The 72089-nt window shown below is 36.6% G+C and overlaps 3 protein-coding genes and 2 long non-coding RNA genes across 6 annotated transcripts; 1 reads left to right on the top strand and 4 right to left on the bottom strand.

The window, feature by feature from the left end:
• Positions 1 to 10591: 10591 nt before the first annotated feature.
• On the bottom strand, positions 10592 to 12539 carry LOC112733780 (uncharacterized). Its single transcript, XR_011870027.1, has 2 exons — positions 12396 to 12539; positions 10592 to 12073 (listed from the first exon to the last, which is right to left on the bottom strand). It is a non-coding gene; the product is annotated as an uncharacterized lncRNA (long non-coding RNA).
• Positions 12540 to 12852: 313 nt separating this feature from the next.
• LOC112733779 (FACT complex subunit SPT16) lies at positions 12853 to 17632 on the bottom strand. The gene is made up of 3 exons (XM_025782865.3): positions 17275 to 17632; positions 16786 to 16926; positions 12853 to 16317 (listed from the first exon to the last, which is right to left on the bottom strand). The coding sequence occupies exon 3, from the start codon at positions 16301 to 16303 to the stop codon at positions 13100 to 13102; it is 3204 nt and encodes a 1067-aa protein (XP_025638650.1). The 5' UTR covers positions 16304 to 16317; positions 16786 to 16926; positions 17275 to 17632; the 3' UTR covers positions 12853 to 13099.
• A 10119-nt stretch (positions 17633 to 27751) lies between these two features.
• On the bottom strand, positions 27752 to 33049 carry LOC112733778 (FACT complex subunit SPT16). 2 transcript variants are annotated; one of them, XM_025782861.2, is made up of 3 exons: positions 32584 to 33049; positions 31723 to 31921; positions 27752 to 31253 (listed from the first exon to the last, which is right to left on the bottom strand). In XM_025782861.2, exon 3 carries the CDS (start codon positions 31237 to 31239, stop codon positions 28036 to 28038), a length of 3204 nt encoding a protein of 1067 aa, XP_025638646.1. In that variant the 5' UTR covers positions 31240 to 31253; positions 31723 to 31921; positions 32584 to 33049; the 3' UTR covers positions 27752 to 28035. The 2 variants fall into 2 exon arrangements, with proteins under 2 accessions (XP_025638646.1, XP_025638647.1); XM_025782862.2 differs by having other exon boundaries at positions 31723 to 31871; positions 32584 to 33008.
• Positions 33050 to 50117: 17068 nt separating this feature from the next.
• On the bottom strand, positions 50118 to 56268 carry LOC112733777 (UTP--glucose-1-phosphate uridylyltransferase). The gene is made up of 21 exons (XM_025782860.2): positions 55887 to 56268; positions 55690 to 55737; positions 55414 to 55505; positions 55225 to 55315; positions 54725 to 54785; positions 54545 to 54622; positions 54412 to 54462; positions 54240 to 54313; positions 53462 to 53534; positions 53282 to 53339; positions 53124 to 53170; positions 52961 to 53026; positions 52645 to 52677; positions 52162 to 52214; positions 52009 to 52084; positions 51873 to 51929; positions 51706 to 51789; positions 51527 to 51625; positions 51345 to 51449; positions 50459 to 50530; positions 50118 to 50378 (listed from the first exon to the last, which is right to left on the bottom strand). Exons 1-21 carry the CDS (start codon positions 55967 to 55969, stop codon positions 50352 to 50354), a joined length of 1428 nt encoding a protein of 475 aa, XP_025638645.1. The 5' UTR covers positions 55970 to 56268; the 3' UTR covers positions 50118 to 50351.
• Positions 56269 to 60095: 3827 nt separating this feature from the next.
• LOC112733776 (uncharacterized) lies at positions 60096 to 64426 on the top strand. Its single transcript, XR_003168283.3, has 5 exons — positions 60096 to 60573; positions 61170 to 61289; positions 63103 to 63214; positions 63677 to 63776; positions 64014 to 64426. It is a non-coding gene; the product is annotated as an uncharacterized lncRNA (long non-coding RNA).
• The last annotated feature ends 7663 nt before the right edge of the window (positions 64427 to 72089 follow it).

The following is a 72089-nucleotide window of genomic DNA, read 5'->3' as shown; positions in this document are numbered from 1 at the left end:
TGGTATCTTGTCAACGGTAATTAATCAAAACAAACATATAAACATAGTTTCACACTTTTATTTAATGACGAAAAACAAATTATATTAAATGAAGTGAGAAAAATACATGAAAAGATGGATGAGAAATGAAGAAAGTTTTTCTAGTAAAAGCAACGTGAAGTGAGAGAGAATAAGGGAAGAAAGAGATAATTATTATAGAAGTTACGTGGAATTATAAAATAAGAGAGAACGTAAATGAAAATGAAGTAGTGAGAGTATTGTAATGCGGAATAACTAACGTGGGCTAGGTTATTAAGAAGGATAAAAATGGAAAAAAAGTTTTGGACACCAAAACAGGTTTTGCCATTATATATTGTTATAGATAAAGCAACCGTTATTTTTAAAACGAGATAATACTTTCTTACAATAATGTTACATTTTCTGTTTTCTCAATTTCTTGTAATGTGGGGGAATAATATCTAAAATTATTTCATATAAGAGTAATTCTCTACATACAAGTGATTTTCCATACAAGTCATACAAGTTATTTATAAACACGCCGTTTCACGTTTTTTTTTGTGCCTCTTTTTCTTCTTCTTCTTTCTCCGTGCTTCCTCTTCCTTTTCCTCTTCCTCTTCCTCTTCCTCTTCTTCTTCTTCTCTTTCTCCTTCTTTTTTTATTGAAATTTCTTCTCCTCTTTTCGTTTTCTCTTTCTCCTTCATTATTCAAGGTACGTTTCTTGCCTTCTCTTTCTCCTTCTTCTTCTTGCTACACGTTCTTCTTCCTCTTCCTGTTCTTCTTCTTCATTTACGTGCTTTTCTCTTTGTTTTCTTTCTTCGTTATTCTCGGTTTCCATTATTTTTTGACATCAAGCTCTGAAATCGTCTTTTAAGAAGAAGAAGCAGCAGCAGAAGATGAGGAGGAAAAAGAGAAAGAGTTCTGAATTATGCATAAGATGTACTTCAACGAATTTTGGGTGTATTTTTTAAATTCTTTGGGTGTATTTTTGTAATCCTTTGGGTGTATTTCTATAATTCTTTGGGTGTATTGATTTCAAGAAGAAATATACTGTCTCTCCCTGTATTGGGTGTATTTCTTAAATCCTTTGGGTGTATTTCTTAAATCCTTTGAGTGTATTTCTGTAATTCTTTGGGTGTATTGTAATCGTTTGGTTTATTTCTGTAACTGTTTGGGTGTATTTCTGTAATCCTTTGGATGTATTTCTATAATCGTTTAGGTGTATTTTTGTAATCATTCGGGTGTATTTCTGAAGTTCCATCATCTTCAAAACAATTTCAAAGCTTGATTTCAGAAACCATGAAAATCGAAAAAAAAACAGAAGGAGATCGAAGGCAAAGAGAGAACGCTTTTCCATACAAATCTTCTTCTTCTTCTTCTGTAACGCGCGTGTTAGGCCCAACTTGTAAGATTTGTAAACAAAAATGACTTGTATGTGTAGCACTCCTCTTTATATAATATAACATCTATAATTTTATATATATATAATATTTGTAATTACGTTATCTCTTGAATATAAAAAATATTTGATAATAAAAAAGAATTAACCAAAAATAATAAAAATTTGTCATATTTAATATTTATTAATTATATAATAATTAATAAATATTAAATAAAATAAATTTTAACTTTTTTTTCTCTTTAATATTATCGTCCAAATATTATTGTTGTGCATATTGCATGTTTCATTTGGGATTGGTTCTTTTTTGTTGCCTTCTTGTTGAGTAATGTCCCTACATTGCCTACTGTTAGGTATAGACACTGGTAGTTCACACTAGAAAGCTCAATCACTGATGCAGATAGACACACATGGCTTGTAAATAAACCTTCAATTCATCGAATTTTAAATGCACTAATATAAATGTAGGTATCATTCTTCATCTATATATAAATGATGCAGATAATATAAATGACAGTGAGGTATTTCAGAAGCTGTAATAAGTAGCTAGGCCTCGGGATAATAAATTACAACCACCTAACCTTTGTGCTATACGGATCTTGGTCCCGTAATGCCGTCGTAATTGCGTGACAACTTGATTATTCGTTCAAATGCCTGAAATGTTACCAATTTTGCCAAATGAAGAATGAAACGCTTTCCAACTTTATGATGAGGATTATATATTTATGGCTATAGCTTGCATCAATTGCATTTAAGATGAAAATAAATTAAGTTCGTTACATAATGAACTGAATTTTTTGGTCATGAGATTGCGGTATATTGCATGATGATGGATTTGTCGACCTACCATCATTTAAGTCTTTAATTTATTTCGCACTGAAAAATTGATATTATTATTCATGCTTACTAATCAATGATATTTTAATTATTTGCTATACGGTGTGAATCAACCCTTGCCTTATATTCTCACAGAGAAAGTTACATACATATATAGCAGCAGAAGAGAGAGCGGAAAAAATGAAAAGAAAAAATATTGAATTTAAATACCATGTTCATACCATTTTATAAACACAATTGATAGTGAAAGTTTTAATAATAATAAATAAATAAGCAATGAACTGAGCATGCAGGTCATGGCAAATCCCTCACTGCCATTTGCCAACCTCATAAATGGAACTCAACGTCATGCTCATGCATGCAATTCCGTCTTCTTTCAATGGGCAATGGGAACACATAACACCGAACTCATAATATATATTTAGAGAGATAAAAAGAGTATAAGTAGACAATGGAAATACTAAACAATAGGAACAATGGATATATCGGATGTTTAATTCAATAGGTATGCAAATGATTATGTTCATTATTTTTAATTGGATAGTTATTTCTTTTGATTCGATTTACTCATGTTTAGTTAACAATGGTTGGATGTTCAATTCACTAGGTGTACAAATAATTATTCTAATATTAATGTTTAGGAGATAATTTGGGGTGAAGTGTTTTTCTACTTTATTAGGTCAATTTTAGAACCTATTATTCACGTTATTTACAAAAGTTATTGTCTATCTAGCACAATATATATATATATATATATATATATATATATATATATATATATATATTAAGTTTAATACAAAAATAAATTAAAATATCCGCATGGGACGGGAGAACATATCCCAAAGTAAAAGAAGATAATCCTAAAGTAAAGGGAATCATGGAGCACATGGTTTATGGTTAGGTTATTATATGAGTATTTGTAGATGTAAGGGGCTAAAGTTTTTGCGGCCTTCTCATGTTTGGTTATTAGTTGTTGTCATCTTTATTTTGTTTAGGCGTGGTCTTTAGTTTTTTAGTTTTATTTTTTGGGAATAACCAATTATATATATGGTGAATTCTGTGGTAGATGGCCAAAATTTAAGCCTAAAGGCAAAATTGAACCCGAGTGTGCAGCATATTAAAAGATATATAGTTTTACCAATTGAACTAGGCCTCAGTTGCAGATATTATGATTGTGTTAAGTGTGGTAACTTTAAATTGTTTACCGCAAGGACAAATTGAAAATTTTGTCTATCAAAAATTTAATTCTGCAACCTGGGCCTAAGGCTTAATGAACAAAAACTGGTTTTATTAAAAAATTGTTGTTTGTCCAAAACAAAGAGAGGAAAATGAATGTGTATATCTAATTTTTTAATGGAAGAAAAGAAATGATTTTTTTTTGTTAAGGGCTAAGCCCATTAACCTTACCCGGATCCTACAACCCTACCCACCTAGGCTGTCAGACGGGCTAGCCCGGCCTATTTAGGCCCGGCCGTTTAAGTCCGCTTTATTTGCGGACCATAATTTTTTAGTCCAGACTGTTTATGGTCAGCTTGATGGGTTAAACGGGTCAGCCCGTTTATTCTTTTATTTTATTTTTTTGAAAAATATTTTGACAAAAATATCACTTTTAGGCCAAAAACCTTTAAAAAATAATATATTTTTTTTAGTTGATGGGTCGAATTTTTGGGTCGGATCGGGAGAAATATCGGCTAAAAGTGCTACTTTTTTTGAAAAAAATGTAAAAAAAAAAATAAACGAGCCACCCGTTTAGTCCGCAGGTAGCCCGTTTAACCCATCATTGTTTCGGGTTAATCGGGCTCAGCCCGTTTAGTCCGAAATTTAAACGGGCTTAATTTTAGTGGCAAAGCCCGCCCATTTAAATGGGTAAACGGGCTGGCCCGATGGGCTTAGCCCATTTTGATGGCCTTACACCCACCTAATCCCAAATTCTCATCCATTAGCTTCTCCTAATTCCCTGGTTCATCGTGCAAGAGAGAGCTCTCCATAGTCATTGTCGCAGAACACATCCCGATACAATCTCCCATGTTCTTTGGATCTGGAATGAATGAAGATGCTGCTGCGCTCTTCGGTCAGATCTTTCCGCTGGCTGCGTCCTCAAAGAAGCCCACCGCAAAGGGTTGTGAGGAACGGGCTCTACACGCAACCTTTTCTACGATCTTAAAAAAATGGGATTTTAATCATTTTGAAAATTAACTAGTTGTATGTTTTCAATCCGAAAAATGATGACTCCGACATCGAATTACAACATCAAAGCGGCACAAGAAGAAACTATCAGGGACGAAGAAGAATGACGCAGTTGTCCATCGATTGGAGTATGATTGGAAGGAAAAGATTGTGCTTAGTGGTGAAAGAGTCGATCCCCATTTAGCGGCACAAGAAGAAGCTACCAGGAGGCCACGCCGTCCACGGCACCACCACCTCCATTGCTACTCTCAATTTCAACTTCTCTCACGAATAGGGCTGTCGGCTTATACAGGAACGATCCATGAGAAATTTTGATAGCCGTCATGGTCGGACACTGGCTGATTACTTCATCCATTTTCCAAAACTCATGTGCATTGCACTTTGAATACCACGTTCTTTTCCGATATTTACTAATTTATTCCATTTGTTAATTAATTTGATTAAGTGATCGAAAACATTTACCACACTTCCATTATGGAATTCACCGTGATTAGCAGAGTCAACTGTTTTTTGTCTTCTATCCTACACATTCCATATGTCGTGCTCGGATTGGCTATTCTGCCTTGGCCACCTTAGCCACGGTTCTCATACATTCACCACAGACGTGACCATATATATGTGTGTGTATTTTTTTAATACTCTATATTAATTTGAGTTGGTAAAGTGAATAACTAGTTTATTTATATGCTTAACTAAGTATTGTGTTTAAATTCTGTTTTATATATACAATAATTCATTAGTCAGTTAGTAATAAATTTTTATAATGAATTAGTTTTTTATCTGTTTATATTAAAATACAAAAACACATACACACATGCGCGCGCGCACACACACACACATATGTATCATACAATATAACTCTGAAGTAACGACTTATACCTCGGCCATGTTAGGAAATTCAATATTGCAGATAAACATGACCTTATCACGTAAACAGTACTCTCCAAGAATCTCGATTGGAGCCGAGATCCGCTCAACAAGCCACTGAACATTTCAAACACTAAAAGCCTATAAAACGACAGCAACATCAATAGTCTAACAGATAAGTCATACAATAGCAACTCGATTATATACATAAGTTTTAAGAGATTTTCTACTGACTTGAGCGTCAGAGTCTTTTTTGCAGGTACCACGCTTGGGTTCGAGTTCAAGAAGGATACTTCAAACGACGAGCAAAGTCATCTCTTGCCGTCAACATCCAGGATTTGACGTATAGCATGGAGAAGAATATCCTTACCAGAATATTTGGCGCCCACCGTGGGGTCGAGCCTCGCTTTTTAAGTACTGAATTGACGAGTATTTGCTTTTCTTGTACCTTTTTTTCTTTCTCTTCGCAGGAACACGGCCGAATCATGACAGATCACTCGGTAACCCCGCAGCACAACCTTTCTAATGCCGAACTCTTGGCAGCTAACGCAACCTTGTTAGCAGAGAATCAATGTATGGCCGAGTTACTGGCGACAAGGCAAAACAACGATGATGAGGAGAATGACAAAAAGAAGGCCAACAACAATCCCCATGGAGACCACCAAGCAGAATCGAATGCGAAAATAGGGGAAACGCCTCCGAAAGGGGAAAGACGACGAATAGGACCTTTTTCCAAAGAAATTATGGATTTTGAAATGCCTAAAAATTTTACTCTTCCAATGACATTGGCGCCGTACAAGGGGATCGGAGACCCTAAAATTCATGTTACAAAATTCGAGTCTATGATGTTTCTTAACAGTGACTCCGATCCCATCTTGTGCCGGTCATTTCCTACCTTTTTAGGCGGTGCCGCGTTATTGTGGTTCTCTAATTTACCCGCAGGTTCCATTTCGAGCTTTGACGAATTTGCAAAGCTATTTATTAACCATTTTGTAGCTTCCAAAATCTATGTAAGAGATTCCGACCATCTCAGCACAATCAAGCAGGGACAACATGAAAGCTTAAAGGAGTACATGACGCATTTTACAGAAGCAGCCATGGAGACCCCTGACCTTAATTCAGAAGTACAGCTACACGCCATAAAGAGTGGACTTCGGCCCGGAAAATTCCAAGAAGCGATAGCAGTGGCAAAACCAAAGACACTAGAAGAGTTCCGAGAAAAAGCAACAGGGCAAATAGAAATCGAAGAATTAAGAGAAGCTTGGAAGAGCGAAAAGCCACCTAGAAGAGAAGAAGAAAAGTCTCACCGACCCCAAAACAAAGATTTCAAGAAATCATTCAAGCTAGCACCAAAGTTTGATTCATACACCAAGTTCAACACAAAAAGAGAAGACATAATTAAAGAAATCCTGCACAACAAGCTGATAAAACAGCCGAGTAGAGCAGGTTCATACCAGGATCAGAAATATGTAGATAGAAGCAAACACTGCGCCTTCTACCAAAAATTTGGCCATACTACAGACGAGTGTGTAGTGGCCAAAGACTTGTTGGAAAGATTGGCAAGGCAAAGCCTCCTAGACAAATACATTACCTCTAGGAAACAAAAGGAAGCAACAAGAGACACAAAGAAGGAAAAAGAACCATGGCATAGGTCGGTGGAGACACCTCCCTCTAAGGGAATAATAAATTACATTTCAGGTGGCTTTGCAGGTGGCAGAGCAACTACCTCGGATAGGAAAAGAAATTACTGAGCCATGATGACGATGGAAGGATCTCGTCCAGGTCTACACACTTCGGCCCCAACTTCCCGTATTGCCTTTAGCACGGCCAACTTCAAATCATCTTGTCCGAACTTAGATGACCTGGTCATAATTTCAGTCCATATGGGAGAATTGAAAGTAAAGAAGGTCCTGCTAGATCTAGGGAGCAGTGCTGACGTCCTATTCTACTCAACATTCCAAAAGATGCACCTCAGTGACAACGCATTGCAAATTTGCAACCCTCACCCGGGGAATTGGTAGGGTTCTCCGGGAAAAGGGTACCGGTATCAGGTTATGTTTGGCTAAGAACAACACTAGGGGAGCCTCTGAGCTCCAAAACTTTAGACATTTAATTTCTAGTAGTCAATTGTGTTAGTCCTTATAACATTATTCTAGGACAACCATCACTTAATGCCTTTGGCGTCATCGTTTCGACGGTCCATCTTTGTGTAAAATTTCCTTTCCAGGACAACATGGTAGGAACAGTGTATGCCGATCATAAAGAGGCTAGGCAATGCTACAACGCGGGCCTAAAAGCAACAAAAAAGAAGAACATACCTCGGGTTCATTCGGTGTACAATTTAGAAAGCATTCCTACTTTGGCCGAACTGGACCCCAAAAGTAACAACAGTTGTCCTACACCTGTGGACGACCTAGAAAAGGTACAGTTAGGTCGAGACGATCAATTTACTAACATCAGATCTGCTTTCCTTGCAGGAAACAAAGAAGGTCTTATCGAAATATTGAAGGCCAAAGCCGACCTTTTTGCATGGACACCAGCAGATATGTCAGGAATTGATCCGAATTTTATATGTCACAAACTGGCAGTCAATCCTAACGTCCGACCTACAAGACAAAAGAAAAGAAACTTGGGGTCAGAAAGGAAAAAAGCAGCAAAAGTAGAAACCAGAAACTACTGGATGCAGGATTCATCCGGGAACTTCGGTTCTCCTCATGGTTAGCCAATGTAGTGATGGTGAGAAAGAGTTTGGGAAAATGGCGCATGTGCGTAGATTTCACCGACCTAAATAAAGCATGTCTCAAGGACTGCTATCCACTTCCGAGCATTGACAGATTGGTGGACGACACCTCAGGATTCCAGGTACTTAGCTTCATGACGCCTATTCAGTGTACAACCAGATACTCATGCACCCAGACGATGAGGAGAAAATAGCATTCGTGACCGATCAAGGCAACTTTTGTTACAAGGTAATGCCCTTTGGGCTAAAAAATGTAGGGACAACCTATCAAAGGTTAATGGACAAAGTCTTTAAAGAACATTTCTTCATTTTTTAATTTTTTGAAACTAAAATTAATTATCACTTATTTTTATTTTTTATCATTTCTTCATTTTTTAATTTTTTAATAGCGCAAGCTTGGAAACGCATCGTTAAGCTTGGGGGCTACTAGGTTCAGCAGGGCAAAACGAGATATAAGTCGTATAAAAGCTCAACTTGCTAATAAATAGATAGGCAAGTCAAGTTCGGGGGTTATGTATCGTACCATATAACTCGGAAGTAACGACTTATACCTCGGCCACGTCAGAAAATTCGAAATTGCAGATAAACATGACCTTATCACGTAAACAGTACTCCCCAAGAATCTCGGCTGGGGCTGAGATCCGCTCGACAAGCCACTGAACAGTTCAAACACTAAAAGCCTATAAAACGGCAGCAACATCAATAGTCTAACAGACAAGTCATACAATAGCAACTCGATTATATACATAAGTTAAGAGATTTTCTACTGACTTGACCGTCGGAGTCCTTTTTGCAGGTACCACGCTTGGGTCCAAGTTCAAGGAGGATACTTCAAACGACGAGCAAAGTCATCTCTTGCCGTCAACATCCAGGATCCGATGTATAGCGCAGAGAAGAATATCCTTACCAGAACAATATATAATTTAGTAATTATTTATTTTATAAAACTATAAATATGATATTTTTTATATAAATTATATTATTTCTTTTCTAGTATTGGTATATAGATATTGTTTTCCTTTTTTTTTTTTTTGTCCTTTACATAAAACACACACACACTAGGGGTGTTCAAATTCAAATCGATCCAAATTAAACCACTCATTCAATCCAATCCAAATCGAAAACCGATTAAAACCGCACTAATTCGGATTTGATTGGATCTTATTTTTTGTAAACCGCTGGATCGGATCGGATCAGATTTCTGATCTACTTTTCACAACCGATCCAATTCAATCCAAACCGCACAATGTATTATAATATTATTATTTTATTATTATGTTTACAATTATACTTATAACATATTCACTTTGTTATATATTTTTATATTTTTCATGTATTATTATTATTTAATAGATGTTTTATGTTCAAAATGTGATTTATTTATTTATTTTAACTAACCTATAATTTTATTTTTATTCTTATGTTATCGTTGGTTTTTTAAGATATTGTTAAGACTTGCTATGTCATTGTTGGTTATTTGAAATTTGATGTTAAGACTTGTTATATATATTTAATTTTTTTAATTTACAAAATCGCAAATCCAATCCAATCCAAACCACTCGAAATTGGATCGGATCGGATCCATTTTTTTTAAAATATCATCCAATCCAAACCGCACCGCAAGTAAACATAGTGTTTGAATCGGATGAGTTTTTGAACACCCCTAACACACACTACTACCACATGGGTTCTATATCCTTCACTCCAACCCTGGTTCATCTCTGCCATTTGTCCAAGTCTCAGCTGCGCTTCTCTTCTTTTTCTTTCTTTCGGCCATGGCTCGTCTTCGTACAAAGGATCTCATTTTTTTTTTCTTGAACTGAAGAAAGTGAAAGTTTGAAGTAGTGCGACCCATCAAATTAAAAAGGAACCATGTTTGCCGTCTGAGGCCTACATTTTAACTTGACTTTGGATTTTTGGATTACCAAAAACAGTTAAGGCCTGGTAAATGGTCCATCAGGTCGAATATCTGGCCCTTTTAAAAAATAATGTTTGCACCAACTTAGATTGATCAATGCGTGGAAAGGAGCAGCGGTTGCAGATTGGGGAAGGAGAATGCATCCAGTGCCGGGTCCAGTTCCGGGTCGGGTCATAGGGTTGGGGGTTTCCGATTTCTTTTTTGTGGTCTGGGCTTATCTGTTAGCCTGGACCCTGACCAAAAAAAAAAAACTTAGATTGATCACATGTAAGGCTTTGGTCTACTGGTCATTATGTATACTTAACAACAAATACACCCGAATTTAGAAAAACAGATTATTTTTTATCCTGCTAAATTAAAAGATACAGTAAAAAACAGGAAAAATGTTTGTACTTAAGCCTTTGATTAATAACATTCAAAAATATTTTTAATAAAGCCTTTGACTAGTAACATTTAACTCTTTTGTAATACCAAAAAAGAAAATTCAACTCTCTTATCTAAACATTTAAGAAGGATCGGAAATGCTTGATGTCCTAAAGAAAAAGACAAAGCGCCTGATGACCTAATGAAACTGGATGCAAATGATTAACCAAAAGGTTTGAGTACTTTTTCGGAATGTAAAAGTTTTTATAAAGAGATTCTTATCTACTGTATGAAATTTCAGTCTATTTAAATGAATTAAATTAAACTTTTAACAATAAAACTTGAATAATGACTATTCAACCTGAATGAAATCTAAGAAATATAAGTAAAAAGATAAAAAAAAAGTTTTAGTACAACCAAAAGGATATAAAAAATGCATACTTAAATATTTCACTCTAAAATATCCACTAATTAATTATCTATCAGACACTAAGAAAACTAATCCTAACAGTAAATACAGTATTTATTGACATCAGAATAACCATAATCTTTAATTCTCTATACACTATACAGAATCTCAAAGAGATAACGTCTCCATCTCTGCTATTGGAAGATTCAGCTCCATTTGTTCCTTAGGCAGCAAGTCCACTTCTCTTGTACCATTGGTAACCCCAGAAGCAATTAAAGGAAGGAATTTGCAGCAATTGAAGTTAATTCCTGCATATGAGTAGTTGCAGATTGTTCTCATAATTCCTGTATCAAAATTGTAAGAAACAACAGTTCCTGGAATCTGCAAATATATGCTCCGTGCTTGTTCACTATAACCAATTGGTGAAATCTTGTAAGGTTCCCAATCAATGAATCTGCCATAAAAAAATTGGTACTTTGAGATAAATACTTCATGCATGATGCTTTGGACTAGTCTCCATCTAAACCTTTTGGAATCAATGCAAGCATAGTATGTTCCAAGAATATCATCTTCCTTGAGAAGATCCCAAATGTGGAAGCCATCAAAATCGGTGTAACAATAGTACACTCGACCACCCGATTCGCATAAAGAACGACGGTAAGTCATTGTTGATTGCCAAGACCAATCATCAAACAAATTTGGCAGTTCAAATAGCTCACAACGGCTACCTTTGACTTGGTACACAAGCAAATACCTGCTATTTCCCAATGGATTGCTCCGTTTGAGTAAAGAGGAGGCGTGCCAAGCTCTTGAAACTCGAATTCTGGCAAAGATGGCAAAGTCAAATCGGTGAGGTGTTTCCTACTCCAACTTCCAGTGCCAGAAGAGAAGATATGCAGTTCTAGTCCGTTAGATTCGGATGAAGATCCTGCTTCAACAATCACAACCTCAAATTGGGAACCATCATAGGCTAACCCGATTCGAATGATGCGGCCAAGGGTGCTAGCCTGAGGAATCATGTGAGAGTTCTTGGTGTGGGAATTGAAGACATAATAGCAGGGTTGATCAACACTATAGCCAGACAAGAGGATCAAACCATTGCTAGAAGCAAGTGATTGCACAAAATTTTCAGTGAAGAAGCTGAGGGAATGGTTAAGGACAGCACCATTCTCAGCATCATCCAAAAAGAGAAACTGAGATGAACCATTTTCGAACTGATAGTGGCAAACAAGACCTACGCTGCTATCACGAGAGGTTGTTCTAACACCTTGGAAATTATTGTACTCCATGTTCTTCATTCAGATTGGTGCTTATTCAAGACAAGAAACAATTTTTCTCCACCACGTTCTAAAATACCTGTGATTGTGAACAAACACATGAAACTTCTAATTGGAATTGACTTTGACTTGATCAATGTATTTTTTATATCCAGGTGCATACGAAACTTCTTGTGGCTTTCTAGTGGAAAAAAAATTACTAATAAGGCACAAAAATTACAAAGAAATTACACAGAAATTAACATTAAAGTTTCCACTTTATTAGAAAAGACAATCATGACATGAAAGCAGAAAAAATGTGAACCAAATCAAATTAATAATCATAGTACAAGATGAATACTGACCATATTAGAAAAATTAGTTAATATAACATTGAAAAATAACATGAGAAAAGAAAATACCTTAAAGTGTTGCCTGTGAACTGCAGTGTGAATTATGATTGTGGATTGGATCACTTCTTCGATACAACTAAGGAGAAATGGTATTCCTGTTTTGTGACCTCAGTTAGTGGTTCAAAGGAAAAAGACGAGCATCTAACTAGTAAGTAATCTGTTTTAACCTTTTCCCTCCTTACCCAACAAGTAATCTGTTTTTTTTTTTTTTTTTTTTCAAATGTTGACTTGTCTTGGAGGTCACTGGTTGAACTTGAAACTTGATAGAAAAGAAAGAAGTACGAGTCCTCAACTTGTCATATAACTCCACGTAAACAAAAGTGAAAAAATTATGGGAAAAAACTACTTATGATAAAACATAATTAGATGTCAACACATTAGCTACTACATAGAATTTACTAATAGATTAATACATAATAGTAGGAAAAACTTTTTGGACATCAAAATTGAAACTTATAAAGCAGTGTTTGTGCCGAATAAGAATCTTATTGCTCGTTTACTTAATCTGAATACACTATTTCATTCACCAAGCTAACACAAAACGATATAGAAAAAGATTCTAAACCCTAGGCTTTTAAAGAAAAAGAAAGAAGCACAAGGCTGAAAAGAATTGAGAGATTTTAAGGACATTTGATGGAGAGAGACAGGCCAGCTCCAAGCTCATGCTGCTAACTGCACTAAACCACAAGCTGGCTAAGAACAAAAACCAAATTCTATCTTAATTTGGCCCGCTTCGGCATGCTACTACTGAGACCAGCTCGTGACTTGCCAAATGCTTTTGCCTTCCTTCTTTTCCGATCTTCTTCACTGTCAGAGTCGTTCCCTTTCTCCCTGTCCGCATTGGTTGCTTCCCTCTCAAGTTCTTCCCATGTCTTTCCCTTGTCTTCTTCAGAGTCCTCCTCCGAGTCATCCTCGTCCTCGTCATCCTCGGACTCCACAAGCGATTCACTATCGGAATCATCATCATCTGTATCAGAATCCGGCTCTATATCAGATGGCTCATAGCCTTTGTCCGACTCTGCAGAATTCTCGGATTCTGAATCCGTAGCTTCCAAATTCAGAAACTCCCAGCCGCCACCTTCAATAAAGCTCTGTGGGTCATCAGTGATTGTCTTCAGGATCTGACGCCAATTCAGATTCAGCCTGCTCTCGTAATACTTGATGTCGGTTGTGTCCAGCCATTCCTTGATGCCATCAAGAGAAGTTGAAGGGATGGAATCAATCCTGAGGACATCTCGCTTGAAGTCCTTAAAAACTATAGTCATATCAAAGTTCTTCTGCCCAAGCCCAACTCTCTCTAGATTCACAATCTCAATCTCGCTCAGCGTGACAACAAGGAAAGGGGTCTCAATCAGTTCAACAAGGCAAGCTGAAGTGGGAACGATAAATACAGACGATTTGTGAGGTACGCCGGGGAAGCCAAGTTCTCTAAGAGGTTGATCAAACTCAAGGTCAAGGCCATTGAATTGCGGTTGTCCCCAAAGATCATTTACCCGATTCACAAAAGTCTGAAACTCCACATTGATCTTATTCTTCCTGTCTCTCTCACGTTGTTCTTCTTCAAGTTCGTCAGGGTCATAGGCAGATCTCTTACTCCCTCCAACATTCTGGACCATGTCCATTACCTCAACATAAAACTGTACATCTTTGGTTTTCTTATTTCCAACCATAATATGGTTGTGAAGATGGAAGTGCAAGAGCGTAATCATTTCATTCTCTGCTGGCTGAAAAAAAGCATGCTTTATGTTAGCAAACATTACATCCACACGCTCATCTTGCCTGGTGGTAGAATAACGGAATCCATTTGCATGTGCCTCAAGTGTACCCGGTATCTTCCTTCCACGACCACCAAAAACAGGGCGGATCCAAAGGTCAGACATTCTTATCGGCTTAGACCTATTATTGGCAAGCTGCAGTTTCTCCTGAGTGACCAGGGTTGCCCTCTCGGCTCTCTCAGACTCCCTTGATACAACTTGTCTTCTGAGTGTTTTGATGGACTGCACAATCTCACCTATGTGTCTTGGATCTTTGGAGCGAAATGAAGCCTCCTTCAAATATATAGATCCTGGGAACTTCGCTGAGTTTGCATCGTGAGGACTGAAAGGAGTCCCAGGAATGTTAAAAATAATCCGGATATAGCAATTGCGGTTAGTGTCCTGCTGGCTAGAAGCAGTTCGAATGAAAGCAACGTGAAAAGGTACCATGCTTCCATTAATAGGCAAGAGAACTGCTTCATTCTTCTGATCAATTTGGATCATCATCTCTTTTGGAGGGGGAAGGTCATTTATGCTCTTGTAGGCAACCAGGTCTGCTGAAGTCCTACCTGAGGAACGGTTCTCCCCTGTCTCACTTCCACCACCAGCAAGCCGTCTTGCAGTTTCTTCATTCTTCTGACGAGCAAGCTCTGCCTGATGCTGCCTTCTAAGTTCCTCCTTTGACACTTCATGATTGTCTGATCTAAGAGTTGTCTTAGACACAACGGGCTCTCCATCAATCCCACGGGCTCTTTTACTTGGCCTTTCCTCTTCTTCGTCCTCATTGAATGAATAAGCCACATCCTTTAGAGCCTTTGAGCTCATCAAAGTCACAACCTCTGTCTTATCTTTGCTGATGATGACTGTGTCAGCAAGCAACAGAGAGAAGTTCTTGTTCTTAGACTTACTGCTCTCACACTGTAAATTCTGAAATCCAAGGGACACGTTGAAAACCATGCCTTCCTTTATTATCTGCTCATTTTTAGCATTAAGATTCAACCCAGACTCACGAAACTCAATGCCAATGCCTGTCCCAGCTGATTTTGTCAAATTGGAAATCAAGTCAGGAGCCTCCTTTTCCACAACAGAAATTGCAGCCTGGTAAGCGGCATTCAGCTTGTTCCCAGGCTTCAAAGAACCAATGGCAGCTTCATGGGCTTTGAGTAGAACCTCATAAGCCTTACTCTGAAGAGGCTCTGCATCAATCAAGAAGGTCCTAGCAATGTTTGAGCAGTAACTCTTATACCGGGCTCCAACAGCACATATAATTACACTTGCAGAGTTATAGTGAAGTAATTCATCGTTGCTGACAGCACTAGGTCTTAGATCAAACTCCCCACCACTCTGAAAAATTGGGGGGTAACAAATATCAACATTCTCAGCCTTCAATTTACAATTGACTTTTGAGGGTTCAAGTATGACTTTTTCAGTCTCCTCCATCAATGTGGAATGACTGACTTTCTTCTCCTCGTCAATTACATTTTCAAGTTTCGAAACCACAAAGTTTTTCATCACACTAGTGGTCAGGTATGCTGCTCTCTTAATTGATATAAGCTCCTCATTACTCTTTGCAGCAAACAATGTAGAAAACCCATTGGACACATCAATCAGATGAAATTCTGTATTCTTCAATTTTTCAACCCAAGCTTCCAGAAGTTTCCCTTCAGGAGCCTCTCTTGATATGTATCCAACATTAGGAGTATCATGACCATCAGATCTAGACTGAGAACGGATGGCTCGGAATATAGCATCCATCAGAGCAGTTCCATCATCATTTTTAGGCTTGACATGCAAAACAAGATCCGCACCAACTGCCTCTCTGACAGCTTTTTTGACAGATTCAAGAATAGAAGCTTTCTTTTGGCTGCACAAGATATGGATCTGCTTCTTCATGAAAACCATAATTGTCTCTGGGAACTCAAATCCAAGCAACCATAAGTTCAGAGCAGTGGATTTCAGGTATCGTAGATCTTCCGAAGGTGGAGGACATGCAATTGTAATTGCATCAGAAGAGCCCCACAGATCTATTTTGTGTTCATCCCAATGTGAATATAAACTCTTCAGTCTGGATTGAAATGTATTCAAATCAATAGCATATGTACTTCCTGCTGCACTGCCCTTTCCACTGGGAGGTTGTGCACTTCCATTGCGATGTTCCCCCATAGTTTGCTACCACTCTGGAAAAATATAAATTCAAAAAACAGACAGTAACAAGAAAGGGAGCCAATTAGTGCCTTAGAGTCCTTGCAATTCTTCTTTAATCACCACCATTTGTCTTTAAGAAAATCAAGACTTATAACCTGTATGCCATTCCCATATTTGGCTTCTCAATTCTATTGTTAGTATTGAACTACTTTTCTAATTTTCAAATTCATCCCTATTTGAGTTTCAAAACCAAATGGGGAAATTTTTCCATTCTATAAAATTAAAAAAACCATTGCAAAAGAGATATTGCATTAGTTTAAAATTTCTTTTCAGACTCCAATACACGTTACATTGTCCACAAAGGAAGGAAAAAGTAATCAAACAGGCAGTTAATGTTCGTGAAACTCACATGAAAAAAATGTTCCTTAAATCTTGTGGATTGATATGGATAACAATGAAAATTTTGTTCAAAACAATGAATGGTTCAGGTAAAGAGTTACCTTTGAATGAATAATTATGAGAAGACTTCTATTCTGTGAACGAAAATCACCAAGTTCCACAGCATTTCAGAATTTAAACACCAATGGATTGTAGTAACAGTCCAAAAATCACGGAATGTCTCTTTGACATGTAATGTTCACCTTCGAAAAAGACAAAACTTCAGTATATCAAAGATGGGATTCAAATCCAACAATCTGATCGCCTAATGTATAATTTCAATTTATACTCTATTGCAAGCTGAGACAAATGACAATAAAGTAAAAATCTCTCAAATAGATCCTTTTTGTAACTTCGAACAAATCACAAATAGTATCCACTTCTTTGGCCAAAAGTTTTTGAATATCAAATACAATGTTAAAAAATAGAGGAGGGGGGGGGGGACCTACAACTTTCTGACATGAAATCTGGGGTTTCGACTTTCATTGCTCTAAAATCAAATGGAAAAATGAAAAACCAAAATTCAACCAACAAAATGGAAAAATCAAAACCTTTTCGTTCCTTGTGCATCTGGGGTGTGTGAAAGGTCAGCTCTTTCAATCTTCAATTTGGGAATTCGAAAGCCCGAATCAGTAGCGGTCAAAACGGGAACGATTTTCCGATCGGAGTTTCAAAATTTCAATGCATATGTCATACATATACAGGGTTTTGCGGATATGCAATGTGTTTTAGAGGGAAATGGAGGGAATACATAGATGACGATGATGATCTCTTTCAGATTAGAATTGAGAAAGCAGGGTTCATCTGCTGCTGATGATCATTGTCATCACAGACACGGGAAGGATAGAAAGACAATAAAACAATATTAAAAAGAGTAAAAAAATGAAAAACATTAATTATTAAAAGCTCAACTAGGCATAAAGGCCTAAATGATATGTTTGTAGACTAAGTGTGTCTTTAGATTAGAGTTTACAAACGGGAGTTTGCATAGAATTGATTTTGCAAACTTAATTTTGATGAAAAGTAAGTTTGTGTTAATGTGATTTATGTTTAACAATTTTTATGCCAAAATGAATTATAGTAAAATAAATGTTGTTTGGATTATACTATTCAAAATCATTTTTAAATGAAAAATTACTAAAAGAGACATCAATTAAAATAATTTTAAATATTATTCTATTATTTTACTTTTGATATTTGAATAAATCTTTTTAATTCATTTTATAATAATGTTAATATTTACTTATTAAATTAAAGTAACGTATAAAAATTGACAATATAGGACTTTTTTGGTATCCTACATTCATAATTTTATTAATACTTATTAATAATTTTTTATTTAATTTGTCTTTTTTAATAGGATCATTTAATCTATATTATAAAAAAATTACAATAAAATATAATATATGAGAATTATAATTATAAATTTTACATCGTCGAATAAAAAATAAAAAATTTCAACCGAAACAAAAATAAAATATAATAAAATATAAAACGAGAACTTACGTAAATAAAAAATGATAAAAAAATTTATATGAACTATATCAAATAAAAAAATAAAATAAACTTCGTATAAGATATAAATACAGTGCATAAAAGAGAAAAAAAATAGAATTCGTATGAACAAAAAATAATAAGAATACCATAAAAAAAATTAATAACATACTTGAGAGATTAGAACACTGAAAAAATAATATAAAAAAAAGTCAATGATAAAAATAAGTAAAAATAAATAAATAAAATTAAATAAAAATAAAAAAGACACTTTACATATTAAACATAAAGAACAGTAAATAATAAAAAAGATTCATATGAACTAAAAAACAATAAGAAATAAAAATATAAAAGGGAGTACTATACATTTTATAATATTAAACAAAAAAAATATTTTATAATTTATTTTAGTGTCGTTAGTACTCTTTAATCTAGTGTCATTTTGGACTATAAATTTTTATTATTTATGACTCTTTTATTACTTATGATTAGTATATAATAAAAACAAAAATAAAGTACAGTAAAAAGTACAATAAAAATAAAAAATAAAAATAAAAAAAATTCATACAAATATAATCAAAACCAACAATATATATTAGAGGAACAAAAAAATTATAATAAAAAGTAAATAAAATTTATATAAATAAAATCAAATAAAAAAATAAAAAATTTTATACACAACATAAATATAGTACAATAAAGGATAAAAAAATAATTTATATAAACAAAAATAATAAAAATATCATAAAAATTAATAAAAATAAAAATTTATATCAACAATAGTTGTCATATAAATAAAAAAATACAATAAAAATATAACAATAGAAAATTAAAAAAATAACATCAGAAAAATGATATGAAAAATATTTATCATATAAATAAAAAATACAATAAAAAACATAAAAAATCAAAATATGAAAGAAAGAACTAAAAATAATAAAAAAAATTAAAATCTTTATCTAAAAACAAATTTGGACAAAAAATTGTAACCAAGAACATACAGAGAGTGTGAAATTATGTGGTTATGTGCATCCTTTTTATAGAAGAAATGAAGCGTACAGTTGGTAGATATGGAATAAATTTTTTATCTAATTCCTCCAACGATAATTAACTTTCCCAACGTGAACGCAGAAGCTTGAATTTTTAGCTTCACGTGACCGTACGTTCACAGGTGAAAGCACTTTTGGTTAGGGGTTCTAAAAAGTTGCCAAACATGACAATGAGACGTTCAAGACACTCAAATGGACTTTTCTATTCCCAACGTGAACCCCAAACACACCCTAAATCCCCGTTTTGGTACTGAAATTTATACGATTATTTATTTTGGCTCTCAAAAATTAAAATTATTTATATTGGTTATCCAGATTTAAGTTTGGGTACCAATGTGGTTCCTTGGACGATGACTAGACAAACGGAATGTTGAGATTAGAGGTGTACAACTGTACATGGTCTAGCCCATCTCGAAGATTCAGTCCGGCCCCGAACACTTTAGGGGCTAATTTAGTGTGATTTCATCGGGTTTAGGACCGGATAAGGGTCTCAAAAATAGATCTGGTCATTATTTCGGATCGAGTCCGGGCCATAGCTCGGGTCACCCGAACTCGGCCCGGTGGCTCGGTCATCATACACAATTAATATTTTGTGTTATTAGTGATGGATCATGGCTATTCTTATGTGGAATTTAAATATTGTAAACCTTAATATTTTGTGTTATTAGTCATTATAAAATTATAAGTTAATGTTGTATGTTTAAAATGTATAAGACTTTAGACTAATGCACAATATTGTGTTATTTGTATTGATTTAAATATTTGGTGTTATTAGACAATATTAGTTTGATTATGGTTATACTTTAATTTTAGAGAAGGGTTGGTTCTTGTTATATTTTTTTAAGTGAATTTTACTATGTGAATTGTGAAATAATGGTTGGAGATTAGGTGATTTTTACATGCTAAAGACCTGATTTTCACCCGGTTTTTATCCGATTTTCACCCGGCCTGAAGGTGTGTAGGTTTCATCGGGTCTAGAATCGGATTAGAGTCTAAAAATTAGGCCCGATTTATATTTCGGGTCGGTTTTGGATTAAGTCAAACCCAGTGTGGCCCGGCCCATGTACACCCCTAGCTGAGATGACACCCTTCTTACCACGCTGGATGATAAGTAAAGGACATCGTTTACTCTTTGCACCCAAACAAGTCAGAAATGTCGTCGCTTTATATATGAAGGGAGAAAAAATGATAGAGACCCAAAATAAAGTATTTTTCTTCTTCTCTACCTCCATTGTTCTTCATTTCTGACTTGTTTGGGTGCCAAAGGTAAACGAAATCATTTACTCATGATCCAGCGTGGCAGGGAGGATGCCATCTCAGTATTCCGTTTGTCTAGTCATCGTCAGAAAGAGTTAAGGAACTACATTGGTGCTCAAACTTGAATATGAAAGACCAATAAAAATAATTTTAAATTTTAAAATCCAAAATAAATAATCGCGTGAATCATAAGGACCAAAATGGATATTTAGTTTACATTTATCATTAAAATCGTGTTTGGATTTAATTGATCTAAGCATAGCAAAATAGTTACACTTCCAATGCATATTACTAATTGAACTCATTTTACAATCAACATGTTAGGTCTAGGGCTGGAATTTGGTCAAGCTAGCTTATGAATCAGTTTGAACTCGACTTATTAATAGTTCGATAAACTAAACTCGTGAGTTAGTGAGCCAAATATTAATGGTCAGTTGAGTCTAGAATTAAAATTATAAATTAAATGAGACGAGTTTGAGTTTAGATAACCTCAACTCATTAGTTTGTGAGCTATATATATATATAATCTTAATTATTTAAATTTTTATATATTTTTATATATAATTTTAATGTAAGACATAAATAAAAAATTTATAATTTATTGATAGACAAAAAACATATATAATTATAAGTTATAATTGAAAAAAATTAATTTTATAAGTTATAATTCATTAATATTTATAATTCATTAATATATAATTATAAATTATGCTCTTATTATTTGATTCACCTTGTGAGTTTTCGGTGAATCAAGCTTGAGTTTAAAAAATAAATTTAATTGTTAATGAATCAAATTGTGAGTCAAATTTAAACTTGATCTAATTTAACTCAACTCCACTCACTTTGAGCCCTAAAACTTAAGCCTTTGAAATGATCTACTAATTAGCAAATTATTTATTTAGTCATCTATGTTGTGATAGGAATGGGACGTGGATGCCCATTTCTTATATAAAGTTTACATTCTCAAAAGAGAATGAAATAAATGAAGATTGACAATCTTCCTTCCATAAGCCTATAAATAGGAGGTGAACCTCCGTGAATGTAACACAACAAAAATACCATTCTCCCTTTCTTTTCATACACACAGTAATAACAAATATTCCTACCTCTCTCTTCTTTCATATATTATTATAAAGTCTATTTTCTTCTCTCTCCTAGTGGGTGCTAGTGTATAATATTAATACATTTTATTAGTGTGAGATATTGATGTGGTGAATATTATTATTATATTTTATTTTATATCTAGTACATCTACCTTATTTATTTTACAACACGTTATCAGCACGAGACTCTGATCAAATTTTTAGGAAGGCTCAGGTAACAAATTTTCATTATGTCGAAGCTCTCTCATCTTGAATTCAATGCTCTTGATATATCTGGAAACAATTATTTATCATGGATACTAGATGCTGAAATCCATCTTGATTCAATGGATCTTGGAGATACCATTAAGGCTGAAAATAATGCATCCCAGAAGGATAAAGCTAAAGCCATGATTTTTCTTCGTCGTCATCTTGACGAAGGATTGAAAAATGAATATCTCACATTAAAAGATCCTGCAGATCTTTGGAAAGACCTTGAAGAAAGGTATAATCATCAAAAGACGGTAATACTTCCTCAAGTCCGATATGAATGGACGCACTTGCGTCTGCAGGATTTTAAATCTATAAATGAATATAATTCTGCAATGTTTTGAATCACCTCACGAATGAAATTATGTGGGAAAAAGATAACTGATCATGATATGTTGGAGAAAACTTTCTCAACCTTCCATGCCTCGAATGTGCTCCTGCAGCAGCAGTATCGAGAGAAAGGGTTTAAGAAATATTCTGAGTTAATTTCTTGCCTTCTTGTTGCCGAACGCAACAATGAGTTGTTATTAAAAAATCATGAAACGCGCCTAGCTGGCGCCGCCCCATTTCCTGAAGTAAATGCGGCAAATTACCCCAGAAGAGGTAAATGGCAAGGTTTTAATAATAAGAAAAATTATGGAAGGAAAAAGAATTATGTTCAAAAGAGAGGATCTCACCAGAAGTGGGATAAAGAAAGGAATATCGGGCAGAATAAATCAACCGAGGAGAAGTGTTTCCGCTGTGGTGGAAAGGGCCATTGGTCACGTACCTGTCGTACCCCAAGGCACCTAGTCGATCTTTATCAGGCATCTTTGAAAAAGGACGACAAAGGAAAGGAAACAAATTTTGTTTCAAATGATGCTGAGAACTCCACCACTCATTATGATGTATCTGATTTCTTTGAGGATCCTGAAGGAAATATTGATCATTTGATCAACGATGGAATAGTTTAATATGTGGGATTGTGAAGTATCTATGTAAATAAATAATGTAAAGAACTTATTGTTAAGTTTTATTTTCTATGTATTTAAGTTTCAAATGTGATGTGCATAAATAATGGAATATTAATGTTTATGAATTTTGAAATTATTAAATGTGTCAAATTTTAAAATGAAATTTTAGTATATGACATTATTTTATGTACAGTGTTTTTTTAGAAAAATAATTTTGATCAAATATTCAATTTAACTGTGCATACTGCTCATTTTATTATTATTATTTGTTTTTTGAAGAGAATGGCAAGGATATGTAATGAAGATGTATGCCTTGCGGATAATGCAAGTTCGCACACTATTCTCAAAAGTGATATATATTTTACCCATCTTGTGCCAAAAGAAGAATGTGTTAATACTATTATTGGCTCAGACAATGTGATAGAAGGCTCCGGAAGAGCTATAATTTTGTTTCCTGGAGGAACAAAATTTATAATAAATAATGCACTATTATCTACCAAGTCTCTGAGGAACTTGTTGAGTTTCAAAGATATTCGCCGAAATGGATATCATGTTGAGACGATGAATGAGGGAAATCATGAGTATTTATGTATCACAACTCATGATTCAAATAAGAAAGTTATATTAGAAAAATTACCCTCACTTTCATCTGGGTTGTATTATACCAAGATTAGTGCAATTGAATCACATGCCATTGTAAACCAGAAGTTTATTAGCCCAAATGAATTCATAACTTGGCACAACCGATTGGGTCATCCGGGAACAACCATGATGAGGAGAATTATTGAAAACTCTCATGGACATTCACTAAAGAACCAGAAGATTCTTAAAACTAGTGAATTTTGTTGTGCTGCATGTTCTCAAGGAAAGTTAATTTTAAGGTCATCACCAGTAAAGATTGGATTTGAGTCTCCTGAATTCCTGGAAAGGATTCAAGGTGATATATGTGGACCTATTCATCCACCATGTGGATCTTTTAGATATTTTATGGTCCTAATAGACGCATCTTCGAGATGGTCACATGTGTGCTTATTATCTTCTCGCAACCTGGCGTTTGCGAGATTACTGGCTCAAATTATTCGATTAAAAGCACAATTTCCAGAAAATCCAATCAAAGCAATTCGTCTTGATAATGCTGGTGAATTTACTTCCCAAGCTTTTGATGCTTATTGTATGGCTAATGGAATAAGTGTTGAACATCCAGTAGCTTATGTTCACACGCAAAATGGGTTAGCAGAATCACTTATTAAGCGCCTCCAATTAATTGCTAGACCCTTGCTTATGAGAACAAATCTCCCAACCTCGGTTTGGGGGCATGCTATTTTACATGCCGCAGCACTTATTCGTTTGAGGCCAACAAGTTATCATCAATTCTCTCCTATGCAATTAGCTTTTGGCCAGCAGCCAAATGTTTCCCATTTAAGAATATTTGGGTGTGCGATATATGTTCCTATTGCACCACCTAATCGCACCAAAATGGGACCTCAAAGAAAATTGGGAATATATGTTGGATATGATTCTCCCTCTATAGTGAGGTATCTTGAGATACAAACTGGAGATGTATTTAAAGCCCGATTTGCGGATTGTCATTTTAATGAATCAAAATTTTCAACATTAGGGGGAGAGAATAAGCTTCCTGAAAAGGAGCTTAACTGGAATGCATCATCATTGATGCATTTAGATCCTCGATCAGGGCAATGTGAACTGGAAGTTCAAAAGATTATACATTTGCAAAGAATAGCGAATGATTTGCCTGATGCATTTTCCGATACAAAGAGGATAACTAAATCTTATATACCAATGGAAAATGCCCCAATTCGAATTGATGTCCCAGTAGGACAAGTAGCCACTGAAGCAAATTCACGCCAGAAGCGTGGCAGGCCTGTCGGTTCCAAAGACAAAAATCCTCAAAAGAGAAAAGAGGTAAATAATATTCCTGTTGAAAAAGACATAGTAGAGACATCTGCAATTGTCCAAAATTCTGATATAACGCCAGAAGACGTTCATGTACCTGAAAATTGTGAAAATGACGAGATCTCGATAAATTATGTCTTTACAGGAGCGAAATGGGACCGAAATAAGACAATTGTCAATGAAATATTTGCATATAATGTGGAATTAGATATCATGCATGAAAGTAAGGATCTTGAGCCAAGATTAGTCGAAGAATGTCGACAAAGGAATGATTGGCCAAAATGGAAAGAAGCCATGAAGGCTGAATTAGACTCACTTGCAAAACGTGAAGTCTTTGGACCTGTAGTCCGTACACCTGAAGATGTAAAACCTGTTGGATATAAGTGGGTATTTGTGAGAAAACGAAATGAGAAAAATAAAGTTGTGCGCTACAAAGCTCGACTTGTGGCACAAGATTTTTCACAAAGGCCCGGTATAGATTATGAAGAAACGTATTCCCTTGTGGTGGATGCGATAACATTGCGCTATTTGGTCAGTTTATCTGCATATCATAAACTGCATATGCATTTAATGGATATGGTAACAGCCTACTTATACGGCTCATTAGATCGGGATATCTATATGAAAGTCCCTGAAGGACTAAAGATATCTAAACCATCTAGTGAATATTCGCAAGGGTTATACTCAGTCAAATTGCAAAGATCTTTATATGGTCTAAAGCAATCTGGACGAATGTGGTATAATCGTCTTACTGAGTATCTGGCCAAAAACGGATTCAAGAATGATGATATATGCCTGTGTGTTTTCATAAAGAAAACTGCTTCTGGATTCATTATAATTGCTGTGTACGTTGATGATTTAAATATCATTGGGACTCCTGAAAAGATTCCAACAATTATAAAAACTCTAAAAGAAGAGTTTGAGATGAAAGATCTTGGAAGAACTAAATTTTGTCTCGGCCTGCAGATCGAGCATATAAAAAGTGGGATCTTTATTCATCAAACAACATACACAGAAAAGATCTTGAAGAGATTTTATATGGATAAGTCACATCCTTTAAGTACCCCAATGATCGTAAAATCTTTGGATGTGAAAAAGGATCAATTCTGTCCTAAAGAAGAAAATGAAGATATCCTTGGTCCTGAAGTACCATATCTTAGTGCCATTGGAGCACTAATGTATCTTGCTAATAATACGCGACCTGACATATCATTCGCGGTGAATTTACTAGCAAGGTATAGTTCCTCTCCAACCAGAAGACATTGGAGTGGAATCAAACAAATTTTTCGATATCTTCATGGAACGGTTGATATGTGATTGTTTTATCCCTATGGATCCAAGTCACAACTAGTTGGCTATGCAGATGCCGGATACCTGTCTGATCCACATAAAGGGAGATCTCAAACAGGATACCTATTCACATATGGTGGTACAGCTATATCATGGAGATCCACGAAACAGACGATAGCAGCAACTTCCTCTAATCATGCCGAAATACTGGCGATTCATGAAGCTAGTCGCGAGTGTTTTTGGCTGAGGAGTCTGATTCAATATATTCTGTCATCATGTGGACTGATTGATCATAAGATAGCTCCAACTGTCCTGTTTGAAGATAATACAGCATGCATTGCTCAACTTAAGGGTGGATACATCAAAGGTGATAGAACAAAGCATATTTCTCCCAAATTCTTCTTCACTCGTGACCTTCAAAATCAAGGGACAATTGATGTCCAACAGATCCGTTCAAGTGACAATCTGGCAGATTTATTCACAAAGTCACTCCCAAAATCCTCCTTTGAAAGACTGGTACATGAGATTGGGATGCGTCGATTTCGAGACATTAAATAATGTCAACAAGAGGGGGAGACTGTACTCTTTTTTCCTTGGTCAAGTTTTTTTTCCCATTGGGTTTTTCTTGACAAGGTTTTTAATGAGGCAGTCCCCATCACAAAGAATATTGTACTCTTTTTCCTTCACTAAGGTTTTTTTCCCACTGGGTTTTTCTTTAGTAAGGTTTTAACGAAGCAATAATCTTAAATGGTCATCCAAGGGGGAGTGTTATGATAGGAATGGGATGTGGATGCCCATTTCCTATATAAAGTTTACATTCTCAAAAGAGAATGAAATAAATGAAGGTTGACAATCTTCCTTCCATAAGCCTATAAATAAGAGGTGAACCTCCGTGAATGTAACACAACAAAAATATCATTCTCCCTTTCTTTTCATACACACAGCAATAACAAATATTTCTACCTCTCTCTTCTTTCATATATTATTATAAAGTCTATTTTCTTCTCTCTCCTAGTGAGTGCTAGTGTATAATATTAATACATATAATATTAATACATTTTATTAGTGTAAAATATTGATGTGGTGAATATTATTATTATATTTTATTTTATATCTAATACATCTACCTTGTTTATTTTACAACAATCTATATAGAAAACGTCGTCATTAATTTGCATTTCACCAATGTCACTATTAATTCTCCAAACATAACATTAAAAATTTAAAATATGGAATACAGATGATGATATTTAAAATCTTTGAAGGGTTGATGTGGCGAACTAGTGATACGCTACACAAAACAGTTTAATTATAAGGGAATTACCTTTCAAAAAAAAATTATAAGGGAATTAATTTGGCAAATTTAATTTTGATACGTATATTAAGTATTATTATATAAGCAAAAATAATTATTTCACACTATCATATCTTATACTATCATTACATTACAATTAAACTCTCCTAACCATTCTAATTTATTTATGCGTGAACCTTTAGTGTAATATGTTGAAAGGCTTTGGGGTGGAAAAAACTGCTGTAAAACATTTTAAAAAAGAAAATATATAAATGAAACCAAGTTAGATCAATTTAGCTACACAGGTACCCAGAAATAAAATATATACATAAACAAATAAATAATAAAATATAGAAAAACTGCTCAAATATTTTTAAAAAAGAAAAATATAAATTCAAACTATTTATCAACCCAGATCAATAATATAACTAATCAACATTATATCATATATTAAACTACGAATTAACAGCTTCCTACAAATTCATATCAATCCAAAATGGAAACGGATCTAAAGTAACAAGAATACCCATGGATGCTAAAACTATTAAATTGGATAAGTTCCATTTTGATCGGATAATCGATTTCCGCTTACACCACATTATATATGGATGGATTAGAGAATTCCCCGAAATCTGCATCCCAATTAGGAAAGCTAAAACGAAAAAGCACTGCACTAAACAAGAAACTACTAGCAAAGGAAAACCAAGATCTACCGCAACTTGGGCCGCTTAGGCATGCCACCACTAAGACCAGGTCGCGACTTGCCAAATGCTTTCGCCTTCCTTCTTTTCCGATCTTCTTCACTGTCAGAATCATTCCCTTTCTCCCTGTCAGCATTCGTTGCTTCCCTCTCAAGTTCTTCCCATGTCTTTCCCTTCTCTTCTTCGGAATCCTCCTCCGAGTCATCCTCGTCCTCGTCATCCTCAGACTCCACAAGCGATTCACTGTCAGAATCATCATCATCTGTTTCAGATTCAGGCTCTATATCCGATGGCTCATAGCCTTTGTCCGATTCTTCAGAATTCTCGGATTCTGAATCAGTAGCTTCCAGATTCAGAAACTCCCAGCCGCCACCTTCAATAAAGCCTTGTGGGTCATCAGTGATTGTCTTCAGGATCTGACGCCAATTCAGATTCAGCCTGCTCTCGTAATACTTGATGTCAGTTGTGTCCAGCCATTCCTTGATGCCATCTAGAGAAGTTGAAGGGATGGAATCAATCCTAAGGACGTCCCGCTTGAAGTCCTTGAAAACTATAGTCATATCAAAATTCTTCTGCCCAAGCCCAACTCTCTCTAGATTCACAATCTCAATCTCGCTCAGTGTCACAACAAGGAAAGGGTTCTCAATCAGTTCAACAAGGCATGCTGAAGTCGGAACAATGAATACAGATGACTTGTGAGGTACGCCAGGGAAGCCAAGTTCTCTAAGGGGTTGATCAAATTCAAGGTCAAGGCCATTGAATTGGGGCTGTCCCCAAAGATCGTTTACCCTATTCACAAAAGTCTGAAACTCCACATTAATCTTATTCTTCCTCTCTCTCTCACGTTGTTCTTCTTCAAGCTCATCAGGGTCATAGGCAGACCTCTTACTCCCTCCAACATTTTGGACCATGTCCATTACCTCAACATAAAACTGAACATCCTTGGTTTTCTTATTTCCTACCATAATATGGTTGTGAAGATGGAAGTGCAAGAGCGTAATCATTTCATTCTCTGCTGGCTGAAAAAATGCATGCTTGATGTTACCAAACATCACATCCACACGCTCATCTTGCCTGGTGGTAGAATATCGAAATCCATTTGCATGTGCCTCAAGTGTACCCGGTATCTTCCTTCCACGACCACCAAAAACAGGGCGGATCCAAAGGTCAGACAATCTTATCGGCTTGAACCTATTATTTGCAAGCTGCAGTTTCTCCTGAGTGACCAAGGTTGCCCTCTCGGCTCTCTCAGACTCCCGCGATACAACTTGTCGCCTCAGTGCTTTAATGGACTGAACAACCTCACCTATGTGCCTTGAATCCTTGGAGCGGAATGAAGCCTCCTTCAAATATATAGATCCCTGAAACTTCATTGAGTTCGCATCATGAGGATTAAAAGGTGTACCAGGAACATTGAAGATAATCCTGATATAGTTGTTGCGGTTGGTATCCTGCTGACTGGAAACAGTTCGAATGAAAGCCACATGAAAAGGCACCATGCTTCCATTTATAGGCAGAAGAACTGCTTCATTCTTCTGATCAACCTGAATCATCATCTCTCTGGGAGGGGGAACATCATTTATGTTCTTGTATGCCACCAGATCTGCAGTAGTCCTCACAGATGACCTGTTTTCTCCACTCTCACTTCCACCACCAGCAAGCCGTCTTGCAGTTTCTTCATTCTTCTGACGAGCAAGCTCTGCCTGATGCTGCCTTCTAAGTTCCTCCTTTGAAACTTCATGATTGTCTGATCTAAGAGTTGTCTTAGACACAACGGGCTCTCCATCAATCCCACGGGATCTTTTACTTGGCCTTTCCTCTTCTTCGTCCTCGTTGAATGAATAAGCCACATCCTTTAGAGCCTTTGAGCTCATCAAAGTCACAACCTCTGTCTTATCTTTGCTGATGATGACTGTGTCAGCAAGCAACAGAGAGAAGTTCTTGTTCTTAGACTTACTGCTCTCACACTGTAAATTCTGAAATCCAAGGGACACGTTGAAAACCATGCCTTCCTTTATTATCTGCTCATTTTTAGCATTAAGATTCAACCCAGACTCACGAAACTCAATGCCAATGCCTGTCCCAGCTGATTTTGTCAAATTGGAAATCAAGTCAGGAGCCTCCTTTTCCACAACAGAAACTGCAGCCTGGTAAGCAGCATTCAGCTTGTTCCCAGGCTTCAAAGAACCAATGGCAGCTTCATGGGCTTTGAGTAGAACCTCATAAGCCTTACTCTGAAGAGGCTCTGCATCAATCAAGAAGGTCCTAGCAATGTTCGAGCAATAACTCTTATACCGGGCTCCAACAGCACATATAATTACACTTGCAGAGTTATAGTGAAGTAATTCATCGTTGCTGACAGCACTAGGTCTTAGATCAAACTCCCCACCACTCTGAAAAATTGGGGGGTAACAAATATCAACATTCTCTGCCTTCAATTTACAATTGACTTTTGAGGGTTCAAGTATGACTTTTTCAGTCTCCTCCATCAATGCGGAATGACTAACTTTCTTCTCTTCGTCAATTACATTTTCAAGTTTCGAAACCACAAAGTTTTTCATCACACTAGTGGTCAGATATGCTGCTCTCTTAATTGATATAAGCTCCTCATTACTCTTTGCAGCAAACAATGTAGAAAACCCATTGGACACATCAATCAGATGAAATTCTGTATTCTTTAATTTATCAGCCCATGTTTCAAGCAACTTCCCTTCAGGAGCCTCTCTCTGTATGTATCCAACAGTAACAGAGTCATGCCCATCAGCCTTTGATTGAGTGCGGATGGCACGAAATATAGAATCCATTAGAGTAGTTCCATCATCATTTTTCAGTTTGACATGTAAAACAAGGTCCACACCAACCGCCTCTCTGGCAGGTTTTTTCACAGTTTCCAATATAGATGCCTTCTTTTGACTGCATAAGATATAGATCTGCTTCTTCATGAAGACCATAATTGTCTCCGGGAATTCAAACCCAAGCAACCATAAATTTAGTGCTGTTGATTTCAGGTATCGCAGATCTTCTGAAGGTGGTGGACATGCAACAGCAATTGCATCCGAGGAGCCCCAGAGATCCGTTCTTTGTTCATCCCAGTGTGAATAGAACAACTTAAGTCGGGTTTGAAATGCATTCAGATCAATAGAATATGCAGATCCAGCAGCGCTAGATTTTCCATTGGCAGCTTGGGCACTTCCATTCCTAAGCTCAACCATGGTGTATTATCTCTCTGAAAGAACAGGGAAAATTTGTAACTAAGGATTCTGAACAAGCAGTTATGGATGCTAATAGGATTACTATTCTCTTTGGAGAACACATAATATGGGTAGATAGACCAACAAATTGTCCAGCAGATTCCTATCTCAACAAGTTCGGTCATAAAGCATAATATGGAACTAGAGTACACTAGGATTGGAATTTATTCCATTATCATTTGGCATGTGAAAACAAGTAATTGCAATGCAGTTGGATTTTTCATTGCACATATCAGAAACACTCAACAAAATAGAAAATAAACTGATATGTCACTTTAGTCCCCAATACATACAGGCCAGATGTATGGTTCAGTTGTCAACACAGCAAATAGCAAAGTTCCAAAAACTGTTACCACATCCAGGTAGCAAATGAAAATTGTTTGCACACCATAAGAGCATATACAGATATACTATGAATGATTCCAGTAAGTAGGAGTGTAGGACCTTTTGAGGGAGAAATTTTGGCAAATTCCAGTTTGGTGTGCAGAAGGCAAATTTTCTTCCACGGTATTAGTAAAGACACAGTTGAGGTAGCAACAGCAATCCAGAAGGCAGAAGCACAGAATTCCTGTCTTATCCACTTCTAAGTGAGCCTATATTCACAGTAGTAGTAAACATAACATCACTAGTTTTGTACAATTCCCTGCAAACAATCAAGATAATTATACGAAGAGCCTGACCCCTGCTTAATCACATGAACTATGCACAACAAAAAGCATCACATAAAATCAATCAGCATGCAATTCACAAACCAAAACAGCAAAAAATCTCAAATGCGGAACTGTAAACCAAGACACACAAGCGCAAAACTTTAGGAGAAACTAGATCAAACATTTCACTTGACTCCAAACCAAATAGATCCCAGCCAATATTCATAATTCTTGAGCGAATATTAATTTGCAAATTTTACAGCCAACAGTTCACTGTTGGCACAAAAATTTTGAGAACAGCAAAAAAAACTGTTCGTATTTTCTAAAATGAAATCTAGGGTTTCACTTCCCTATTCTTTTTTCTATAAATAAAAGAAGATTTCACAAATCATCACTTCTGCAACTACACCGTATTTGTAAGCATCCGCCTAGGAATCAGTTCCACGGCAGGCGCTTACGGCGGATGAAACAAGCACCGCCTTCAGTCGTTTTGCAGTTCTGACACTGGAGAACCCAAAACACACACACAACCTCGAAACTCACAACAGGTTTAAATAGGAGGAGGAAAAAGAGAAAAAAAATGAAAACGATGAACGAGCAGAAAAGTACGAAAGGGTGCGCGATTTCAGCGGAATTAAGAGTTTGAAGTAAATACCGAAGTCGTTCACAGTGGAAGGTCAAAGTCGGCAAAAGACACTCGCTTCGTTTCGTTCCGTTTCGCTCAGTTCCTTTAGTAGGATTTGAAGAAGTGCCTCTGTTCAGTTCGAGCGTCGGAAGAAGTTAGGGTTTTTTGTTTTCTCTCTTTTCGTTCAATAACTTCTTCTGGGGCCTAATTAACTGTGTACGAAGGGTTACAGTGTCAGAGGGTGCAAGTATGAAGGAGAATGGAGTGTGAATTTGGTTAATGGAGTTTTCAGATCACTGAAAAATGCTATGGAATGTGGTGGCGGAGAAGAAGACTGGAGAAGAACGTAGAAAGAGCTCTTCGAACTTCGAAGAGAGGGAACAATTAGGGTTCTTTTGGCGCTGATGCCTCTTTAGTACTTTTAGTATTTTAACTTGAACCCGCGGAACGGGACTGAAGAAAAAAAAAATTGCGCCAAACTTTATTTTCCGCATATATCCCCTAACTCGGCAAACCAATAATTAATTCGTCGTGATACTGAGTTTTAGATGAAAATTCCAGTTGACTTTACGTAAAGTTGATAGTTGAGAATCGTTAGATAAAAATTTAGTCAAATCATTCAAAATTATTACACCTGAGTTTCCATCGAAGGGTTGTTAGTTTGTTGCTGGCCAATGGATTATTGTATACACAATATGAAATTCAAACTCTTGACACTTACTTAAGCGAACTAAGGGCTTGTTTGGGTGAGCTTTTAAAAAAAGATCTTTTTTTGAGTTATCTTTTTTTAAAAGATCTTATAGAAAAGTAAAAGTAATTTTATGTTTGGATATCTCATGTAAAAAGATCTTTTTATCTATCAATTATGTTTGGATATAACAGTATAAAAGTACTTTTTTGTTCATTTATTACATGAAAAACATCTTTTTTTTAAGGAAAAAAGATCTTTTAAAAAAAGATGTAAATTACAGCTTCTCAAAAAAGATCTTTTTTTGATTTTACTAGTGCTTTTACTTTTACTACTAGAAATTTGCCAAACACGTTAAAAAATAAAAAAAGATCTTTTTTCATTGAAAAAAGATCTTTTTTTAACAAAATAATGGCGCCCAAACATGCACTAATAAACTAACTATTAAACCAACCCAATTTAAATAAACAGCTTAATTAAACTCTTTTTGAAAAAATAGCTTAAACAATAAATGATTATATTAAAAGTAGTTTATAAATAAGTTATTTTGTATTTGGATTTTTAGTTCTAAAAGTGCTTATTTTATAGAAATGTGATAAAAAGTAATAATATTATGAAAAAAGTCATTTTTTTAAACTTCTCTGTAAGCTCTTAAATAGCTTCTTAGAAAGCTGCAATTTGGTTTTAAAAATTGCACCAGACATCAATACTACTACTTTTTATAAGTCAAAATTTCAAAAAAATTACTTTTGAAACTTTCCAAACGAACACTATGTGTTTGTTTTATTAGCTTTTCTAATGTTCAAGTCCAACTAAATTGATTTAAACTCAACAAAAACTACGTTCATTATTAGTGCATGTGAACACGTTAACTTTTCATATTTTACATTTCTTTTTTGCATTCTTTTTTTCTTTGTATTCTTCTTCTCCTTTGTATTCCTTCGTCTTCTTTACATCTTTTTTTGTCATTGTCGTTCTTTTATTGCTTTGTTATGATTGCATTTTTTTCTTTTCTTTCTCATTTTCTTAGAGATTTTTGTAGCATTATATATATCTTTTTCTTTGTTTGATTTTTTTTCCTTATTTTTATTTTTATTATGAAGATAAAACAGACAAATTATGAGAAATTGAAAAAAAAAAGATGATGATGATAACAAAGAAGAAAAATGAGTTTTGAATTATGCAGAATTTATCAGAAAATAATACTAGAATTTTTTATTATGACACTAAAATTTCTTCATTTTAACACCGAAATTTCTTAACTGTAACACTAAAAGGGTGAAATAAAAATTATAAGAATGTAAAAGAAGAGAAGGAGGAGGAATTGTTTTGAATATTATTTAGTTGAATGAATATATGTTTATATTTATTGGATTGAATTTTTGTCATAAACAAAAATAATACTGAAATTTCATAATTTTAACATCAAAATTTTGTTATAAAACACAAAAATATCTTTTTTTATGTATTTTTTTTCTTGTTATTCTTTCTTTTATTTTGCTCTTACATCTTTTTTTAGGAGTATTGCTTCTCGTATTGGATTTGAATGAACATGTTTGTATTGTATTACAATCTTATTTAATTGAACGAATATAAGTTTATACTTATTGAATTAAATTCTTACCATAAACAAAAATAGCACCGAAATTTTTTAATTTTAACACAGAAATTTTGCTACATAAACATAGATTAATCTTACTTTAATGCTATATTTTTTTATTTTATTTTTTTGTTGCTCTTAGTTCTTTTTTTAGGAGTATTGCTTTATATATTAGACTTGAATGCACACATATTGGATTGAAATTTTACATGTGCAACCAAAAAGAATGAAAGAGAAAAAAGAACACTATGATGATGATGATGATGATGATGGATGACAAAAAAGAAAGGAGTAGGAAAAATTCAAATGAAAATGAAGGAAGAGGAAGAGGAAGAGGTGACGGCAATGGCGGCGGTGGAAGTAGAGAAGAAGCGTGAATATGAAAAACAGTTATAGAACTTAGTTGAACTTGGTTAGATAAATCATTTTGTTATAAGGTATTTTTAATATTTTAAAAGGTGAAAACTCTATGTAGTTATTTTCATATTAAGTTGATAGTTAAGAACTGATAGATAATAATTTAGTCAAACTTATTAAATTATCTAACAGTTCTCTAATATCAATTTTACGTAAAAATAATTGCATGTGATTTTTCATATTTAAAAAAAAGCAGTCATTACATTAATTATTATGTTTTATATAAATAATTAATTTTTAATAAACATATAATATAGTTGTTTATTTAAATGATAATTCACAACAATTTGATAGAATTTTTTATTTAAAAAAAATAAAAAATATTTTATTTATTGAAATAAATAATTTTAAAAATTATTATGAAAATACATAGGATTACTTATCTCGTTTACAATGTAAAGGAGATAAATTTGCACGTATCTCGCTTACACCGTAAACGAGATAAGACAGTGTGTGTGACACATGTATATCTTGTTTATAGTGAAAACGAAATACGTGCAAGTTTATCTCGTTTAAACTGTAAATGAAATAAGATTGGGTGACGCCTATGAATAAATGTCGTTTACAACGAGGTTTTGTGCCCCATTTTCAACCTTTTCATTACTTTCTTCTCTCTTCTGCTATTTTCTGACCATATGTTTTAGTAAGATAAGGATGCACATAGATGCACGTGATCCGGACATCAATAGATTGCATGCGACGTGACACTACGTTGGGGCAACTAACTTCGCGGTTAGTTTCATTATCTTGATGTTTATGTTATTCCATATATGTATAGTCATGGTTAAGATACTTATGAAAAACTAGAATACAAGTTATGGTCTAGGTGGCTAAATGTATTGGTAGTAACAGGTCACTAATAGGGTATAATTCTAGAAATGTGGTTCTTATTTTTTTGTAATTAAGTTTTTAATTACATAATTATTAATTTAGGTATTAAATATTGGGGTAGATATTTTCTAACTGTTGAAATTAATTTATTGGTTCCATGTTTCTTAATTTATTAATTTAGATATTAACTATCCAAGTAAATGTTATTTTTTAAGTTAAATGAACAATTATGTAATTTTGTATCTACCTAAATTAAATTATTAAGTAAAAGTTTGTGAATTAGATTATTAATTACTTTAGTCAATGTTTTTATTTTAAGTAATGTATTGAGAAAATGTTTATTAATTAACTAAATAAATATTAGCATAAAAAATTGTATCAACAGAAATTCAATTAGTACATATGTGTAAATTTATGTTAAATAAATGTATACAATAGTTTATTCAGTTTGTTATGTCGATGCACGTATATAATTTTTTTTCTAATTGTGATCATTTATTTTTTGTTAGAGGCCTCGCTTACTTCTGCCTCGATGAGTGAATCACACGCTTCCACCACCGGATGCCATCGTCCCGTATTTGAGGGAGGCTGGCTTCGGCGACACGGTGCCTCTCAAGGACTTTGTCTTTGACAACTCCCTGATCACGGCATTTGTGGAGTGCTAGCGTCCGGAGACCCACATGTTCCACCTGTCATGGGGTGATGCTGCTATCACCATGCAGAACGTGGCGTACCACCTTGGGCTACGCGCGCACTGAGAGCCTGTGGGGTGCTTCCGTGATTTCTACAGATGGTACCGAGACATGGGAGTTGGCGGAGTGACTGCTCGGTGCCAAGCCTATGGTGGTTGCGCAGCAGGGGGCACAGAGACACTCCGACAGTATGCGAGGTGTTACATCTTGTTACTAATTGGGGGTTACTTGATAACGGACACGTCGAACAAACTGGTCCATCTCCGGTGGCTGCCACTGTTGCTGACGGATGTGTTGGGCTGTACCAACGGCAGGATGACCTTGCAAATGAGGCTGTTGTCCAACTGTTAATGGTATTGGGACATGGTGGGTGCTAAACACGTATGCGCTCCACCAACCCTCCGGACCTCCCTAACGAAATAAAACTTTCATAGTTGGAAACTACAATAGATATAGCAATCATAAATGAGTAAATACGCTATAATTAAACTTTACCTAATCAGTATTCGAGATTCTATCGGAGGGCTACACAGAGACTCTAGGGATATCCAATTGCAACTTGGCGGCAATGCACATGGTACTTTAATCGGTCTGATTCGACCACTCGTTACTCAACACTTATGTGAATGCTGTAGTTCTTCACACCCTGCATTACTGCATCTCTGCTTTTGAATTTGTGGCCGACCCGAAACTCCACTCTACCGTCTAGGTTGTAATCGTCTTTTCCGGTGTTGGAAAACGGAGATTTCTCATGCATCGCGTCCAGATACAATGCATGATAGTGACTTGGTACATCTGATAGCGTCGGAATCGGGTGGGGGAGGCAAAATATAGCGCACCGCTGCCTCGTCCGGTGTCTCCGGTATAAACTCCTCCTCCTCATCATCTTCAGAGGAAGCACTATCGTTGCTATCCGCAATGTACTCTTTGTCGGAGTCTTCATCTCCCACGTCCATATCTTCCACTGGATTAGCAACATGAATCGGTGGTGGTGCGAGAGGTGGGTCATTATGCACAAAGATCGAGATGACGGATCCACTGCCATCAACATCACCAACCTTGGTGGAAAGTTCCATCACTTGTTCCGCCATGATTTTCCCATGGATGTCAAATATGAGTTGCACATGCTCGTCGCCTTGGAGCCGAAACAGGCGAAACCGAAAAATTCCGTTACGCAATGGTGCTAGTAACCTATACCCCACCCTTTCGATCTCTTTTCTCCTTAAACCACTGAAGTTGCTCAATACCAGATTTTTCAACTCGGACAACGAACTTACGCGCCGAGTGCACAATAGTAACGGATTATCACACTCAAATATCATCCCATTGTCACAGTTCCTCATACGACAATTGGAATACACACAGACAACCACATATCCACTACTGCTAGACATTTTTGCCCATTTTTTGGAAGAAAAACGTAGGAGAAGAATATATGAAATATATGTGGAGAATGCCAAGAGTTGCACATCCTTTTATAGTTGTTAGAAATTTGTCTTATTGTATCTCATTTACAGTGTAAACGATATAAACTTGCACGTATCTCGTTTACAGTGTAAATGAGATAAGTAATCTTACGTATTTTCGTAATAATTTTTAAAATTATTTATTTCAGTAAATAAAATATTTTTTAATTTATTTAAATAAAAAATCCCAACTTGATATCTTTATATGATTAGTCTATTAAAATTCCAATTATTTTAAAAGTTTTACGGATTTCATATTTATTAATAAATTAGAAATATTTTTTTTATGCACATTGTTATGCGTTTTTACCGCAATAAACTGCAAAGAAACCAATACGAAATTATAATCTTTTAGAACCAAAATCAAAATAAAGAATTGGAGGAACTGAAATTCCAAATATAAAAGCTTTTTATACATCAAAGATAGGTATTATTGAAGTGAACAAAAATTATAAGTGAAAAAATTAAGTTGGGTTGGTTTAGTAGTTAATTTACTAGTCCGTTTAAGTAAGTATTGCGAGTTTGAATCTCGCTTTGTACATGTAGTAATTCATTGGTCGGCGACAAACTCTTGAATGGAGCTCTGATCCGGATTAGTTATTATCCTGTCGGGTTGGAGAATACCGTGAAAAAAATATATATAAATAAAAATTTTTGAGCTAGCATAAAATGTGAAAAGAATTAAGGAAAAAAAATACAATTTCTAATTTAGAAGAGAAAAAGAGAGAGTAAGAAAATCTAGACTAGCTAATAACATTAGGGATAAAATTCGGACAAAAAAATATTAACTAAGCAGTAATGACAGCCAAACTTGATAATGAAATAACATATAAAATTATAAGTGTAAATTTTATGATCATTATTGATCAAAATGATCTTGAGACTAACAACATCGAATTGTTAACAAATCAATGTTTATCAAAAAAAATTATTGAGCCATACTGAAATCCAAACGTTTTCTCATCCTGGTCCAAGACAAGGTTCAAGCATTTCATGCATTCTTGATTTAGGCAACAAAATACCGAAACTAATAGAGATAGAGTATGTAATATAACAAATCAAGATCAAGAGGATTAAGATCAAGAAGATCAAGACACATTGTTAAGTGATAGTCAAACTTAGCTTGTTTTTAATTCTGTTATTCTATTTTCTATTTTCAACAGAATTCTATGGTAACTTGCTATATATATAGTAGAGTTGTCTCATCTATTGTAACACATCCAATTACTCAATGATAAATCAACAATTCATTTGAACTCTTTGTTTCATTGAAAACTCTTTTATGGTATCAAGAGTATATAGGTGATAGATCCATGGCCTCAATTATCCCTCATCAACCCCTTCTTTTTCTTCTTCCCCTTTTCCTGAACCCTTTTACTGTGCACCTGTTCTTGACAAATTGACTGAAAATATTTTGACTTGGATCTGCATTTTGTCTGTGAGAGGGTTAATCAGAATTAATTGAAGGTTGTGCACATACTCTCTATAGAACAGGTTGCTAACATTTTCAATAAAGCCTTATCAGCTCCTACTTTTAAGAAGTTTCGTTTTAAACTCAATGTTATTTCCAAAATCACCATGAATTTGAGGGAGGGTAATAGAGATAGAGTATGTAATATAACAGATCAAGATCAAGAGGATCAAGATCAAGAAGATCAAAACAATAATAGTCAAGCCTAACTTATTTTCAATTCTGTTATTCTGTTTTCTATTTTCAACAAAATTCTATGGTAGCTTGCTATATATAGCAGAATTGCCTCATCTATTGTAACACATTCAATTACTCAATGATAAATCAACAATTCATTTCAGCTATTTGTTTCATGAAAACTCTTTCAGAGGCAATATACAAACGCCCTCACTAAGGATATAAGGAGTTGCATTTCAACATACATACTGAGTGTATTCCATTAGAATCTAACATGAAAAATATCAATTTACCTCTGTTACGGATCCGACCCACCATCCCGGATCCAAAACCGAACCCAACACCGGTTCCCCGGGTCCGACCCGTTCCTCACTTCTAGAAGGCCCAAAAACGGCATTCTCAGACTCCTAACCGACTTTTGAATTCAAACGTCTCCTTTATCTTAGCCAAATAAGATAAGATAAGATATTCTCCATCACCTATAAAATAGAGGACTCAGGTCCCTCCAGGTATTCATTCATTCCATACACTTCTACCTCTCAGATCCATTCTGACTTGAGCATCGGAGTGTCTTTGCAGGTACCTCCCCCCATCGCCCCAGTCAAGTGATCCGGCATCCGCCTCGACCCGCAGGTTTCCGATCCACCTCTCAACCCGTACCAGAGACATCTTGTACATTGGCGCCGTCTGTGGGGACCCTGCGCCAACCGGGCCCGATGGGGGACGTCCTAGAGGAAACCCCCTCAAGCCAGGATGACTCTCAACCAATTAACCCAACCCCCGAGCACCGTGAAGTCACAAACCAAGCAAGAATAGCGAGTACGGTCCAAAACGCGAACAATTACGACGTCACGGACAGACGACATCCCGAGAAAGCCAGCGACAAAGCAGCGCAGATCATCCAGGATCTCTGCCTCCGGGTTCAGGAACTCGAAGGCAGGATAACCAACAAAGGAAAACACAACAACGAGCACGGAAGCCATGCAACCTCCAGATCAAGATCTCGCCGCGGTAGATCGCCAACCCGAAGACACGACAGAAGAGACGGTCGCAGTTCATCACGCGATCACAGACACGAGAAATCACCAGAACGGCAATACAACAAGAAACATAACCGTAGCACCTCTCGAGATCTGAGTTCTCAACACTACTCAGACAAAGATCGGAGGGACCGAAACACCAAACGCACGAGAAACGACCATATAATAATGGGCGCTACACCCTTTACAGAAAGAATCCTAAGAGCAAAACTCCCCAAAGGCTTCGACAAACCTACCGATATGAAGTACGACGGAACCAAGGATCCCCAAGAACACCTAACGGCTTTCGAAGCCAGAATGAACCTAGAAGGAGCAGCCGACACGGTCCGATGCAGAGCCTTCCCGGTAACCCTCGCCGGGCCAGCGATCAAATGGTTCAACGCCCTCCCAAACGGATCCATAACCAATTTCCACGATATCACACGAAAATTCATGGCCCAGTTCACTACAAGGATCACTAAAGCCAAACACCCCATCAGCTTGCTCGGGGTCACACAAAAACAAGACGAATCCACAAGAAAATACCTCGACCGCTTCAACGACGAATGCCTAACGGTTGACGGACTCACGGATTCTGTCGCAAGCCTTTGCCTGACCAACGGACTAATGAACGAAGATTTTCGCAAACACCTCACCACCAGACCGGTATGGACCATGCATGAGATCCAGAACGTCGCCAAAGACTACATCAACGACGAAGAAGTCAGCCAAGTCGTCGCAGCCAACAAGCGGCAGCACGGCAACAACCAACGCGGCAATTCGGCTTCTCACCATAACGCAACACCCAAAGAGAATCAACGGGACCACCTGAGGCCGACCAACCGGACACCGAGAATAGGCAAATTCTCCAATTACACACCCCTAACTGCACCAATTACCGAGATATACCACCAAATAGCGGATCGAGGCATCATTCCGAAAGCCCGACAACTCAAGGAAAGGACAGGAGGCAACAAAACCCTCTACTGCGAATACCACCGAGGCTACGGTCACAAAACGCAGGATTGTTTCGACCTTAAAGACGCCCTTGAACAAGCCATACGAGACGGCAAACTCCCAGAATTTACCAAAATCATCAGAGAACCGAGACGCGCAGAGAGAGACAGGTCACCGGAGAGAGAAGGACGTAACCCGAGAACCCAAAAGCGACCCCCAAGAGAAAGTCCAGAAGAAGACCCGACCATCATAGTAAACGTCATCACGGGCAAAGATGCACCATGCAAGTCAAAATCCAAGATAAAAAAAGACCTCCAGGTAATGGCCGTCAGAAACCAAGCCCCAACTCCCGTGTCCAACAAAGCAATAACCTTCCTACCCGAGGACTGCCAGCACGGCACCGCAGCCGAATACGCACCCTTCGTGATCTCGGCGAAGATCGAAACCGGACTAGTCCGAAGAATACTAGTAGACACAGGCGCAGATTCCAACATCCTCTTTCGAGGGGCCTTCGACAAGCTTGGGCTCCGCGACGAAAATCTCCAGACGCACCGCAACGGTGTCACGGGACTCGGGGACAACTTCCTCAAACCGGAAGGCTCCATCACACTCCCCCTCACCATAGGAACCGGTGACAAGAGGAGGACGCTCATAGCCGAATTCGTGGTCCTAAAAGACTCCACTGCCTACAACGTCATCCTCGGAAGAAAGACGATCAATGACTTTTCGGCCATCATCTTTACCAAATACCTCCTTATGAAGTTCGTAGCGGAGGACGACTCCATCGGGACCATCCACGGAGATCGGGAAATCGCGGCAGAATGCGACAACACCAGCCTGGCTTTACGGAAAAAATCCCGCGACGCAGCCGGGATATTCCTAGCCGACCTAGACGCCCGACAAGACGGCCAACCTAGACCCGAACCAGAAGGCGACATGGAGAAACTGCAAATAGGACAGACCAAGGACGAGTACACCTTCATCAACAGGAACCTCCCCTATGACCCAAAAGAAGACCTTTCCCAATTTTTAAAACAAAACAGAGACCTGTTCGCTTTCACGCCAGCCGACATGCCGGGGATAGATCCCGACTTCATGTCCCACCGGCTAGCCGTGAACCCCAAAGCCAAACCCGTAGCACAAAGAAGAAGAAAAATGTCAGCAGACCGAGCGGCCGAAGTCAAGAGACAAGTACAAGCCCTGCTCGAAGCAAACTTCATCCGAGAACTTCCCTACACGACCTGGTTGGCAAACGTTGTACTTGTAAAGAAATCCAACAGAAAATGGCGAATGTGCGTCGACTATACGGACCTCAACAAAGACTGCCCAAAAGACGCCTTTCCCCTACCGAACATCGACGGACTAGTGGACTCCGCATCCGGACATCGATACCTCAGCTTTATGGACGCATACTCCGGCTACAATCAGATACCCATGCACCGACCCGACGAGGAAAAAACGGCGTTCATCACCCCCGACGGCACGTACTGCTACACAGTCATGCCCTTCGGTTTGAAAAACGCCGGAGCAACATACCAACGGCTCGTCAACAAAATATTCCAGAACCTATCCGGAACAAAACTAGAAGTCTACATAGACGACATGCTCGCCAAAACTGACTCCGACGAACAACTCATCAACGACCTCAAGGTCGTAATGGACACCCTAAGAAGACACCAAATGCGACTCAACCCAACAAAGTGCGCCTTCGGAATGGAGGCAGGGAAGTTCCTCGGCTTCATGATCACACAACGCGGAGTTGAAGCCAACCCGGAGAAATGTCGCGCCATTCTCGAGATGACGAGCCCAAAAAACCTACGCGACGTTCAGAAGCTCACCGGTCGACTGACAGCCCTATCTCGCTTTCTCGGAGCATCAGCCCAAAAAGCAATCCCCTTCTTCAAACTAATGAAGAAAGGAGCCCCCTTCATGTGGAAAGAAGAGTGCGAAGCGACATTCCAACACTTCAAGAAAACCCTGGCGGAACCACCAATCCTTGCCAAACCCCAAACAGGGGAAACCCTGTACTTATACCTCTCCATAATGGAAGAAACACTCGCAGCGGCACTCATCCGAGAAAACAAGAAAAAGGAGCAAAAACCTATATACTTCACAAGCAAAGTCCTACAAGACGCAGAGACCCGCTACTCGCGCCTAGAAAAACTAGCCTTTGCCCTCCTCACGGCGTCCCGACGCCTGCGACAATATTTCCAAGCCCACCCCGTAACGGTTCGAACCGACCAAGCAGTCAAACAGGTACTACAGAAGCCCGACCTAGCGGGTAGAATGCTAGCATGGTCCGTCAAACTATCCCAATTCGACATCAAGTTCGAACCCCGATACGCAATCAAAGCACAGGCCATGGCCGACTTCATCGCAGAGATGACCCCAGGAAACACCCCTCCCGAGGCATGGAAACTACACGTCGACGGCTCCTCGAACGTCACTTCCGGAGGCGCCGGAGTCATTCTGGAAAGCCAAAACGGCGTCGTGATCGAACAATCAGTCCGATACGATTTCCCGGTCTCAAACAACCAAGCAGAATACGAGGCCCTCCTGGCAGGCCTAACCCTAGCCAGCGAAGTCGGGGCAAAAGTCCTGGAGATCAACACGGATTCGCAAGTAGTCAGTTCCCAAATCAACGGAGACTACCAAACGCGAGATCCCCTACTACAACAATACCTCGCCAAGGTCAACAAACTAAAAGAAGAATTCGACCAGGTAATCATACAGCACGTCCCCAGGGAAAGAAACGCCAGAGCCGACCTCCTCTCCAAACTTGCTAGCACCAAACCAGGACACGGCAACAAATCGCTAATTCAAGAGATCGTCAAAACACCGTCTGTATCCTTAACAGCCGACACCCACCTGACACACTCCCACCACGAGTCATGGACCTACCCCATCCTACAGTACCTCCTCAACAGAAAACTGCCCGAAGACCCTAAAGAGGGAAAACGAATAAAAAGGGAGGCCGCCGGTTATACGGTCGTCGCAGGACAACTATACAAACGCGGATTCTCGCAACCCCTGCTCAAATGCGTCGAGCCCGGGAGCACGGAATACATACTACGCGAAATCCATGAAGGCTGTTGCGGCCACCACGTCGGAGGTAAAACCCTTGCCCAAAAAGTCATCCGCGCCAGCTACTTCTGGCCCACGATCATCCGGGACTCCATGCAACTAGTGAAAAACTGCGATAAATGTCAAAGGCACGCCAACATCCACCAAGCCACCCCACATCAGCTCAGCATCATATCGGCAGAACGGCCATTCGGCACCTGGGGGATCGACCTTGTCGGACCTTTTCCCACGGCACCAGGCCAACTCCGATACCTCATCGTCGCCATAGATTATTTCACCAAATGGATCGAGGCCGAGCCGCTAGCCTCTATCACGGCGACCCAATGTCGAAAATTCCTTTGGCGACAAATCATCACCCGATTCGGGATCCCCGAGATCGTCATCTCGGACAACGGAACCCAGTTCGCCGACACAAAATTCAAGGAATTCCTAAGCGGACTACGCATATCCCACCGCTTTAGCTCGGTAGAACACCCCCAAACAAACGGGCAAGTGGAATCAGCAAACAAAATAATAGTCAAAGGCCTCAAGAAATGACTCGACGAAGCCAAAGGGCTATGGGCAGACGAACTCGGATCGGTCTTATGGTCGTACCGCACGACCCCTCAGACAGCTACCGGGGAAACCCCCTTCCGATTAACCTACGGCACGGAAGCTATCATCCCAGTTGAAATCGGCGACCCAAGCCCACGAAGAACAATCGGAGGCAACGACGAAGAAGCAGAACGAGACCTCACTGGCGAAATAAGAAGCGTAGCCCACCTCAGAGAGCTAGCCCTAAAACAAAGAATCAGCCTGAGATACAACCACGGAGTCATTCGGCGAGAGTTCACAACTGACGACCTCGTCCTACGACGAAACGACATCGGTCCCCCAACCCCGGGAGAAGGGAAACTCGCCCCCAACTGGGAGGGACCATATAGAATCAAAGCTGCAATCGGGAAAGGAGCGTACAAGCTCGAACGGCTTAACGGTAATGAAGTCCCGAGAACGTGGAACGCCGCCAACTTACGGCGATACTACTCCTAAAACCAACCCAGGTCTCCATTCCCCCCCCCCCCGTTTTCTTTTACGCTTTCGCTTTACTTATTTGCAAAATTACATTTACATTTCAAAACTACGCCTATGTATCAAACTCGGGTACTCTTTCCCGCCAACAACGGAGGGTTTTAACGAGGCCCACCCATCAATAAAATCACATTACAAAGCTATCCCTAAATTCTTTATTTTTTCACACAATGTCCCAAATACGGAACAAAAACACGGCCACAACTGGAGGATCGATCACCCTCCAGGCCCAACCCACGGATATCCATATAAACCCGACCACACGACGGTCCACTCATCCCAAATACGGGAAGAAGATTAATTAAACGGAATAGCTTTAAAACGAAACATACGAAAAGAGCCCGAACGGCTCGAAAAGTTGTTAAAACAAAAAACCAAAAGTTACGGAGTCACGGTTACACGGCCCACGGCCAAACCAAAAGTATCCAAAAAACAAAGTAAGTCTAAAAGAGCGGGAGAACAAAGATTACAAAGACAAAGCTACTCGAGGTCGACTATCCGGCCATCACGAACGGTCTTGAATGCTCCCATCACGGACACATCCACTCCCGGAGCAAGCACCAGAGCCTGCGCCTTCATCGTCTCCTCAGTAGCAGCAATTGCATCCTTAGCATCGGCCAGCAGTTCCGTTTTCTCCCTCTTCAATGCAGCAACCTCGGCATTCAGAGCCTCCGTCTCACCAAGAAGTACGGCAGCCCGGGAACCCGCGTCGAAAGCCTTGCGCCGCTCCTCGCCCAGCTGAGAAAGGAGTGAAGTCTCAACCTCGGAAAGCCGGAGAATCTCCGCCCCGGCTTCCTCAGAAGACTTCACCGCCTTCCCCCTCGCAATCTCGGCAGCCTCAAGCTCCTCCTTCAACTTAGCCACCTCAGCCTGAGATTGGCGAAGTTTCTTATCCAATAAACCGACCTGAGCCATCACGGGCTCAGCCTTCCGAACAACAACAGCAGAGCGAAGGAGAGCACGATACACTGACTTGGCCTGGAACGAGACATCACAGCCATCAAAATAAGGCTCCGTACCAGGCATCAAATGTTGATCAATAAAACCCGGAGCATCAAAACGACGATCCATCACACTTGGCACCAAACCCTCCTCAAAAGTCTCGCTGCTCGGGTCCTCGGGCCTCTTTCTCTTCCGAGAAGCCTCAGCAGCCGACACTACCACAACCTCAGGAGAGTTCACATGGCCAGGGGAAACTTGAACCTCGGCCCGAGCAGCCGAGGAAATCACCTCCTGGGAAACATGTTGAGATTCCACGGCAGGATTGGAGACAGGAGTAGAAGGAGACGAGGATCCCTCCTCCCGGCCCATCGCCACCTTCAACCTAGCCAGAGAAGTCAGCCCACCAGCCATCTCAACTGAAAGAAATAAAAAATAACAAGTTACAAAAAGGCAAGAATAGAACATATGAAATTGGGAAAAGAAGACAAGGCACACACCGATATACGCCCGACAAGCCTCGGGATCCCCCATAACGTCCCGAGGATTCAACGGACGCTCACCAAACAAATGCCACAAAACATTGGCAACGTCCTTATCCTCCTGGGACAAGCCATCGTAGGTGAATTTAGTTAGAACCGACGGGCCAGCCTGGAAATTCCAGTATGTCGAAAACCGACGAACGCCCTCCGGTGACAGCCAGAATGGATGGTGCCCCTGGACAGGGCGCACCTTAAAATACTCCCATTTAAAACCATGAAAAGAATCCTCAAATAAGCCAAAAATACGGCGATGAGGCTGAGCCCGGAAAGACATATACCCCTTCTTATGCTTCCCCTCCTTAGTCGGGAGAGTGCATAAGAAAAGAAAAAGAAAAACAGGAACGGAAGCCGGAAGGTCGAGATACCGGCACACCAACTCAAACGACCGCACAGCAGCCCAGCTGTTCGGGTGAAGTTGAGACGGCGCCACGGAACACCGACTCAACAGATCCTGAACAAACGGCGAGAAGGGAAGTCGCACGCCAAGCCGAGTGAACATCGACTCGTAAACCCACATCCAATCCGGAACGGTGGGGAATGCAGATTCAAGTAACAAACGCGCTCGTCGGCATCCGGGAGGACGAGCTCATACCGCCCCTCCTCATCACCACCGCCACAGATGGCCCCCTGATCACGGAGCCGTTGAAGGTCGCCCTCCGTCATCCGCGACGGAACGCCCCATACATCACTAGTCACCCAACCATAACGATTGGGAATGCCCCTGGAAGGGGCTACTGGAGCCCTCACACCCTCATTTCTCCGCCGTTGCATACCTAAAACAGGGAGGAGCACCACCATCAGCCTACTAACCCTAGACAGAAGCAAGACAGAAACCTACACACCACTACCAAACCAACGCGGCGGTACACCGCCATCACCGAATGAATACGGCGGTGCTCAACCCCTCCAAAAACTCAACAACCACCCCCCCAAAGAAACTAGTTCAACGCAAAACTAAAAACAAGCAGAACAATGCATGGCAAAAGACAGAGCAGCATTCACAAAATAACAGGAAAGAATAAGCGAAAACGCGCTAACCTGAAAATGCAGAAAGAACACTTGAGGAAGCCCGAAAAGCAGAAGCAGCAAGCAAAAACCAAAAAACGAAAGACCACAGAGAAAGGAGGAGACTTTCTGTTCAGATAGAAATTCTTCAGAAGAGAATGGAAAAAGGAAAAAGAAAGGGAAACGAGCGAGGGAACTGAAATAAAAATCCAAAACGGTTTCAAAGAGAGGGGTGAACTGACACAATTACCCCTAGGCGCAGGTAAAGCTAGTAGGGGCAGAAAAGGGAAAACGTCCCTTCACATTTAATGACCCTCCCTCGAAAAAAGAAGCTAATAAAGCATCGAAGAACGCAACAGACACGGCAGAAGCGGAGGAGTCACGTCAAACCAAAAAACGGTTAGACGAGCCCCCAAGCGAAACCGGAGCCAAGGCACCGATCTCCCTCCAAAAAACAAAACGAACTCCCGAGACAAACCAAAGCCCACGGACAGGCATCGCGCCTTTCAAGCGACAGACCGACCTTGTTCGCTCCCCCGCTGCGGGGGCAACTGTTACGGATCCGGCCCACCATCCCGGATCCAAAACCGAACCCAACACCGGTTCTCCGGGTCCGACCCGTTCCTCACTTCTAGAAGGCCCAAAAACGGCATTCTCAGACTCCTAACCGACTTTCGAATTCAAACGTCTCCTTTATCTTAGCCAAATAAGATAAGATAAGATATTCTCCATCACCTATAAAATAGAGGGCTCAGGTCCCTCCAGGTATTCATTCATTCCATACACTTCTACCTCTCAGATCCATTCTGACTTGAGCGTCGGAGTGTCTTTGCAGGTACCTCCCTCCATCGCCCCAGTCAAGTGATCCGGCATCCGCCTCGACCCGCAGGTTCCCGATCCACCTCTCAACCCGTACCAGAGACATCTTGTACAACCTCTATCTCATTTCCTCTGAAATTTTGATTTGTGAGTGTTTGTAAGGAAGAAAATTAGAAGAAAGACTAATGAGGAAAGCAGCAATGATTGATTGTTCCCTCTCTTTTCTGTTATTCTGCATTCCCTCCCTCTTTTCTCCCAGAACTTTCTCTTCCTTTGCATTTTCCGCGCTCCTCTATAATCATTCCTCATTTATCAGATTATACTCTCTTCAATTTATACCATATATATAGCACTGTTCCATTGAGTTTCTATAATAAAAATCCTAACATCTCTTTGGAAATTCATACCACTCTTCCTGCATTAGTTTCTGCAATTTAAGTTTTCACCCTTCCAGTGTTCATCAAGTCAAGTTCTTAGAGCTTGATTCCTAGCCTTGCGGTGAGACCCCAGGATCCTTCAGCTCCCTGAGGTTCATTTATTTTTCTCTTAATCTTCCACATTTTCACTTCCCTGCATAAAAAATTAGGCAATGTTTGTGTACGCCAATACTTATTTCATATCTATAGCCAAGGGAAATACCATTTCACGTTTACTGCTTGTTAGTTTATTTTAGTTCTGTCTCTTGAATTTTTCGATCTGTATACGTTGTTTATTTTGAGCCTGCCTTGTGAGAATTGGCGGCGGTACGAAGTACGGCTATTTTCCACTTTTTTTTTTTTCCGGGAAAGCTAACGCAACAAATTATTATACAAAAATGGTCTAAAACATGGTCCTCTTTGAGTCCTCGTCAATTGCTCACAAATCACACATTTAATGGAAACATTACAAAGTTAACCGTAAAGCTCCATATGCAGATAACCTCAACAAAAAACTACTTTATTTTTCTTTTCCTATGCAGCTTAAAAACAATACATAAAATAGCCCACGACTGCCAGGCTACACATCAACACTCCATTAGTTTCCTCACAGATCCTCTGGGCCATTAATTTCCTGCGCATCACAATTCAGGGTACTTAAAACGATGAACTTATAAAACACTGCCCTTTTGTACACTAAAGTTGGTAAAATACCTTGTTTGCAATGACAGCTTTGTCAGGTATTTCCAGCTTTACACCCGACTTTGCGACGATACTTACTTTTCCCTGTACCAAACCACGAGGATAACAGCTATCAAAAAGCCAATTAAAAAAAGTTTCATAGCCTCAACTGATGAGCGATTTTTTTTCCCCCTTATCAAGGCAGAAAATGAATTGCTAGCAATGAAAACATAAAAGAGGAACCCTCATCGAGAGGGTTCACTTCGGGGTAGCTTGAACGTCAATTAAATATAACATGATCAGTATTCTGTTATTCAAAGTTTACTTAATCATACAACCACCACAACCAAACCTCATGCTTCTAGTTAAACTTAGATACATGATTAAACGATGCTATAACTATGTCTAAAGTAAATGCTTTTCATTTTTTCATAGCATAATGCTTTTGTTTTTTAATTAAGCCTATAGACTTCAAACAATATCAGGTATAACTATAAGAATATCAAACTGTGTATAAGATATTCCAACTTTATATGGTTCCTATTTCAAAATTTTAGCATCAGGCTTATATTAGAAAAACAATTCTGGGTTCCTAAAACAGGATAATGCAACTCTGACTTTATTCATTGCAAGGGGAATTCCTTTGGTGTATATGCACGTGGATAGGGGAGGGGAAATAGAGGATTTGCTGGATGATCAAACTTCCAATATGATCATCACAATTACTCTAATCCTGAAGAATGTGGACCATAACAATTGGGCTACGAAAATTTGGAGTACAGAAATTTTATCACTATTAAGCAACAGTAAGCATTTCTCTACCCCGTAAAATAACCAAAATAATAACTACACGGAGAACAAAGAAAGTATTACATAAATTAAAAAAGAATCAAACGTATGTGAGGATTAGATCCCAAACCTTGAGGACAACACCAGCTCCAAACCATACATCGCCTGCCACTTTTAAGCTGTCGAGCTCAACTATACTAGGGATTGATTTAAAACGATTCAAGAAGTTGCTAACCTGTGAAGGAGATTGGGAACATCAATAATTGCATTAACCATGTTATACAATGTAGTCAGTGTTATATAGATCTTAACCTTCTTAAATTCTGGCCCCAACTCAATAGATGGGTTTTCTGGATTTGCCCTTGCTGGGTTCCTAGTAACAAATCCATCCTGTAAAGTGTAGAGGTCGGACTGCAAAACAAGAAAAACTACATTTAACGAAAGATCAATTACCAATCAATTTCCAATCACTTGAATAAAAAAACCATAACCTGGACAAGCAGCAAATCTGAAGTTGCCTTCACCGGAAGGAAGCGGGATCGAGGAACATTAATTCCAATAGCCTTGTCAAAGAACTGTTAAGAGAGAGAAATGTCAGAGCACTAAACAGTTTCCACATTAAGATCATTTTAGTAACATGTTAATATGCATTCAGTACCCTTATTGCTGCACCAGCTGCAGTTTCTAGCTGAAGAACTTTTACTCCATCAACTTCCTAAAACTCACGTGTCAGCAATTTTCCAAATAAAATGGAAAGATGAGCTATTTCACATCTATAAGTATGCAATATACACCTTTGGATTAGGAATAATCTCCATCTTAAGAGCATCAGCTTCAACAAGTCTTTTAACTGCTTTCAAGTTCACCCACCTGTAAATTGTATGTTATCAATACCCCAAATGAGCATATAATCTAAAATAACTAGATAGCTAACCAAAAAAACATACAAATTATTTGTGTTGAAAATTTTGAACTTCTCGATCGACTTGAATTCATTGACCTGCATAAAAGATAGCAGCATATGTTAAAGAAATAATTGTTGTGTCAATCAAAGTTTTAGGCTTGTATTTGGAACATGCTTCTAACTTAAATTCCTAATGTAGGTGCCATTATCAAGCAAAATCATCTTAAACCATCAATGTTTATAGTGCATAAATGATGATGGGAATTATTTTAACAACTGATGATTGTATTTCATATCATCGATGGTTATCTGTTAGTAGCAGCTGAATATGCATATATGTCTAGTAATAAGTGCTCCTGAATTTCTAATTTCCTAACATGGGAGACACCATTTCCTACTTCATTAGAGAAACCGGAAAACAGAGCTCATCATAGAAAATAACTAAATAGTGCCCTAAAGCAATTTCCCCCCTCCACTTGGGAACTAGGGATGATTCAAAAGAGAATGAGAGAGATTAGTAGCTCACGTGTTCATCTGGGACTTGGGCAATCTCCAGCAACTGCATTAGAGAATCAAAGATAAGCATCACTTAGACACTATTGCAAATTTCGAATGGACAATACAGTTTTAAAATTTTGTTTTAAGGCACAGAAACCAAAATTAGAGCGGGACAATTATCAAACTAGCAAGCAAAATATCTTTCCCCTTCTAATTTTCGGATAAAATTTGTGGAGGATTTATTAACAGGAGCAGTTTTTAATTAGACATTTGCAACCATCACAGTACAGATTTAATCAGCTAAATCTTGATTGAGAAGTGGTGATTCAGCAATGGTTACGTGCCTGAACTCTTCCTTCATAAGAAATCAAAGTGCCACCCTTCACATCAGCCAATGTTTTGGGAGTCACCTGCATAACAGGCACCAAAAAATATAAGTAAATTAATCAAAATCATGTGAGGTCTACAACTCAAAGGCAGTTGCTGATGATAATGATCGTTCTTCACCTCCATGCAGTATTCATTCTTGTTCTGGATCAAATGATTTAAGATTTCTAAATTAACCAGTCAAGGAGGCTGGATGATACTAAAGGTACCACCTTCATATAGAATTGAAAAGCAGTACAACCAAAAATGAAGAAGCGCGGAATATTAAATAAGGATACTCAAATCAACTACAGCACCCAAGTTATCTGAATTGGCAACAAACACGTACTCCTTGCCCTGTAAGAGGGAAAAAATGGGGGGAAAACAGTGATAGTTACGATTCTTAAAAAGAAAAAAAAGGGTGAAATATAAGACTTTGTCCATCCACAAATAAAAATAAATTGAGTTCTGGTGTAAACCTGTGATAATAGTGCATCAAGTTTTCCACTATTCAGTAATGATGGGAAGACATCTCCATGGCCAGGAGGGTACCTATGCATGAAGGAATTACTCATAAACCAAGCTTAGGAAGCTATGAGCAAAGACATGCTCAAAGGCCAAAGTTATGGCAGCTGACTAATGAACACACGACAAATTCCACAACAACAACAACAAGCATGTGTTCTACTTCCAGCATAACCATAATATGATAATACACGTGTTTAAGATGTACTTGGAATATGATATTACTTAAATTTGATAGATATTTTATGTCAAAGTTTGTGCCTAATTGTGTCACATCATATACAACTCGGGGTACACTAATAACAGCCCTGAAGGCTGAAATAATGATGACTGCCAAAACAAAACAGACAATATAAACTACAAATGTTCCCTCCCAAGCATGAAAAGTCGATTTAATTCAGATTGTTATCTCCAGGATTGCTGAAACATGACATTGAAATGCAGGAGACAAATCACATACCAAAAACAACGAAAGTTGTTCAACTGAGCTCCAAAGTGTAGTTAATTGGCCATAGATTCATATCTTTCTGAATCTGAATAGCCATCTAAATAGTAGTTTAAAGGATAGATATGCTATGTAAGTATCTAAATCAACCTCTGATTCATCAACAAACTATATTTATAGCAGTCCTGGACTGCCAATTCAAAGGGAGAGAAATACATGACTCGAGTGACACTAGTTACATCAATGCAGTTGAATAACAAAGGCAAAATACACAAATGAAATCATACCACCCGTCTCTGCCAGTCTGCCCTTTGGATGGGAATGGCAAAAAGTCGTCAACAACCAATCGGGGATATTGGCTCTGCATAAATTTGAATTTGCAAAACCAATCTCAGATGAGAATTTAGAGCTTGAATTCTAAAAAAACCATAATAAAGCAAGAAACTAAGTGATACAAACCTGGTTAAAGGTATGAATCTCAATGTTTGAGCTCTTGTATTTTTCAACAATCTACAGATAGTTAAATTGTTAGATCCGCAATAATTTATCGCATAATTCCAGCCAGAAGAGTTAAAAGAAAATTTTTATATACCTTTTGAGTGTCATCATGAGTGTTGAATGAGTTCATCAACAGCAACGGAACATTGCTTCCATATTTGGCATTGAGGTTCTACAACAATTTATGTTATCAGTGGAAAGTGCACACGAAGTGTATTTATCAGTGGAAAGGACGCAAAATAAAGGCCAAGCAAAGAGAGGACCGTAAACTAACCTCAATTTGGATAACAATTAAATCAAGAAAAGTCAGCCCATCACGAACTTCAATGACAGATCTGCATTACATTTATACATAAATTAAGAGTTACATACATGCCATGGAACAATGTGATGTGATATATTAAAAATAGTTTCCATAATTTTTCTCGTTCACGAATCTATAAACTTTCATGACAATACTAATAATAAAGTGACGATGTCTAGCTTGAAAGGAAATTATTTTTTAATTTTCTTCTTTTTACTGGTGATTAAATAACCAAGCTGAAAAACCAATCGAAACGCCTAGTGATGTTCCAAATTCTAGTCAATAAAGTTTATCAGACTGATCATTGCGATAAGCATCAAGGAAGCACGAACCAGAGATTCATTGGCAACATCAGACAGATGAGCTTAATCTTTAAATCACATACTGAAAATTCCGCATCTAAGGTAAGCATAAAAAAATACAAATAATTACAATAAACAAGTAAAATAATAAAATCAGATTCGGCATACTTTGGACCAGTGCAACCCATAGTTGTCCCCAAGCCTCCATTGAGCTTAAGCACCACAAGCTTGTCCAAGAGGCTCTTCACCTCGGAAGAGGCTGCACCAGTTTCAGTTCAGGCAGCAAACGCATTGATTAGTCACATCAGATTCAGATCAACCAATCAGACAAAAGAAAAACGCGAAAAAGAAACTTACCTTCAGGAGTTGGCGCTAGACTGTCATAAGGCACAACGACTTCATCCGTAGGCGTTTGGATCTTGCTCCACTCAACATGTTGAGCTTCGCCACTGCGATCCATCGTCATGCATGAAAATCGATCAAGCTAATCAGACTCAAAGTAAAATGAAATTCTCCGCCATAACGTAGCAATTAGCATAGTTCGAGAGTGAAAGACACATGCTGAGTGAATCTAATCATTATCATTAATCATGATTTAACATTAAGTAAGATTCCTGAAATAAGGATCCAGACCTGAGGTAACGAGAGACGAGGTTGATGAAGCCGTTCTTCTCATTCTCACTGCCAAAAAACAAATCAAGTTCCGATTGGAAATCGCGACAAAATTTGGCGCGCAAACAGCGATTTTCACGAGAATACAAAGGAGAAAAGAGATCGAGAGAAAAAGAAGTAAAAAGAAGCAGAAATGCGCTATGAATGGAGTATAGAACCTGATTTGGCTCAATCCGGCAACTGCAGATTTGAGATTGGAGAGCTTGTCGGTATCGGCGGGGCTGAGAGTGGCGGTGGCCATTGGCGAAGAAGAAGGAGAAGAAAGTTCCAGAAGAGAGTGTGTTTGTGTGTGTCAGTGATGGGTATAGGGAGAGATGCGAATAAAGGGAGAGAGTGGTGGTGTGGTTATAAGGGAGATGAAAGAGATCGAGGGGTGTGGTGGTGATTTCAGAGGTTGACAGACAAACAAAACGTTAATGCTTATTTAGACAGAATATGCACCGGAATATTTATACGTCACACGGAATTTTAAGGCCTTGTTTGGTTGGAGCCACGGCTCAAATGTGTAATAAACGAGTGGATTTTGTATTTGACAGTTTCAAAAGTTGCCTTCTTTTTTTTTTTTTAAATAGTTTTTAAAAGTGGTAATATTTATATTATATTAGATAATAAAATAAAAGTTGTCTCAATAAGTATAATCGTATAAGTTGTAATAATAAAATTATGAGTATTTATTTATTTTAGTCTTTAAAAAATTTTGGATAAGATATTTTAGTTTTTAACTAAAATTAATTATTCGATTGATTTTTTAAGAATTAATTTCATCAGTCATTTAGGTCATTTGCTCCGTCAATTTTAACGGAAGATAAAATAGTCTATAACCATTTTAATAGGGACAAAATGGTTCTTGACCCTCTCTGTTCGAAAAGGGTATTATTCTCTTCCAATTTCTATCATATTTTGCATAATCCTAACAGTCTAACACTACAAATTCAAGTTACACAATGCACACTCTACAACTTCAATATTAAAAATTCTCAACTTGTTCTCAACCAATTCATACTCAAGAAACTAATGACTATATCTCTCAAGTACTTGTTCTCTTCGATGGATCCCATTAATCTAGACAGCAAGTTCGATTTGTTAAGATCTATCGTCGCTGTCGCCATCTCCCTCCTCTTCTTCCCTGTCATCTCCATGGTCACATTGTCCACCACTCTGATCGCTTCTTTCAACTTCTTCTCTGAACCAATGTTCAGTAATCGCTTCAGTTTCCATATGAGTGACGACGACGACATTGCTTGCTGTACTGATAGCTTGGATGCGAGGTCGAAACTGTCAATTAGCTTGGACTCCGGAAAAGAAGGAATAAAACACTCGAGATCTATTTCAAATAAGAATTTGCATATGATGTCAAAAAAAAATCTTCTCACAATGTTCTAATATCTAACAATCTACATTACTTGCCAGGAAGTGAAGAAAAACGTGCCCTTGAGATAGTTGTAGAACTTGGTCTTGAGAATGTGGTGGACGTTGTCGGGATTGGAGGTGATGTTGTTATCAAAGACGTAGAGGTAGATACTTCTGGTGGGTGAAGTGCGGAAGACGTGGGTATACCAGTCACAAAGATTTAGGAAGTGTGTGGTTCATGACATATTGAGGTAGGTGTGACACGCATGGCAGTTATACCATGGTTTGATATTAGAGCTAAAGAGGAGGAAGGAAAAGATGGAGAAGAAGAATGTGAAGGTGAAAAAGGAGATTATGAATGTTAGGGTTATGCGAGATATAATGGAAATTGGAGGAAAATGGTATCGTTTATGAACAAGGGGTCAAGGATTATTTTATCCCCTATTAGAATTGTTAGGGACTATTTTGTCCTTCATTAGAATTGACGGAGTAAAGTACTTAAAAGTGACTGACAGGGATAATTATTAAGAAGTAATCGAGAATTAATTTTAGTTAAAGATTAAAGTGTTTGATCCGAAATTTTGTGGGGACTAAAATAGATAAATATTCTAAAATTGTAATAGGTGTTTTTTAAGAATATTCTTATCTTTTAAATATGAAAAATATAAATACATAAATTTTTTATCTATCAAATATAAAGTATTACACGCTTTAAAAAATAAAAAGCATTAATAACCTCTTAATCAACTTTACCCTACTCACCCAAAATAAAATCTGGCGTAATGTTTCATTTTCCTTTAATGCGTTAAGCTGGCATTAAAATATGATGATGATAACACCACCAAATTTAAAATTACCAAGAGACTTGTAGTTGTATCCAAACAAACCCTTAACAAATCTGAGGACGATAGAAGAACAAAGAACGAACGCCCCCGGCTTGTTCGGTTTTGAAAAAGAGTAGAGTAGCGGCCCTTTGACGCGAACATTGAGAAACTTGTTCTGAGCCCATTGGATCTGAAATTCAAATTCTTATAGTCAATTGGGCCCTTTAGTTTGTCGTGGGCTTTTTCTACATTGTTGATGTCACCTCACGATTCTGGAAGCATTCGAGTTTCAACTGATATTTAATATTTTGGTGATTGTTAGGGTGCTTTACAAAATGGGGCTAATTTATTAAAACATATACCTAATTAATATTTAATACATTTTAAATATTTGTTTTTTTATTTTAAAAATTAATTTAGATAATTTAAATAGTAAATACCAAAACAAAAAACACCATAGAATTTGTCTATTTTTATTTTATTTCTTAACAAAAAATGGATATTTGCTATATTTACAATTATACAATTGTCTGATAAAAATTATAGAAGGTTGATGATTTTGTGGCTGATGTAGACTTGCCTAAGAAGGATCAAATTACATAATAATTAATAAATTTTGATCCATTGTAAATATATACTATTTTTTTAAAAGAAAATCAAATTTAATAGTATAAGTATATATAGATCAGTTTACACCAATGATTTATCAATCAAATATTTTAATAATAATGTAAATATACGTGCTAGTTTGTTAGAGTATACAACAATGATAAAAAAAATCAAGAAGCTTTAGTAAAGGAATAATTATGTTACTCACTAACTAGAATTATCTGTTCAGCAAATTAATTCAACTCAAAGTTTGTCTTTCTGTTATAACTAATTTTTGTACTCATGTATATAAATAGATAGATGTACTTATTATATTCTATCTTATATCTTCCTATATATTATCATCATCATAATTATAAAAGACAGTATGCTGTAGTAGAATTTTAAGTTGTCAATCCTCTTAAACATGGGGCACTATTCATATCATGTTTATCATTCCACATGCCATACCATGGTATATATATGCATAGAGATTGGCTACCAGCATCTCTCAATATCATAATACTCGCATATATCATGTTCAGATAGCTGGTAAATACCAAACAAAGATTTCTAGATGTTTTACCTCGAGGAGTGCTACACATACAAGTCTTTTTGACTTACAAGTCTTACAAGTTACTAAGCCTTTTAATGCGTTATTCAACGTTTCCTATTTTTAAAGCGCTACACTCAAAACGGTTCTTCTTCCTCTTCCTCTTCCTCTTCTTCGTTTTTTTTTTTCGATTTTCATAGTTTCTGAAATCAAGCTTTGAAATCGTTTTGAAGAAGAAGAAGCAGCAGAAGATGAGGAGAAAGAGAAAGAGTTCTGAATTATGCAACGAATTTTGGGTGTATTTCTTAAATACTTTGGGTGTATTTTTCGTAATCCTTTGGGTGTATTTCTGTAATCCTTTTGAAGATAATGGAACTTCAGAAATACACCCAAACGATTACAGAAGTACACCCAAAATGATTACAGAAATACACCCAAACGGTTACAGGAATTTACCCAAACGATTATAGAAATACACCCAAAGGATTACAGAAAATACACCCAAAGGATTTAAAGAAATACACCCAAAATTTGTTAAAATACATCTTATGCATAATTCAGAACTCTTTCTCTTTCTCCTCCTCATCTTCTACTGCTTCTTCTTCTTCAAAAACGATTTCACCATGAAAAATCGAAAAAAAAAAAGATAAAACAGAGAGAAAGAACGTAAATAAAGAAGAAGAGGAAGACGATGAAGAAGAACGTGCAGAAACGAAAGAAAAGGAGAAGAAGAAGAGTAAGAGGAAGAAGAACGTGCAGCAAGAAGAAGAAGAAGAAGGAGAAAGAGAAGGCAAGAAACGAAAGAAAAGAAGAAGGAGAAGACGAAGAGGAAGAAGAATGGTTCGAAGCGTGTTTTGAGCGTTAGTTTTAATTGAACTTGTAAGGCTTACAAGCCTTAATCGCTTGTATGCCAAGAATTACTCTTTTACCTCCTAATTTCTCCTCTTTTTAATACCATACTTAATTACTAAACACATCTTTCTGTAATTCCCCTTCTTAGCTAATAAGATCAATTGCTTATATCTCTTACCCCCACTTTTCAATCTGAAATCATATATATTTTTCTCATTTACCCCATTTTCATTCCATATTTTTCAAATTTTGTCCCTCATTTTAAAATTTTTAAAATTTAAATTTTTTCAGGATCATCTTTTCGTATATTATTCCCTCACCTTTATATAATTCCTTCGTTCGCACATTGTTCATTTTAATCGCGATGCAAAGACGTCGACTCCGACATCGATGACGATCTCCCCTCAAACGGTGCGTGTACTCAAGGGCTTAGGCGAGAGCTATGGCAGTGGTAGTCATAGTTGTTGTGCGTGGTGGTGGATACAAAAGAGGAGGAGGTGGTGGTGATGGTGCTTGCTGCAGCTGTGGTGGGATAGGTCACATGGCCACATATTACAACCAAAGAAGAGGCAAATGTAGTGGTAGATATGACGGCGGAGGCGGTGGTGGAAGCTGCAACAATTGGTGGGTATTCTGGGCTTTTGCAAGGGACTGCCCAACAAGCTCTCACTGAAAAATGTAAGTATAATGCTTTAATTTCTCTAATCATTACGTTGTGTTTGACATATATAGAGAACGAGTAAATGGATTTTCAATGGTTTGCGTTTTCTTGGGGTAGTTTTTGGATTTTAATTTTGGAGTTTTTATATTACGGTTTTATTTATTTTAATTTCCGAGTTTTTGTGTTTGACAAGGAAATATGTTATTGAATATTTTCTATTCTGTCTCTATTGTTGATATTGTGGTCTTTCTGTTCTAATATTGCTCATGGTTATTCTGTTCTGTTATGTATACATATACTACTATTGAGAATTTACTATTAAGTATTAGATAATTATATTGAATTGCTTATGTTGTTGTTGTGGTTTGTCGATATATGTTCTTCCAATATCATAGTTTCTAAATTTGTTTGGCCATGTCTATAAAAAATAATAATAAATAATATTATGTTAATTGATATCATTATATAAACAAGGTTTATCATTGGTTTCTCTCTAAAAAAAGGTGGTCAAAGTGTTCCTCTCTGAACAGATTAGAAATTATACTTTCTCATGAACAAGTGTCTCTACTTTACATCATTGTTGGTTCTAACTTTTTTCTTTATATCCTTTCAGAAAGTTACTACAGAATCTTTTGAGCCACCACTCTTCTTCTTGAGATTATGGAGAGATTTGAACTATGGATGTAGCTGAGTTTGAAAAAAAAAACTATTTGCAGCAAGTGATGCTAAGGAGGTAACTTTAATAATTTTTAGTATTTAAAAATGATAAAAGAGAAACATTTTAAAGATAATCAAGATGCTATATATGTTAATAAAACCAACTTGGTTTACACTTCGAGCACACGATTAAGTTTGGTAGAAGCAATGATACAGATGACAGAAATTAAGAATGAAATACCTTCCTTTCACCAAAGCCTTCACTGTTAAAGGAAAGAATTATAGGCTATAGATTCTAAAATTTAGTCTACTAAATTTAAGATAAGTAACATTGTGAAGATGTCCAGTAATTACTCAAAAACAAAAGGAGACTTCTTACAACTTCAATCTTTGGCCAGTAATTGCACCGGTTCATTCACTGGCAAACCTTTAATAACTTGATGTTATACACATTCTTTAGCTGAAGCATTCTTGCATAGATTAGATGTCTTGTTTGTATAATGTAGTCATAGGAGGGAGTGGCTTTGTTGGTTCTGTCATAGTCTTCTGAATGCTTCTCCCTGTGCACTGTTAAATGTCTTTACCTCTCATATATGGTTATTTAATTTGATCATCCAACTTGCTCTGCCTATCTATGTTTGTTTATTTTACTCATGGCTGAGTTGTTCACCATTCATTAGTAGCAAGGTCTAATTTTCCTAATTAATTACTATATAGAGGCTCATGAATTACTTTGTCCATATTATATTCCAAGCTCTTGAACTTTCATAGAGTTGAATATATAATTAATACAACCTTTAATCTTCATTTAGAAAGTTTTCCATTTTAAATTTGTGATAGGTAACAATTGCTAGACTTTTGAATCTTACATTTTTTTTTATTTTGTTTTTTTTAGTTTATGACAATTTTTTATTCCCAATGTCTGCCAGATCTCAAATACTTCTATCATTCATTTTGTAATTGCTTCCTTCATTTAAGTCATGCCAAAGATTGAAGTTGTAAGAAGCTTAGCTTCCTTTTGTTTTTGAATAATTACTGGCCATCTTCACAATGTTACTTATCTTAAATTTAGTAGACTAAAACTTTGGAATCTATAGCCTATAATTCTTTCCTTTAATAGTGAAGGTTTTGGTGAAAGGAAGGTATTTTATTCTTAATTTATGTCATCAGTATCATTACTTCTACCAAGCTTAATAGTGTGCTCGAAGATGAAGTTGGTTTTATTAACATATATACTTACATAGTACCTTGCTTATCTTGAACCTGCTGAAGAAAGGATAAGATTTCTTGCATAGGTTGTCTTTGGAGAGTTATGATATATCTCAAATTTGACCCCTTAAATACAATATTGCTTGAATATAGGATGATCCTTTTATGCATACAAGTTAACTGATTTTTTTGGGTAACGTTGAGAGTTGATGATATAAATATAAATCTTAGTAATATTTATTAACTTTGACATCTTTTTATTTGGTGATAGGTATATCTCTCTTATTAATCAAAATTAGGGGAAAAAATAGGGATAGTGATTGCAGTTGCATTTTGATATGGATATATTTGTATAACGTTGATGTGTGCATGTGCCTTTGAATTATAAGCATACTTCTAGAATTTTTATGTTTAAATCTTAATAGAAAGTATTGTCATAAAGGATGCATTTGTTTGTGATTTTGGGGTGCAGAAAGTACCTTTCGTTTTTTTCATAATTTTAGTATTGTTTAATATGTGATTGTGGTATAGATATTGTGGATGCATGCAATTTTGGATGTGAAAATTTGAAATGTTACTACATCTTAAATACTATGCATTCTTTGACTGAACTAGTGAAATTCAAATTCCATATCGACTTTTCTCTTATATGATACAAATGGGGATGGATTTGTAATTAGCAAAGCAGCAGGTAAAATTGAAGGCATTCATGATAAGTCGCTAAATGAAGCCGAGGTGACAGCAGCTACTAAAGAGAAAAGAACTCGTACTTTTGAAATTAATCCGTCTCAGGTAACTTAGTTGTGAGATTTTCAAAGATATTGTTTTGTTCTTTTACTTTCATACCAATTCCTTTTTTTTAGTTTTCCATCATTATTATTATGATAATGATAATCATGACAATTACCTTCTAGTGGTTATTACAAATAGTCAATATTGGTTCAAGTAACAGTTTAATTTATTTCATATATGATTGTTTATGATTAACCATATGCACGTTTTTATTCGTAGTTCTGATTTGTGTTGCTCAATTATTATAGGATACTAAGAAAAGTATTTGTGATACACATATAGTAAATATTTGCTCAATTCTTGGTTCTGATTTTTTTTCTTTTCCTCTTTTCAAAAAGTTAATGTAGAATCTAAGTTATCACTATTATTTTTTTTGTTTTGCTATTTTCATCTTTTTCTTCTTCTTATTATTTTTTATTAAGATTTTCTTCTTATAAGTTTTTTATTCATTGGCTAAAACAGTTGAAATTGGTTAGCATCCAAATTTACAAAGACATTTGAACTATGGATGTAGATGAGTTTGAGGAAGAACTGTTTGCAGTAGCCAACAAGTGATGGTAAGGTATGATGATTGAATATATCTTGAATAATTGAGGGGTAATTGCATTGATTATATGGTAAGTTCCCAAATATTCAGTACATAAATTGCTTTTAGCCATTCTCCATATCTATTTTGTTTGCCCCCCTCTTTGTGGTCCGTGGAAGAAGTTTCATGTAAATTTAATCTTCTTTTGTTTTTTGTTTTCAATGTTTATGAATTAAGATCATAACATTGATTTAATATTGGTTATTTCAATAGGGTTCAAGGTATGATCAAGAAGCTTTGCCTTCAGTTAGTAAGAAGAAACCACCAATTTCTTCCTTCAAATTGCTAAAGAGCAATGAAACCTCCAACTTTACTCCTACACAAATCAACAACAGCTTCTGATTCTTCAAAGCGAGATAACAGTAACATTTCTGCTACCCCAACTAGCAGCAACAACAAGCATGCTTAATTACTAAAAGTGAAACTAAATTATAATCTATATAATCCTTCTCTATGTAGCTTGTAAAATTATGATCTTTTTCACACTTTCTCTAATCTTACTTCAATATTTAATCATTGTGTATCATAGCTATAGTATTATTTTACTCATTGCTCTCAGTTGTTCATCATTTATCACTAATAAGGTCTAATTTCCCTAATTAATTACCACATAGAGGATTCACGAATTTGTCTGACCAGATTATATATATATATATATATATATATATATATATATATATATATATATATATATATATATTTATTTATTTATGAATTATTAATGTCATCATTGCAAGAGTCATGCACTTTTTTTTCCTTCCATATGCATGAGACAACATGGTAATAAAAATGATGTGTGTATCTTCAGGGTAGAAAGGCACAATGAGCCATGTGTTATATAGCACTTATCAATGCAGATTTTTTTAGTGTAAATTCTATTTTTTTTCTTACCAAGTATATAAATAGTACATTCAATAAGGAATGAAAAGCACATTGGTGAGTTTTCGTTTTACAGCATCCAAACCTGTAATAAGATTTTTTGGTGACATATGACATATTATTTAGATAATTTTGCTAAGATTTTGATTAAGTATCTTCATAAATGCAAATTTGGTTTAAGATAGGAGCATTTATATATTATTATGACGAATCATTTTTTTCTTTAATTCAATTTTTATGAAAAGTAATAATAAATTATTGTATCATTAAGCCAAAATTATTTATTCCCGTGCATCGCACATACTCATTCACTAATAACAATGTAATGTACACAATCAATAATAAAATTTAAATTATTCTTACTCTTTCTTATTCGTTTACAAATTCTGTCATAGTTATATAAAAAATAAGTGAACACTAACAACATGCTAGATAAAGTATAGTTTTCTTTTTTTCCTTTTCAACTGGTATATAGTAACATTGCCACATGCAATTAAAAATCTTATGTTGTTGTCCTAACTTCTAATTAAGCTTTTCGTGTTTATAATCTATATACTAATAATAGTTCCACCATCTTTAACTTTATAATAATAATCAAGTCTTTTTCATGTGTAAAGAATTTCTTGAATAAAATATGATATATTTTTGTGAGATAATATTAATTTTAATATATTATTAATTATAGTTGAATATTTATTATCTAGTTAAATTGTAGACTTGAATCTTTATTTGATGTAAGATATTCAATAATTATGAGTTTTTGCAAAATGTTACATTAATATCCAATAAATACATCATGATACAAGCCATTTTTTTTAGTAAATGCGAGTATGTTTACCCGTGCTTTATTTATTTTATAAAGCTTTGACAAATTAATGGAAATCAGAATTGTTTAGTAAATTTTATTGTGTCTTATAATTAGTCAAATTGACATAAGAAAGAGAAGATTCAGTTGCATAAAAGTTCAATAAAAAAATGAATGGGTGTTTATTATTAATTTTTGTGTAGGTTTTATAGGCATAAATGGTATCGGAAGATATATAAAGTTATAGGTTTACTAAAATTATTTAAAAAGAGTTGTTTCATCTTGGGTCAAAATTTTTATTTAATTTGTATTAGTCAGTAGAGTTAATAATAAAAAAAGTTGAATACATTGGGTGTTATTGATCCTAAGGACAATTTATGTATACTATGTAGTAATTAAAAATGTTAAAAATATTCACCAATTGTTTGATGCCTGTGAGTATTTTTGACAACCGTAGTGTACACTACACCACATTTGATAAATAGCAGCGGTTATGCACAGGAATAGCAGCGATTTTTAACCGTTGCCAAATGGATAGCAGCGGTTGATATACCCGCTGAAAGATAGCGTGCGACTAAACCTTTAGCAGCGGTTAATAGTAACCGCTAGTATAACCGCTGCTAAATGGTATTTTGCAGCGGCATAGTTTTGCGGCGGTTCTATCCGCTACGAAATCGAAAGAATAGGACTGCTTGGAGATGGCAGCGGTTGTTAACCGCTGCAAAATGCCATCCGTTGACAAAATTTGTTAAGATATAGCGGCGGATTAAAAACCACTGTCAAATATAGAGTTACACTTTTTTTTTTAATAAAATCCAAATTTATAATAATATATGCCAATTCTTTTATTTCTTATAGGGTTAAGTTCTGAAATCGTCCCTAAAGTCTGGGGTGAAAATCAAAATCGTCCCCGACCTTTTTTTGTTATTAAAATCATCCTCAACGTTACAAAACGTTATAAAATCGTCCTTTTCCACTTCAATTTTATTTTTTTACCATATTACCCTTCATTATTAATAAAAATAATTAAAAATAATATTAAAAAATTAAAACAAACCCCAACCCCCCACCCCCCACCCCCCACCCCCCTCAACCCTTCCCCCTCCGCCCTCCTCCCTCCCTCACTCCCTCCCGTAACCCCCTCAGCCTACTCCCTCTTCTTCCCGAAGATCGCGCCCGTAAAGACCGGTGGCGGCGGCGAGGACCCTTCCCCTTCCCCCTCTTCTTCTCGAAACCCCCCTTTTCCCTCTTCTCCCTTCGCGTTCCCTTCCCCCTTCCCCGAGGAACTTTCCTCTTCTCCTTTCAAATAATTTACATCTTCCCTCTCTGTAAGCAAGATTCAAGACTCACAAGTCATAAACAATCACCTTTCAAACCACAAGAACTTTGAGCAATGGAGTCAACAAGAAAAAATAAGTCCACACCTTCCGATGCAGGCTTGACTCAATTTCCAGACTTGGTACAAGAATTTCCATCACCTAGAATACACCCAACCAGACCCAACCTCATAAAAGTACATATATATCAAGAAGAGGAACGCACACAGACAGGGCCAGAACCAAAATCATCAATAAACAATCCCAGAACCAAAATCATCAATAAACAATCCTAATCCAAAAATTCAAGCCAATTCAGAGTCAGAATTTCAACTAATCAACAACAATTCCACAAATCTAGAATTCAGATTCAGATTATGAAGATGCAGAATTAGAGAGAGCAGCAACAAAAATTCTAGAATTAGCGATGAATCTAGAACACACAGAAGAAAAAGTGGAGAACACGAATCTGTGCTTGAAGTCCGTGCCAGAAGCGTAACAAATTACCACATTTTACACTCTCATAACAAATTTCACGCACTTTGTTCTGCTGTTGGAGGAGCCAATATGCTTTATTACCAGCCCCTGCCTTCCCCAAGTAGAACCACACTTGATTCAACACCTGCTCTTGAGAAACCTGAACACAATGGAAAAATATTATTAGATTCAAGTTTTTCAGAAATGCCTTCTTCCCAAAGACGGTTTTGTTACCTGAGGAGCGTGGTTATAGAACGAGCGGCATACGGTGGTGTGGAGGTCCTTCGGTGCTGCTGCGGTGGCACGTGTAGAGTTAAGAAACCCTCTGTTGCTCTGAGACACGTGGTCGTTCAGCTTCATCCTAGCCACTTGTCCTGCGGCTTGGTATATAACCTCCCAAGGGTCGTTTCGGTCGGCGAACGGCGTCGTTGAAGGGGAAGGAACACGGGAAGATCCGTTCGGTGTTCCTTCGCCAGAAACTAAGCTATGGCCGGACCAGCTTCTGATTCCGCTAAGGGTAGACTGAGGCGAGCCGCCCATACCGCGAGTTTTGCATGCCTGTGAGGATAAGGGGTGGGGGTAAGGGGTGGGGGTGGGGTGGGGTGGGGTGGGGTGGGGTGGGGTGGTTTTTTTTAATATTTTTTATTTTTATTGAAAGGGCAAAATTGTCCAGAAAATTTTATTTATGGATAAAAGGACAATTTTATAACGTTTTGTAACGTTGGGGATGATTTTAATAACAAAAAAAGATCGGGGACGATTTTGATTTTCACCGAAGACCTTAGGGACGATTTCAGTACTTAACCCTTCCTTATACGTTCTTCCACACAGTTACTTTAATTTATTAAAACAACCAACAGCCAATCAAACAAAAACACACAAAACAGAATAAATATATATATGCAAAAGTGAATCATTATAATAGTAATTTGAATTCAGTGCATCAATGACTGTAAACTACAAATAAAGTCACAAAAAAAAAGAACTACAAATAAATATCTCAAAAGTCATTAGGACAGTGAACAATAAAAAAGTATTCAGATTCCAACATTGATAATTCAGATCATTAGTGCCCGCACATCATCTTGCATGGGATGAGGTCGGTGCACTTCTCAAAGAATCCAGATCTGCAGCTATTTCAGGTGGCAAATTACCTCCTTGTTGCTGAATTATGTATCTTAACAAATTTTTCATATTTTTGCCTTCTCCTCTGCTGCCTCAGCCTCTATTCTCTGTCTCTTTACCTTTTCCTCTGTTTCTGCTGCCTCTGCCTTAAGTTTTACAATCTCCATCTGATACTCCTCAATCTGCACACCATAGTCAGACTGCTGTGAAATGTTACGAAAACACTGACTGGGACATGGACCGAAACCGAGTCCACGAACTCTTCCTGGGTGCTCCTTTTCAAGCACTTGTGCAAGGGAATCATTCTGTAAAAATTCATTGCTGGAGGGGTCTTGGCTCTCAATATGTTCAATATGTTCCATTGCTTTCTGCAGACATGCGGCGCTCTGACCTATGGAATCTGTATCTCTTCATATGGATGGAATGGGATGTAATTAGGGCTAACTGGAGGCTAAAACGGCAACATTTTGATATTCCTTCAAAAAACCGGCCGGATCACGGTTCGGTTCGCCCGACCAATTCTCGGCTGGTTCACCGGTTCAATTCTAGTTTTTAAAATATCCAATTTTTCTATTTTACCGAGTATATTTAAAAATACAATAAAAAAGAAAATAAGTCATCTTGATTATGCCGAAACTAATCTTTCGTTAATTACCTAATGTTTATAAATATCTTTTACTAAAAATTTTAATGATGGCTTCATTTTTTATTTTTTCGATTATTTATGTTCTATATAAGGAGAAACAATAAATTAATTTTGTGGACGTTTTATATTGACGAACTTTTTATTTTTATTTTTATGTTTGTTGAACGTGAAATATGTTATTCAAGTTTAATTATTCCTAAATTATTGTTTCGAATATAATCATCTTAAATTATTTTTCATGATAAAACTTGTTGAAAATATTTTGATGAATAGATAAATTTTTTGGAAGTAATTTTTTGTTTACTAACTCTTTTACTTCTTTTTTATACACATTTTAGACTATTATTTTGGCATCTTTGACCTACAAAGTACAAACATAAGGTGCGTAATGAGTTATGTGTATATTTTGTATTATTTGGAATATCTTAACTTTATTAGTTCCCTTTTTGGTTTGTCATAATATTCCCCATGTTTGTCCTTATTATTTACTTCTATGAAATGGTCATTTATTAATGAATATCGATATTATTTGACATATTGAATTAATATTTAATGTATTCATTTTCTAATTAAAAGTATTAATCCTGAATTATAAAAATTTTAATACTTAATTAAATAGTTTGTCTCAAATTTTTATGTCTTTGCTGTGTTCCTCCACTAAGTATTAATTAGTAGTAATTCTATTGATGATTTATAACTAACAAATTGATAAAATAAATAAATAATGTCATATTTATCCTAGAAAAAAATTTCTGGTGAATTACATCATTTTAAAGAATCTTTTTTTATTATACATATTATTAAAGAATTTTATTATTATCTAAGTTGCCTCATATTTTTAATCTCTTTTATGTTCTCTTTAATCGTCAGTAGTCACTACCATATATATCTTAAAAATAAGAAAAAAAAAAAAGTCTCATAACTCTTATGTTAATCATCTATACTCCTATAAATGTAACGAACAAATAAGTTTTATTTTTTTCTATTATATGTATTTTCAATTTTATTATATAATGCATACAAACTACAAAGTCACATAATTTCATTTAGAATATAAGTTGAATATTAAAGTTAGCTGATATTAGTACTTTTTTGCTTAACAAATTTTAATTAAAGTTAAAAATTAAAGACGAAAACTAAAAAAATAAATAGCTCTAAAAAATAAAAAAAAATTGAATTTTGTGTTACTATATATGGAAACAATAATTTTTTTATTATATTTATATTTGTACTAAATAACAAGAAGGTTAAATCGTATATCCAATTTTTATTACTTATTTTACTTATGAACAGTTGTTTAAATTAGACTTTATAGTTTTCGAGTCATGTTTTCATCCAACAAAAAAAATTGTTATGAAGTCATTTTCAATTTTTTAACAAGAGTACATCCATTATATCATTATTTTAATAGTTAATGTAAAATTTAAAAATTAAATAAATATATATTTACTTTGATTACATTCAAGATTGAATTATCTGTATTCCTATGGTCAAGAAATAGACTTAATTTCTTCTATAATAAAATTATTTTTTAATATTCTAATTTATAAAAAAAGTCGCATTTTTTATTTACTTTTTCCTAAAAGTAAAAAATCAAAACTAATGTTAAGATTTTTTATTAACATACCTAAAATAAAACATAAAAATAAACATTGAATAAAAATAAAAGTACAAAAATTTTGAATCTCAACTCATAAAAAGGTTATAAGAGGAGTGTTTTACGTAGATAAAATTTTTGTAAGGTAGTCCATGAATGAACTTAGATGAATGACTATTATATGTAAAAATGAATCTTAATATTTTGTGACAAGAATTAATTGGTGTAAATTTTAGCGTCATATTATAACTGTAATTATGTGGCCTTTTTTTTATATTAGTTTTATATTCTACAGTTTACTACACATTTTAGTATAAATTTTAATGTTTTTAGTTGCACACGTATTTTACCTTAATCTTATGTTTTTAGAACGGCATTTGTTATATCATGCGGATAAAATACACTAAGATACTTAACATTATTTTAGTGATGAAAAAGTTGTATCATATTAATTGCTAAACCATATCTTTGGTGTATAATAGATATAGACAAAACCTGAATTCTTAAGCCACGAGATAGCATAGAATATAGACGAGGACTTAATAAGTTCCTAAACTTTGCATTTGCGAATGCATCATCGGATGACATAAAGTGTCCATGCCCTCAATCTGGGTTTCAATTTATGCAAACAAGAGAGGATGCATACGACCACCTGTTGATAAAGCCCTTTTCCCTTGGATATATGTTGTGGTTGCGTCATGGTGAGAAACCAGCTGAGGAGAGCTCTATTTGCACACTGATATAGTTGAGAAACCTACAACCGAGGTGAATCCATATTATCAAATGGTGCACCAGGCATTTAACTTCACAATGCGTCCCGGAAGTGAGGAGACCACAGCAGGCGATTCTGTAGAAGACGATGATCTGGAGTTGCTGTACTTGTACAATAGTTCAAGTCGTGAGGCACAGGATTTTACCGATCTTCTTGCAGATGGAGCGGAGGAATTATATCTCGGCTGCTCGAAATACTCAAAGTTGTCTTTCCTAGTGAAGCTTTATCACATTAAGTGTATGTGTGGTGTGAGTGACAAGACTATGTCAATGATTCTGGACTTATTGCGGGATGCATTTGAGCAAGCCAAACTCCCGTCTACTTTGTATGAAGCCAAAAAAACTATCCAAAAGTTAGGGATTGAATACAAAAATATAGATGCATGCCCGAATGATTGCATGTTATATCGGGGTGATGATGAGGATGCGACCAAATGCAAGCAGTGTGGGACTTCACAATGGAAGCAAAAGACACGAAAGGGTTCCGTTATGAAACTCAAAATACCTGTCAGGAAAAACGAAAAGTCTCTCCCAACAAAGACTCTCCGTTACTTTCCTCTTATACCACGACTGCAACAGTTATTCATGTGTAGCAAAACTTCAACTGACATGTTATGGCATAAAGAGGTTGATAATACTGATGGGTACTTGAGGCATCCAAGAGACGCTGAAG

Source organism: Arachis hypogaea, chromosome 13 (assembly GCF_003086295.3).
Source record: "Arachis hypogaea cultivar Tifrunner chromosome 13, arahy.Tifrunner.gnm2.J5K5, whole genome shotgun sequence".
NCBI classification, from domain to species: Eukaryota; Viridiplantae; Streptophyta; class Magnoliopsida; order Fabales; family Fabaceae; genus Arachis; species Arachis hypogaea.
Note: the sequence above shows the minus strand (reverse complement) of the source record. Positions and strands in the feature narration are given on the sequence as shown.

Coding starts and splice junctions, on each gene's coding strand:
- LOC112733778 (XM_025782861.2), bottom strand. CDS start 31,239: ATGGTTGAGCTTAGGAATGGAAGTGCCCAAGCTGCCAATGGAAAATCT.
- LOC112733779 (XM_025782865.3), bottom strand. CDS start 16,303: ATGGGGGAACATCGCAATGGAAGTGCACAACCTCCCAGTGGAAAGGGC.
- LOC112733777 (XM_025782860.2), bottom strand. CDS start 55,969: ATGGCCACCGCCACTCTCAGCCCCGCCGATACCGACAAGCTCTCCAAT. Junction 54,623..54,724: donor TAATTGTTATCCAAATTGAG/GTTAGTTTACGG, acceptor AAATTGTTGTAG/AACCTCAATGCCAAATATGG. Junction 53,535..54,239: donor CAGACTGGCAGAGACGGGTG/GTATGATTTCAT, acceptor CTTCATGCATAG/GTACCCTCCTGGCCATGGAG.